Genomic DNA, 72,089 nt, shown 5'->3' on the forward strand with positions numbered 1-72,089 from the left:
GCAACAACAAGTATTCACAAATACTCCGGATGAGATTCCGTTGAGTGCTGATCATAATCTTTTTCAATTTCCACGGCCTGTCAAAGCCCAAGCTACATCAACATCAAGCGGCAGTATGTTCAGAATGTCTGAGTTTTGTGACCTCACTTTGGACATGTGGATGAAGTTGTGTGTGGGGTTCTCTACCTCTTTCCAGGTTCAGTTCTCAGCTGATCTGGTCTCACCCTAGGCAAAGACACAGCTGTGTCAACAAAAATGGTACATCACAAGATGTCCACAGTTGAGTCAACAAAAGAAGGTACATCACCAGATGTCCATAAGAATGATGGTTCATCACAAGGTGTCTGAGCCAAGGAAATGGGTAAAACCAGTTTGGCTTCACTGATTTCTGGGATGCCCTTGTTCTTGCATTAGTAATGACATGCCCATTTATTGTACTTCAGGTTTTCAAAGCAATCAAGTTACTATTAAGGTTTTGCATACATGGTCTATCCTTTTATATATGCATGGCTTTTGGTACATGCACATTGCAAACAAAGAGCTACCTCTGATCTGTAAGGTTTTGGTCCTAAGTTTTTAAAATACGACATTTTAAGCTGACGATTGGGATTCCAATTTTAATCAAAAGCATCTCTACTCTTGTTCTTCTATGCCATGCATAAAGCTCAAAGCATGGTGTCATACTTCATGTTTATTCATTGATGTATTCATTGATGGGGAGGCATTGAAGCAGTCATTGAAAGGGAGGTGTCGCTCAGAGCTTTAAGGAAAGGCCATCATTCATCATTCACAATATTTCAAGTTATATATCATCTTTCACAATGTGTTCTTGCACTGCACTATTCGTGGTATACTATGGGTCCTTGATATGTTGTCTTGAGACGGTTCGGGTGTCCTTGTGTGTCCTCTTCCCCTTAGGTTATTGTTTGCCTAGCCTTCTAGGATAAAGTTGTGAGAAGCACTTTGCTATAATGTTATCAATCCCTTAACCTCATTAATATGTTTTTTTTTGGGGAATGTTTATCATTCCTCAACTTGTAGTGTCATGTACATGGCTTTCATCTCATAATAGATATACACTCAATGCTACACATTAGAAAGATTTTTGAATAGTCGACAGGTGTGTAGCTCAACTTGGTAGAATTGTTGGGTTCCACACGACCCGAGTTTGATACCTAGGGGCTTAATGAGACGAATGGCAACACACATAGCACACAAATGCACTCTCTTGAAAAAATACATAAAAGGAAGATTTTTTAACACTTGACCTAGCTCCCACACAACATTCAAGTTATCTATCTACTACTAGTACGACACTTGCTTGATGTTGTGGCATTGTTTGGAATGGCATATATATCGTATTCAATTTGTCTTTTCTAGGTGTGAACCCAAGCGTGTTAGCTTCTCATTAGGAAATTTTAAAATTTTGGCTCCTCCTACCACTTGTTAGCTTCTCAACCACTTGAGATCTTCAATTAATAGATGTAGTAGATGATGCCTTAGGTTCCTTGATAATTACGTAAGTATCAAATGCTTTAAGTCTCGAGAAAAGTTATTTTAAAGTGTATACAAGATATCTAATAGTAGTTTAATAATCAATCATTCATTTAAACATATCACCTTGATAATATCTTTTAAATGTTTCATGAAGATGGGTGTTACACATAAGATTAAAAAAAATATTATACTATTCTAAATATCTAGTAAGTAGTGTGAAGTTGGACAATTAATTATTCATTTAAGCGTGCCTTAGGACATTGCAATAGTGTCACATTGGAGAGCCATAAAATTTAAGCATTACTTATAGATCACCATGGTAATGTTACTAATTTAACAAAGAAAATGACATGGTAATATTGAAGGTACAGATTTTTGGTTTAGAAACTCATTCACCATTACTCTAAAAGAAAAAATGATTTTAATTTACATTTTAATATATTTCATTGTTTATTACTTTACATACTACTTTACAAAGTTCATACTCGAATTAATTAAGATTATATATTACTTAAATTGATGAGAAAATAAAAATTAATTAATATCATAATTTTAGTCATTTTTTGAAACACACATGTGCACATGAAAACACACACGCACATACACACAATACTACTTATATTTGTAATTGCAATCATTTATATGGTAGTGATGTATGGACGTAGACTAATAATGGATTGGTGCATTTTTTCTCTCCTTAAGAGGTTTTTTTTCCTCGAGCATGTGTACACACTCTTAAGAGTGAGTGTATAAGTGACCTTGCCACTTGTACTTCACTCATTCTCATCAATCTACTTTGAGTGTTGTGCTTTTCTCTAGCTATGCTTGCTTTTGCTACATCTATATATGTGTTGTCACCTTTGTGTCCACTCCAGCAATTGGTATAACAGAAGGTTCTCTTGGCCCTCATCACCTCTTCAAGCTGCTCTCTTGATTGTCCCCCAGATTGAACTGTTCTCTTAGGTGGAGAAGGTATATCCTATAGTGTGATGTTAACTACGTGAACATTAACTATGTTAATAAACTTCTTTCGCCTTTCGAGCCATTTGAGGCATGTATCGTTGCTTGTTCACACATGATGCTGTAAGGTTTTTGTAGACACTCGGGGGGTGTCAATTCGAATTGCCTTTGTTCGATTCTAGGTTTTTTGCACTGTAACAGTAAGCTTTGGTGTGTAAATAGGGTCATGATCGTCATCGACATTACATCTTCGAGCTTAAATATAAACACCTTCATCAACATCGTTATCATTATCATCGATTTTTGCATTCTTGTTAGTAACATTTCTACTTTCTATACTCTACCATTTTTTATACACTTTTGGTAGGTTTCTTCGTGGTCAATGATTTAATGGCAACACCACCTCGCTTGCATTCATTGGGCATTGACAATACCTGCATGTTGTTGGGGTATTTGCATTTTGTGTCAAGAATTCATTATTTGCAAGCTAAAATGATAGGCCCTGATGTATTTGGGATGTTTTCTACTACCCATTGTGGTCCTATATATGATATGTAATGTATTATTGCTAAAGGACTTTGGAATGTTGTCATTCATAGGATAGTGAGGATACTTTGGATAGTGATACTAGTTGATATGTAACTATGGCATCTGCCTCTATACCTCCCACATCGGAACAAACCTGGTGGGATGGCAAGGATCCATAGGCACATGTATTGATGACACTTTTCATTAAAAGGAGCATTATTCCTCATATTCACTCATGTAAAACTACCAAGCAAGCTTGGGATATGCTTACTGCCTTGTTATGCTTTACTAGGTGCATACGAGGTACAAGTGGACTACTCATGCAAGCAATTATTTGAGTCTAATCATATGAATGAGGAAGACTTAAGAGAGAAGCTTGCATGTATGATGAGGCCAATCTAGATAGCTCGTACGTATCTATTATTCTCACAAATTTATTAGATATTAAGGTTTTGCATCCACACTTCGGCTCATGATAAAGGGAAACCCAAATGCCCTAACATTTGATGAGTTGCTTACAGTGCCTTTACAAGAAGAGAAACTCAGATAAAATCGAACTAGTATGCATGTGGGAATCAAGCATCTCGCTACCAGTCAAAAAGGTAAAGGCAAAGCCTTTTCTCAAGGCGGTTACAAGCCAAAGGAAAAATCAATCCAGTCTTCTTGCAAGAATGTTGAGAAGGGGGATGATAAGCCTAAGAAGAAAAGAAAATGTAATTATTTTCAGAAGCTAGGCCATTATATTAATGAATGCAAAAAGGTTGGAGAAGGAGAAGAAGAAAGAGTTAAGCATCAACACCAAGCGTCGAAAAGGAGTCAACAAACTATGCAAAGGAGTCAACAAACTATGCAAAGGATGATTGCACATTCATTGTACACTATAATTAATGACCTTTCTATCTATGATATATGCATGTCAGTGAGACAGATTGGCATGTCTGCTAGTGGTGCTAGCAAGCACATTAGTTCTTAGCGTGATTTATTTTCCTCTCTTGAGTTTTCTCCTCAAGGAGAGAGAATCACATGTGCAAACAACTCCTCATATCTGGTGAAAGGAGTTAGTAAGGTTGTGCTCATCTCACTACTACAAATGTTGGGACAATCACTCTCTCAAAAGTCTTGTTTGTTCAAGGCATAAAAAAGTACTTACTATCATTAGTCTGTGCCATTGCTAGGTCAGATTTATTGATGGGGCATGTGCATAGTCCATGACTGGGGTGATGGAGACATCAATGTGATATCCGATGCTCTAAGTCATGAGCTTTATAAGTTGGACATGTATGAGAGATTGGCACAAAATGCTTGTTCAATTACTACCATATGTGCTATGAGTGACACAAAGCTATGGCATGCTTGCTTTGGTCACTTGAGTTTTGGTAATTTTCTTAGAAGGTAAGAGATGGTGTTAGAGTTGCAAAGCTTGAGGCTTTTGTTAAACATGTATGTGAGGGGTGCATTTTGGGCAAGATACAATGGGCATCATTCTCAAAAAATGGATCAGTAAGAAACTACAACTTATACATACATAGTGATGTATGTGGTGCTGTGAGGACACACCATCGATCGGGATATCTCTACTTTGTGGCTTTTATTGATGATTACTCCAGGCACACCTGGATGTATCCATTAGTCGAAGGTTTTTATATGCTTTAGACACTTTGTTTCTATGGCTGAAAATGTGTCTACAAGTAAAGTTGGCACCCGTTATATAGATCCAGGGGGGGAGGGGTATATGTCATGCATGTAAATTCGTATAGATTAACGGGATATGTTAAAGGAGTTTCATGCATATATGACGAAAAAAGACATAAACATTAGCGAAATGATGCCTTATACACCTAAGCAAAATGGTGTGGGGGTTGAGAGGAAGAATAGGCTTCTCATAGAGATGGCACATTTGCATGGTTAAAGGCCAAGATTTGCCGCATGTTTTTTGGTTGAAGGTAGTTATGTTTGCCACTTATGTGCTAAACATATGCCCCACCAAGGCCTTGCATATACAATTACCCCTTATGAAGCTTGGAATGGTAGGAAGGCCTTTATGGCTCATTTTAGTGTTTTTGTTGTCTTGCTTATGCTCTTGTACGTGAGTAATAATAAGTTGGATGATGATAAGGTAATAAAATGCATTTTTGTGGGAAAGCAAAGGGTATAGACTCTACCATCCAGGACAATGTAGACTTTTGGGTGAGTAGAGATGTCTTTGTTGAGAACTTAGTTTAGCCACATAATTTTATGTAAAAAATAGCAAAATGTATGCTCACAAGACATCTTTGATACACTCCTACCTTTGTACAATGCCACACATCAGCCATATGTGGAGCAAAGGAATGCTCAACAAGGTGATGCAAATCAGTGCATACCGATTAAAAATAAGCTCAAAATTCAACCCACAAATTAGCCTATTTGATGAGGCAATTGTGGATGATGTAGTGGATACGAGGAAAAGGTAGTCATACACGCCTAGAGTATGCCAAAATGGTTGGTGTACAGACATTGTGGGATAGCAAGTTAGATACTCCTTTACCTATTATTAGGGCACGTGCATGTTCTCAGCATGCATCTTATTCTTTTGTGGATCATGTTTTCATTGCTAGTATATATGTAAAGAAAGCACATGAAAGTGATGATTGGATGAGTTTGCAAGATGAGTACAACTCACAACCCTAAAAAATGATACTTGGTATTTGGCAGATTTACCTTATGGGGTAAAAAAGGCCATTGGTATAAAGTGGGTTTATAAGCTTAAGCGTAAAAGCTGACAGTGAGCATTAACTTTTGCAAGGCTTTTACAAAGGGTTATGCTCAAGAGAAGGACATAGATTATGATAAGACCTTTGCACCTACATCTTGTATGACTAAAATCAGATGTATTATGGCATGGTAGCACATTATGGATAGAATGTGCACAACAGTTGGATATCAATACTACCTTCTTGAATGATGATTTACATGAGGAGGTATATGTATCTTAGCCTCATGGTTTTTTTCAAAAGGGAGAGGAGTCTAAATTATACAAGCTGAGAAATGCTTTATATGGCATTTAGCAAGCTCCCAAAGCATGATATGAAATGGTTTTTGTAATAGTCCACCAATTGAGATTACCCTCTATATGTACTGAGGAGTAAGAATTATTTTTTGTCATCATTTTAAACGTTGATGATATGTTACTCCTCACATGCCCTAATGAGGAGAAGAATTCAACATTTAAGGCTGAATTACATGTGTCATTTGAGATGATAGATTTGGGCTCATTGCATTATTATTTAGACATACAATTTATGCAACATGATGATGGTATTGTGATGTTGGAGTTAAAGTATATACGGAGACTGATTACATGGTTTTGTCTTGAAGACAATAAGCCTATTGTTACATCAGTAGATACATGGCTTATTGTCTTGAGGAAAATAAGCCTATTGCTACACCAGTAGATATAGGTGCTAGGCTTTGTCCCTTGGATATAGGTGAACCATTTGATGGATCACTTTATTAGTATGTTATTGGTTGTCTCATCTATACAATATGAGGCTAGACATTTAGTTTGGGGTCTCCCAAGTGAGCAAATTTATGCACAGTCTCGAAAGTAAGCATTGGTAGGTTGCCAATATTCCAATACTTATAAGGCACTAAGTCCCATGGGCTATTCTATGCTAGGGGGGGTGATATTCAACTTCATGCTTTTAGTGACTCCAATTAGGTTAGATGTTATGATACGTGAGTGTTCACTAGCGGATTTTTCTTTCATCTTGGTGATTCATATATATCATGGCTCAATAAGAACCACTCCGAGCTGTGAAGCTAGTACATGACGACTGTAGAGAGTGTGTTGGCTCGGACACCTTTTGGTAGATCTTGGGACATCAGTCCCTCTTAGTGTTCCATGCTCGAACAAAGCACATTAAGGAGCATTATCATTATGTCAGGGAAAGGCTCATTATTATTACAGGAGAGATTAGCTTAGCTTATGTCTCTACACATGATAATATGGTAGATATATTCGCAAAGTCCCTCTCATAAGAGAAGTTTGAATCTTTTCACACAAAGTGTCCAATTCCTGAACATTGTAACCTAACGACATGGACAAAAAGCTATTTTTGGCTTGGAGCTTCATGAAAATGGGTATTTATAATAATAGGCATCCTTGATATGGCATTAGGGTATACTCATGAATGTGCCTAGGCTCATACTTGATGAGTTAGAAGCTAGAGAATAAGGAGTCCGAGAATAGACCAAGTGGGTTATAGGCTGGACAAGTGTGAATAGACCAAGTGGGTTATAGGCTGGACAAGTGTGAATGCCATAACTTAATTTGTGAACATGTATATAAGTTAATTTCTCCCTATAATGAGTGAGTTACAAGTGTAAATGATATAACTTAACTTGTGGACATGTATATAAGTAAATTTCTCTATACTTAATACACCTTTATGTGTTGTTTTTATTTTTGATGAGAGATCTTGAAAAATATTCTCCCTTTTGTTGATGCTTCTTGTTCTCTTTCTTGTGTTGTGCTTTCAATTGTTTCATGGTTCGTGACACATCTTGTGTTAATTTGACCTCTTTTTGTGTTGGTGGTTTTGTATAGAAGGTAGTATTAAGTGCAAGATTAAGGTTCAAATAAGTGTAGGAAGCTCCCATGGATTTTGTTGAATGAGCGAGCTTCCTTGGGGTTGAGTCTTCACATTAGGGCTGAGTAGAACTTACAGTGAGAAGTGACTGTGGGACACCTTAGGATGCTAGAGCCTTCATAAGCCCATACAGATATGTGTGCCTCTAAGGGTACTATAGCAGCCATAGAAGTGATTGTGTGACACCTTAGGATGCCAGAGCCTTCATAGGCCCATGTAGATGTGTGTGCCTCTAGGGGTACTAGTAGCTATAGAAAGCACAATGAGTATATATGTTGTGCATAGCCAACCATTGTAACCAAACTTGGTGTGTGAACCATGATACATAATGAGTGGTGCAACAAATTTTGGTTTCCAAGAGTTAACCTACAAAGTGGTTAATAATAACTTGGACAAGTGGCGCTCATAGTTGTTTGATGGATTACTTATAGCAATTCCCTATCCAAGAGAGTGTAATAACAAACTGAGATGAATCCCTTATTAATGTACTTCATATATACATTATGAGATTAAGCACTGTATAAGCTACTTATGAGCCTTAAGTGCCCAACTGCCATAGTTATGTGTGAACACTTATAGCCTTGTATATAAGTGTTCACAGTTATGTGAACACTTATAGCCTTGTATATAAGTAAGTGTTCACACTTATATGTGAACACTTATAGCCTTAATATATATAAGTGTTCACAGTTATGTGTAAACACTTATAGCCTTGTATATAAGTGTTCACAGTTATGTGTAAACACTTATAACCTTGTATATAAATGTTCACAGTTATGTGTGAACACTTATAGCCTTGTATATAAGCCAATTTCTCTCATAATGCAATACACTCTCCCATTGTACAATTGAGTCTTGTTCTTGCTTCTCTACTCTATTCTTATGCTACTATAAAAAACCCATTAAAGAGAGGCTACCCATTAGACTATAAACAACTATAGGTGTGAGAGAGAGGCTACCCATTAGACTAAAAACTGGCTTTATATATAAGTCATTTTCTCTCATAATGCAAGACACTCTCCCATTGTGTAATTGAGCTTACTCTTGATTCTCTACTTTATCCTTATGCCTATGTAGCTACCATAGGTGTGAGAGAGGAGTGTAGCTAACTAGGGGGCTATAACCAAGTTGGTGTGATTATCTACTTTATCCTTATGCTTATGTAGCTACCATAGGTGTGAGAGAGGAGTGTAGCTAACTAGGGGGCTATAACCAAGTTGGTGTGATTATCTACTTTATCCTTATGCTTATGTAGCTACCATAGGTGTGAGAGAGGAGTGTGTAGCTACCCAATGGTCTATAACAAAGCTAGGGTGACAACAAATTGAGAGGAGTGTACCGTAGAGCTCTCTGAAAGAAGAGAGGGTTGCATCCATTGTAGCACACTAGAGTAAGTCCTACATGACATGTTACGTCTTGCTTTGTTTGTGAATAAGAGAGAGTTAGAGCATGCCATAACATTTTTGGTGAGGGGTACCATTGTGCCTCTATGGTCTTGCTTCTTGACTTATTCTCTTGAGCATTCCACAGCTTGGTGTGGTGAGTGATGTGTTCACTTCCCCTATATGGTTGGAAGGGTAAGTGAAGAAGAAGAGAAAAAGGCATTGCTATAGAGGAGTGCTATTGTCTTGCTTTTTTATTTATTCTTTGGAGTATCCAATAACCTGATGTGGTGAGTGATATGTTCACTTTCTCCATATGATTGGAAAGGTGAGCGAAGAAGAAGAAGAGAAAAATGTGCTCTTTTATTTTTTTCATTATTAGAAAGTTGAGCGAAGAAGAAGAAGAGGAAAAGAAACAAAAATCATTTTTCTGTGAACATGTTTATTCAGTTATTTTTAACCCTCAGAGCATGCTAGGAACTAGCTAGATACATTTAGAATGCATATAGTAGCTTCAATTTAAGGGATTTTTGCATTTTAAGTAATGTGCAAAAAAGGTTCAAAAAAACCTAAACGAATTTTATTATTTTTCTTGCAATAGAGAAGAAAGGTTAGCAAGTGATTAATCAAGCAAACAATCACAAAGAACATAATATTTTTTTTGGGCTAATTTTCACTAATCCATTAGTTTGTTGAACAGTCAAGAGATGAAAGACCCCAAAAATATTGCATCAAATTATATTAATTAGTGGGTCTCATTGAGCTTAAAATAAAAATTCCCAAATTTAAGAGACCCAACTTGGATGCTTAAAGCATGAAAAATCATCAACAATACCTAAAAAATAAAATGTGTAAGTTGTTTTCATTCTTAAGCCTGATAAAACCTATAATTTCACACTAGGAAAAAAGTTTTTCACATTGTGAAAAGTCTCCCTTGGATTCTCAATAGAATGTTAGGGATTACATGGCTAATTATAGGTTTATAATTATATAATTAAGAGGGGGAGAAGCTTTGGAGAAGTGGGAAGATACTCTTCGCGCAAGCTCAGAAGATGTGAAGAAGAAGTGGACTTATAGAGACACGAGAATTTTTTTCTCTAAAAAGAGTGGAGGGTGTTGTCTTCTTTAAAGAAAAGAGTGGAGGGGCTTGTCTTCTTTTATTTAAAAAAAACATCTCAAAATCTTGCAAAAAGTATTCACAAGAAAATCTCCACATTTTGAGGCTACACCATTTCAGAAATTCCAAAGTCAAGTGTGCTTATGAAAGAATATACAATTGGGATGTGGGACCTCTTGGGAGCTTTTTTCTCCACATAGTTTTGAAAATTGAACATGTTACACAAGTGATTTCTTTAGAAACTTGCAAATAAAATCATACTTGGTGGAGTTTATATGGTGGGTGATGTGTGATATGCAATAAACCAATCAATGTAATTGGTTGACCCTAGACACTCCTAAAGGCATTTTCACAATGCTTTTATACAAGAGGAGGAGGAAACCTCACAAGAGTTGACACACCCAATGCAATTGAAGCTCAACTTTACCTATGTCATGAAAACAGTCTCATGACCTTTGAATTTTGGGATTTGCTACAAGTGGCCAGCTCGTACTCTAAGGTCATCCTAAGTGGATTCCCTTCACAAAGGACATGAATATACTATATTTTGGATACTTTGAACAAAAAATCTGTATGTAAACTAACCCCTTGAATTATAATTTCTTGGTGATTGAGTATGTGTTGGAAGTAGATTTAGTTCTAGGATGTGAAATGATCGTTATTCACTAGTAATACGTTCACCTTGAAGGTTGATAACACAGAGTTAGTGGCACCATTTTGTGATAATGATATCTAACACTAAATGATCTGAAATGCTACAAGCTTCCTCCAAGAAAACTCCTCACCATGCCTTCTCTATCAATAGCCCTCTCTAATAAATAAACTATTCCTTTAACTCTGACCTCACTATCTAGTTCTCTCTAATAATAAACTATTCCTTTAACTCTGACCTCACTATCTAGTTCTCTCTAATAATAAATCCACCATTCCTTCGACTCTGACCTCACCATCAAAGAAACATGCTCCGATCTCTAATTCAACAACCTTACAATAGACATGCCTTCTCCATCAATAGCCCAAATTCACTATTCCTTCAACTTTGGTCTCATCATCACAGAAACATGCTTCTATCTCCAATTCAATAACCCTAAACATGCTTCTATCTCCAATTCAATAACCCTAAACATGTCCCACCAATCTTGTTGACACCAACACAATAAAGAGAAAATATTATCATGGCAAGGTTACCCTGCACAACCCTCAACATAAATAGATCCTCTTCCCAAGGGTATAACCTCTCCTTGCCCACTGCTAATCAAGACCTACCCTTGGTAGTCCCCCGTCATAAAGCCTCACTCTAAGAACTCCTCTTCGATCAACCTCACCTATGGAGTCAAAGGCTTTTTTCACCAAAAAGTCATGATTGCTAGGCCCTCCTATAAACATCCCTAAGACAGCATCGATAACACCAATAAAGGTCAACACTCTGCTGCATAGCTGAGAAATGTAAATCCATTGGTGTGACCTCGACATATCGGTAGCCTCTCTCTTTGTTCAGACCTAAGACTCATCATTAATGCTTCCTAAACCCATAAAAACTAGTGCTTCCTTACAAGCTCATGCCAAGAGTACCAAACCTTCATCAGCGCTAGCAAAGAAGGTAACTCCACCACAAAAATCATTGCTATTTAGGATACCAGTGCATGGATTAAATCTCATTCTACTCCTTGAATAGTGGATAATTTTTAGCAAAGTTCACCAACAACTGACACCACCACATCCTGAGGTAACCTTCACTGCTTGTCTCCACATCTTCAAATAGTTTCATGAAAATTCTTTTGGTGTTATCACTAAGCTCATGCAGACATGCTACTAGGCTCTTTGAACCACAAGAATAATAGGTACTCATAATACATTTCAAATTGTGATACGTAGCTCTCTGAAAGTTGGGCATAGGACTAATTCCCAAAGTGCAGTAACAAAAAGATGTGCACCTACATGTTGCATCTATACATGTACATGTTTGATAGCTACATTTGTACAATGCTCCATGGAGGCCAAAATTGTGAAGGCACATTTGATTGAACAAATCCTTGAGAAAGGACATCTGCACATGTGTAATACAATAACACGTGTACCTTTCCTTTAGTTTTCAAAGACTCAATATGCTTAGAATTGAATTTTAAGGTTTCGATAATAAGCCTTGAACCATTTGGAAGCATTGGTATTATCAAACTAAAGAAATTGATCTCATAAAATAATTTATATGATTGGCTTAATATATGAATAGTGCTAGTATAGCACTACTAGCAACACAATAAATCATAAAATAATCTATACGACTGACTTAATGCTAGTAGTGCTAGTAAACTATTAATGAATCATAAAGTAATCTATATGATTGACTTAATCATAGTAGTGCTAGTAAAGCACTACTAGCAATGAAATTAAGAAGGTCTAGTAGTGATTTTAAGTAGTTGTGGTAAACAATGCTAGTAGTTCTAGTAAGTAGTGCTAGTAAAATAAGGAATAGTATTATTGCTAATTAATAGAAGAGTAAATGGTTCTAGTAAAGCTGATACTACTAGTAGTGCTTGTTAGTAGTTAAGGTAGTACTTGTAGTGGTAATTAGCATATCAAAAGTAGCAACAATATAGCTAGTTATTACTACTGAAAGCAGCAATGATACTGCTAGTTAGCACTGTAGTATAGTAGTGCTAGCTAGTACTACTAGTAAGTATCAAAAGTATTGTGAATACTACTAGTTAGCATTGAAGGCAGTACGAGTAGTATTAGTACTACTAGTAACCCTAAAAGTGCTGACAGTACTAATAGTTAGAAATTAAGGTAATACTTATAGTGCTAGTTAGCATCGAAATCAATAATGGTAAATTTGCTTAGCACTAAAAACAAAAATGATTTACTTATAGAGCTAGTTAGCATTGAAAGCAGCAATGGTAAATTTACTTAGCACTAAAAGGAACAATGGCTTTACTATTTGGCATTTATAGTAGTGTTAGAACTGATAGTACTACTAGTTAGCATCAAAAGCACCAACAGAAAAGCCAATTTACCACTAAAAAATCAGCAATAGTATAGTATATTTTGCACTTAAAAAAGCTAGCGTGCTAATAGCACTAAAAGCAATATTGTTTGTGTTATTAAGCACCAAAAGTAGTGATATTAGTGCAACTTTTAACACTTTTATCATTGTTAATACTGCTAGGAGATGCGCTTGTAGTGGTACACTAGAAGTGCTTTCATGCTTGAAGAGCTAGGATGTTGTTCTTGCAATCATACTACGATAGCATGGTATGTTAATCATGGAGTTAGAGAAATGACTTACAATTTAACCGACGGCTTGTCGAGAAGGTGTAGTGAAAATGATTTTCTCCGAGTCTATTTCTTATATACATTCTTCTTATTCAAAGAGACACAAGTCTCTGTCTAAAAGCAATGTCCAAAAGTAGAACACTATGTCCTTGACCTCTTGTGTAATTATGCTTATACGTTGTTGTTTTCGGCATGTGGATAATGAAAACATGGAACTATCTTCTTCAATTTGAAATTGAGATTTTGTAGAGTAAAAGTTTCTCCTATGAATGCTTAATACCTTGGATGATTTTGCTATGTTCATGTTTTGAGAAGTTGATGCATTAAAATTCAATAGCATCAATAGATGAAATGTTCATCAAAGTATTTTGGCCACTTCACACTTTTCAAAGTATTGCAAACATTCGCTACAATTGATGCTTGAATCTCAGCCTCTTGCCTAAAAGACATGTCTTGCAAATCCTTCATAGACAAGGCTGGACGATGAGCCAATTGAACATAATCTTTCTAGTTGCTATCTCCATTATTTTTGTTCCCTGATTAAAATACTTTGTCATGTCAATACAAATCTTTTGTCTTGTTTCCGCATCGGACACCTCTTTTACATATTCTTCATGTTCTTGTTGCCTTTTCAACCTGTTTTTTCTTCTTTGCTCCCTTTTTCTTGTAGCTTCATAGTCCTTGATGAATTTTCCTTTTTAACATATTTTTTCTTCTTTGATCCCTTTTTCTTATAGCTTTATAGTCCTTGATGATGTTGGCAATGTTGATGCTCTCAACTAGTTTTTATTTTATGGAGAATACAACTTAGTTCCTATTGCCAGTTGCTCCTATACTAAAGAAGACTAATAATTATTATAATCAACCAATCAAATACCATGGAGAATAAAACACATGTTGGAAAGCTTGACTCACACACTCAGACAGAGATGGAAAGACAGACAACAGAGATAAAATAATACACAAGTTGGATAGCTTAACATGCATACATAGAGAGATATATTAGTGAATTACCTCTTTTGAGACCTACCACTAGTGGGGAGGAGAGAGAGACAAAGACTTTTGAGAGATTTGAGAGAGAGAGAGAGAGAGAGAGAGAGAGAGAGATTTGAGAGAGAGAGAGAGAGAGAGAGAGAGAGAGAGAGAGAGAGAGAGAGAAGCTGAAGCTTTTAGCTACTCTAATTACACATAGAGAGAGACAGAGATTGAGCTTTTGATTAGAATGATAGAGAGATAGAGAGAGAGGGGAGCTACTTTGTTACCAGGATGGAGATAGAGTATTTGTGATATAACAGTTGTTGAGATATCGAGATCAACTAGTGCTATGGACATTGATGAACGACCATGGTGATAGTTTCCATACTTATGCCACTGGCATGGTTGGTGAGATTATGGTTGATATGCCACCAATGGTGGATGACAGTCTATGTGACAACCACTTTGGAGTACTAGAGTTATGGTATAGTTGTAGTGCAAACTCATATAGCCGAGTTCACACTATGGACCGACCATTGTATGTAATTGTAGGAGGGTACTTTCCGTTATAGTATGTACTCTTATCTTTTTAGTTATATGGCTGTAGAGAAGAGAAGAAGATCAATGAAAATTCAGCCATCCATCTCTGTCTAGAGTCGTACTCTCTCTTGTGTATGCGTGTTTGTTACAAGGAACTCAAGCTCTCCCTCTCCCCCACATTCTCTTTATGGTATCAGAGCTCTGGTTTATGTGAGAGCTAAGGAGGCAAGCAAGAGGCAAGAACAAAGCAAGCAAGAAAGCGGTACACGGGTAAGAATATCATCATCTCTTCCCCTTCTTGTTTAGGTACGACACCCCCTGGGTAGCTCCGGGAGCTACACATCTTCGATTAATGAGCTACCTTCGCAGGGTTGGAGATGCCTACAAGCTATGCAGTACTTTGTACAATTGTTTTGAGGCCAAAATCGCATTTCGGGTGTGTTTCGATCTCCATTCGGTCACCAAGGTATTTTCAATAGTTTTGATGAGAACTTCTAGTTGAGAACTATCTTTGCTCAAAATGTGGTTCTTGTAGTGCAGTAGTGTATTTTGGGAGTGCAAGTGAGAGTGAGAAGAAGTGTTTAGAATAATACAAGAAGCTTGTTGGTTAGAGTGTTTAGAAGGCCTCCATCTCTGGGATTGAAAGAATCTCCCTGGATTGTTGTTTAGATAAGTCTATCTTTATTAATTTCAAAACTATATATATACCCATTGTAATCAAGTTCTAAAGAGAGTGAGAAGAGGTGTTTAGAATAAAACAAGCTTGTTGGTTAGAGTGTTTAGAAGGCCCCCACCTTTAGGATTGAGGGAATCCCCCTAGATTGTTGTTTAGATTTATTTCCCTTTCTCCCAAAGATTCTATCTAAAGTGTCCCAACCCAGTCATTGGAAGAGTGCTCTATGAACACCTTGCGATCATAAAAAAACTCTCTTTTCAACAGATCGATTGCAATCACCTCAAATTATGGAAGAAAAAAAATTCTTTTTGTTGCGTTGAAAAAGGCAGGGGGAGGGAGGAGCCCATTTTGTTGCTGGCCCCTATTTTATTCTAAATAAAAGTCTTAGTAGCTCGAGTGCTTCAAAGAGTACTTAAATGACTTAAAAGAGTAGTTAATGAGGGGTTTACACATCAGGTGTATCAATGGGCGCGAGAGAAAAAAAACAGAAACTATGCCAAGAACGAAGGATTGGAACCCGAGTGGATACGAATCAAGGCGTGATGATCTAGGGAAACTGACGAGAGAGAGAGAGAGAGAAAGAGAGTCCACACAAGTGCTCATTGACGCAATGTAGCAGAGATGGAGTTTTTGGCAGTCTGCCCGCACGCAGCAGGTAGCTCAGCAGGAAGTACCGAGCGCGTCGTCAGTGACCCCTCTCAGCGGTCAGACAACAGAAAGGTCAAAGTAAGATTAGATCGTGGCTTGCCTGTCTGCTTGCTATTTGCTCTTTTGTTTGTTTGTTTGTGTTTTTTTTTTTGAGGGCCTTCTCTAATCACATATGTGTTGCAGAAACATTCAAGAACCCCAGCTTCCAAGCATAGACGTACTAAGGAGTCGCTATGGTTGGACGGCCAGCACAATCCAACCCAGATCCAACAAGACATTCTGAAAACAGAAGAGCCCCATGCGATCAAGGTAACGCACAAAGCACCACACACCAACTCCGGTGGTGGTGTTCGTTGGCAGATGCTTCCCTTAGAGGTGGCCATCGCTTCTTTAGAAGCAGGGACGCTACCCCAGCCTTCGGTTGATGACTTTGTATGCATCTTGCACAAGTGCAAAAAGAAGAGAAACCGCAATTACGCCATGCGGTTGCATGCTTACATGCGCAAAAGTGGGCTGGAAGCTCATATATTTCTTGGGAACCACCTCATCTCCATGTTGGTGGAAGTTGAAAGCATGCGCTATGCTCAGCAGGTTTTTGACAGGTTGGTTTATCGTGATGAGTGTTCCTGGAACTCTCTCATCATAGGTCATGTCAAATGTGGCGAGTTGCGCCACGCTCTCGTCCTCTACAAGAGAATGCAAGAGGATGATTCTGTACATCCTACTGGGTATACTTTTGTGGCGTTATTGAAGGCATGTGCTAAGCTGAAAGATATGGAAAGAGGCCGTGAAATACATACTGAGATTGCAAGAAAGGGGTTGCTGGAAACAGACGTTTTTGTTGGCAGCACCTTGGTTGATATGTATGCTAAATGCGGTTCTCTCTCAAAAGCACAGGAAGTCTTTGACAAGCTTCTAGTTCGAAATGTAGTCTCGTGGAATGCATTGATCACAGGATATGCCAAACATGGGCATGGTAAGGAAGCACTTGTTTGTTTTAAACAGATGCAACATGAGGGCATCTCTCCGGATGCTGTCACATTCATTTGCAGCTTGAAAGCTTGCGGCAGCTTAGGAGCCATACACAAGGGCCACCAATTACATGCTGAAATTGCTAGAATAGGATTGCTGGAAAGGGACCTTCTTCTAGGCAGCACCTTGGTTGACATGTACTCTAAATGTGGCTTGCTTGCAAACGCACAGGAAGTGTTTGACAATCTTCCAACTCGAGATGTAGTCTCATGGAATGCACTAATCGCTGGATATGCGGAACACAAACATGGGGAGAAAGCACTTAACTGTTTTCAACAGATGCAACACGAGGGCATCTGTCCAGATGCTGTCACGTTTGTTTACAGTTTGAAAGCTTGTGGCAGCATAGGAGCCATTGACAAGGGCCTAGAATTACATGCTGAGATTGCAAGAAATGGATTGATAGAAAGAGATCACCGTGTTGGCAGTGCCTTGGTTGACATGTATTCAAAGTGTGGCTTGTTTGCTAAAGCACATGGAGTGTTTGACAAGCTTCCAGATCGAGACGTAGTCTCATGGACTTCATTAATTGCTGGATATACTGAACATGAGCGCGGTGAGGAAGCACTGAATTGTTTTGAGAAAATGCAACATGAGGGTGTCTCCCCAGATGCTATCACGTTTGTTTGCAGCTTGAAAGCTTGTGGCAGCATAGGAGCCATAGAAAAGGGCCGAGAAATACATGCTGAGATTGCCAGAAAAGGGTTGTTGGAAACAGATCATGTTGTTGGGAATGCGCTTGTCGATATGTATGCTAAATGTGGCTTGCCTGCAAAAGCACAAGAAGTGTTTGACAAGCTTCCTGTCCGAGACGTAGTTTCCTGGAATGCACTACTTACTGGATATGCCCAGCTTGGAGAAAGTGAAATTGTTTTTTGTATCTTTGACAGAATGATAGGAGAAGGTAAAATGCCAAATTTGGTCACATTTTTAAGTGTTCTCAATGCATGCAATCACTTAGGTCTGGTTGATAAGGGACGAGCTTACTTTGAGGCCATGAGCAAAGACTATGGCATTACCCCTACTGTTCAGCACCACACTTGCATGGTTGATCTTCTTGGTCGTGCTGGCCAATTTGACAAGGCATTAGCGATGATCAAGGAGATGCCGTTTATTCCTAATATTGTGCTGTGGCGCACTGTGTTGGGTGCTTGTAGAAATTGGGGCAATGTGGAGCTTGGAAGACATGCCTTTGAACATGCAGTGAGATTAGATGAAAAGGATGCTGCAATTTACGTATGTATGTTTAACATCTATTCAGATGCTGACATGCAGGAGGAGGCAAACGAGATTGAGGCTATGAGAGTGAAAAAACAAGCTTGGAAGAAGGCAGGACTTAGTTGGTGGAATGATCCCAGTGGAAGTAAGCATTTGTTTTTGTTTGGGGATCAAAGACACTTCCAAAGAAAAAATATAATGCAAAGCTAGAAGAGGAAGGCCATGTCCCAGTTTTGTATTGGGATTCAGGGAACATTTTTGATGATGCAGAGAAAGATGTGTCATGTGGGCACAGTTAGAAGTTGGTCCCAATTAGTAGAGCCCCAAGGGGACAATCATGGGGGTTGCCAAAAATCTTCTGGATTGTAATGACTGCCATTCCTCTACTGCATGTATATCAAAGATAGCAGTGAAGAATCCTTGCCAGAGACCCAAATCGTTTTCATGTTTTGGAGAAGGAAAGTGTGCTTGTAAGGACTATTGGTTTAGTTATAGTGCATTGTCACAGATATTGTCCCTTATACTTGAAGTGTTGCTGCTAAAATGATGGAAAAGACAGGTGTAGCATTGCAGCTTGGCACGTATGGGGAGCCAGATGCAAGGAAGCCATTGAGGGTACCCACACTCCGCCAGCAAAGTCTATCAGGAGCATTTGGCTCGATATCATACATACCTTCCGCGGTCAGTGGGGGAAGTTGCAGGGTGGATCTCACCGCATGTGGAAGTAGTGGGAAGCTTTCTTGAGGCTCTAACGGCCTGGCCCTTTTCTCATGGATAGAGGTGGTGACCCCACTTGGCATTACAGTCCACCTGCGTGGTTGTTTCCCCCCCCCCCCCCGCCCCCCCCTCCAACTGTATGAGATAGCCTTCTCCTCATAGAGTGGCCAGCTGGAGGAGAAGCGTCTTTCCCCTATTTTGATTACTTGACCCCCGCCCTGTACATGAGGCGAGTATGTATCTAGCCCTTCGTGGCTGTCTTTTCAGTAACTAATAGAAGGATCTTTTTCCCAGAGGAAAAAAAAAAAGAACTACCCTGCAGAAGCACTTTTCTCCCAAGAAACGTGACTGGCAGGGTTGGCAGCCTTTTTTAAATAGTGAAGTGATGATACTACAATACTTCCCATTAAGGTGTGCACGTGACTGCTGTTAATGTGTGGTTGGAGATTAAGCATTTGGTCATAGGTATGTGGTGCAGTTCATCGTCTTCAAGGTATGGTTTTGTTTGGGAATCTTGGTTCCTAGTTGGGCAGTGGTGGAGTGTTACGTGCGCCCACTGTGTGGACTTTCTTTACATTTAAGTGCAAGTTTTGGAATAATCTTTTGGGTAGAGATGTGCACAGAGCAATTTTGTGAACCCTATCTAGGGAGCAATAGTGCTATCAGGGTAGGCCAGTAAGTGTGAAGTCTCACACAGTTTTGTCATAGAAATGTGCCCCCCTCTGCACAAGGGAATGTCCACCGGAGGGGAAAACGTAGCCAAAGAGGGGCTACTGTCCTCAAAAACAGGCCACCTAGATCCAAACTCCAAGTAGGAATGAAATGCTGATAAAAAAGTTACCTTCCAGCTGCAAGCAATGAAGCCAAACTGAAGGAGAACCAACCAGCAGAAGCTGTCCACAAACACAGCAAGAAGAAGGTTGCAAATCTGTGAAAAACACAAAGGATAAGGGCCTGTAAATAGGGCTAAATCTGGAGCAACAGATGGAATCGCTGAACTGGGAGCAATGATACCATGGAAGAGTGCACAGAGCAAAAGCAAAAGAGCACTAGAGTGTGTTGAATAGAGAGTGCAAGAGAGAGAGAGATGGAGCAACTATGCTGAATATACTGAAGCAATACAGTCCCAAGCAAGAGACACAAGTAGTCTCATAAGTGAGGGAGCAAAAGATATACAAGACAAGATGAAAAGGTGAGAGGCCAGCCCACCTATTTATAGGTGGGGAGAGCTGGCCGATTGGAGCTACACCAAGAATGGGCAGAAACTGGGGATGAATGTGCTAACATGCCCAGCCAGTCTACACTCTAAGGAGGTGGGTCACAGAGTTGGTGTTGGTAACAAACAAGAGACAGGATTGTGGTGGTTCGGGCTTTGGTGGCACCCTTGGTATCTGTGGAGGACACTTCTTCTTCTGAGATTGTGCATATTTCTGAGATTGAGCCCAAGCTTTTGTGATGGTTGCTCCGACTTCTCTTAGTATTTTTTCTGAGTCTGCAAAGTTGTATGGTTCCAACTACACCTTATGGAAGGTGAAGGTGAAATCGGCCTTGCGTGGCGTGGGTCTGTGGGATTGGCTTGTTACACCAGCCAATGCCACCCCTCCCACCCTTGCTTCCGGTGGTGTGACTCAGGCACAGATTGATATTATGATCGTCGCGTTTTCTCCTTTCTGATGTTGAACTGTAAGGATTTTGTTCTCTCTCATGTGCGTACAACAGATGCTACACATGAAGTTTGGAAGGCTTTTGCAGATCTCTACGAGATTAAGTTTTTGGGTCGGATTTTGGTGTTGGAAAAGCAACTTATGAACTTATCAGTTTCCACCTTTCCATCTTTATCTGCTTTCATCTCGAAGATGAAAGATCTCCGAGACGAGCTTGTTGTTTCTGGCAAGGACATCTCTACAGAGGACATGGCTATTCGGCTTCTCTCTAAGCTTCCAGAGAGGTTTGATGCATATTTTCAGTCTCTTGTTTCTTCTCCTCGTCCTGTTCCAGTTACTTGGGAGGAAGTTCTCCCCTCCGTTATGCAGATTGAGTCTCACTTTGAGGAGCAAACTGGCACCGCTGGTGGCCTTGATGGAGCTTTGGCAGTGCGTGATAAAGGGAAGAATCAACTAAAAAAAGGATAAGGGGGTTCTGATAAGAACTCCAAGGATAACGACAAGGATAAAGACAACAACAAATCTTCTAAAAACAAGGACATTGAATGTCATTATTGTGGCAAGAAGGGTCATAAATCGCCCCAATGTCATAAGAAGAAGCGGGATGAAACAGCAAAGACTTGCTCTTGTGACTTCTCAGTCACCGTCGTGGATTGTGAAAGAGTGCACAGAGCGGAAGCAAAAGAGCACTAGAGTGTGTTGAATAGAGAGTGCAAGAGAGAGAGAGAGAGAGAGAGAGAGAGAGAGAGAGAGAGAGAGAGATGGAGCAACTATGCTGAATACACTGAAGCAATACAGTCCCAAACAAGAGACACAAACAGTCTCATAAGTGAGGGAGAAAAAGATAGACTAGGCAAGATACTAGACTGAGAGGCCAGCCCACCTATTTATAGGTGGGGAGTGCTGGCCGACTGGAGACGTTGAAGCTAGCCGATTGGAGGACTGCACTGGCCGACTGGGAAAAAACCATACGGGCTAGGAAAAATCCAAAAAAAATATGTAAGATAGGGGTGGCCAACCCATAATCAAGGGCCATGCAAAAGGGACCAAAAGGACACCAGAAATGGGCAGAAACTGGGGATGAATGTGCTAACACCCCCTTTCAGCACTAGATGCTGAACATACTCCGAGAAGCCGAAGAAGTCGTCCTCTGTCAAAGACAAAAGAATGCATTAACAACAGGTAGCAAGAGAGCTCCACAAGCAATCTCCACAGCAACTCAGCTTCTACAAAAGCAACAGAACAAGCTGCTAGGTACACTGCTCCTCTAGAAGAAAACAACCATGTAGGCTGCGGCGTGATGCTCCAAATATAGGTGCCAAACCCAAATGTAAACATAGTGCCACATAAATCCCTAGAAGCCTGTAGCTCCAAGAAGATAATACCCTCAAAAGAAATAGAGTCCATCTGCTCCAACTCTGTATCAAGAGTAGCCAAATGATATATAATAGCACCCTCCTAGAAGGTCGACATCGCCAGATGTAAGAACTCAACTGCCCTCTCTGAAAATTGATGTCGGGACTCCACAAGCTCAACCAAATCCAAATCCCAATCCTTCAAGCCCTGAAAGTACCACTGTGCCCCAGGCACGGTAAAACGGACACACCTGACCACAATCCAGAATCCTCACACAGAGTAAGGAAAACAGGAACATTCATAGTAGTGGTAACTGAAGTGGTAGTAGCCTCCTCAATAGCATCACAGAGCATAGAAGCAGGCTCCTCCATAGAAGGCAAAGGGACCAGAAACACATCCTGGTCACACTAGTTGATGAAGAAAGAGTCGGAGGTGAAGCAATAGGAGACAAATCTCCCTCAGAAGCTGTGAGCAAAGATAGCCCACTCTCTTCCTCAGAAACATTGCCAGATATATCATCCTAGCAAGGAGAAGTATGCATAGAAACTGAAGGCAAGGCAGCAAGAGAAACAAACTCCTCAGATGTAGTGAGCAAAACTAGCCCACTATCCTTTGCTGTTGCAAGAACATCTCCAAAAGAAGTATCCATAAGATCACTGGCTGCATAGCACCCAGAAGTAGAAACCATCTGCTGATCACTGGCATCACCATATAGGTCACAAAGCAACTGCCACACATAGAAAGTAGAAGCATCATCAGGAGCATAGATGAAGTGTCGAAGAACCGAATCCTGACAATTCAGGAGGAGAAAGCCATAGATCTGTCCGTTAGTCTTCCTCCACCGACACACATCCTCTAGAGAGGCAAGGTCCGGCAAGCACCAATTCTTGAACGAGAGTGTCATGTGCATGAATATGCCATGGACATTCTCAGAGATTATCTAGAAGAGGCAGCCAGAAAAAGACAGAACCGAATTTAGGAGCATCAAGTGCAGAAGAGGTAAGTTTGGACTTGGAGGAGGACCTGGGTGCTGTCGGCTGGGATAAATAACTGTCGGCTGTACCAGAAGACAAGGTGACTGCATGCGCTGAATTTTATGAATAAAATAAGCAAGTCGGTTGGCCGACCAGCAGTCGGCCAGCTCTCCTTGTGTCCAAAGGGCCTATAAAAGGCACAAGAGCTCATTGTGTTAGTCATAGCTATCCAGAAAACGCAGCAAGAAGAAGGCTGCAAATCTGAAAAAAACGCAGAGGTTAAGGGGCTGTAAATAGGGCTAAATCTAGGGCAGCAGATGGAATCGCTGAATCAGGAGCGATAATACCATGAAAGAGTGCACAGAGCCGAAGCAAAAGGGCACTAGAGTGTGCTGAATAGAGAGTGCAAGAGAGAGAGAGAGAGATATGGAGCAACTATGCTGAATATACTGAAGCAATACAGTCCCAAGCAAGAGACACAAACAGTCTCATAAGTGAGGGAGCAAAAGATAGACTAGGCAAGATACTAGACTGAGAGGCCAGCCCACCTATTTATAGGTGGGGAGTGCTGGCCGACTGGAGACACTGAAGCTGGCCGACTGGAGGACTGAATTGGCCGACTGGGAAAAAACCATACGGGCTGGGAAAAATCCCAGAAAAATATGTAAAATAGGGGTGGCCAACCCACAATCAAGGGCCATGCCAAAGGGACCAAAAGGACACCAGAAATGGGCAGAAACTGGGGATGAATGTGCTAACAGATTGTGGATAGCAGTGCTACTGCTCACACGACACCCCATCGAGATTGGATCGAGGACTTCACTGCCAAGTCAGGTGAGATCACTTTGGTTGATTCTTCTTCCGTGCCAGTACATGGTCATGGCACCATCCCCATCTTCCGCTCTTCCGAGGACAACAGGTACTTCTCTGACGTTCTATATATTCCAGATTTGGCTTTTAACCTTTTGTCAGTGAGTGCTCTTACAGCTCAGGGTGCGGAGGTGATCTTCTCTCATTATGAGATTACCATTCGTGATAAGGTGACTGTTAGCATCTTGGCTCAGGGAGTCCAAGATAGTGGTCTGTAGTACAAGTTGACCGCTATGCTTTCTTCTGCTCTTTGGCATGCTCGGTTTGCGCGCTTCGAAGGACGGGTTAGTTGAGGGTTTACCGACCATCAAGGCTCCATCTTCTGCTTGTTCCTCTTGTTTACAGGGGAAGCAACACCGAGCTGCCTTTCCGAAGGAGGCGACACATAGATCTTCGACGTCACTTGCTCTCATTCATGCAGACTTATGTGGTCCTATGAGTACCGCGTCTTTGAGTAAGGCGTTGTACATGCTCGTGATGGTGGATGATTTCTCCAGATATACGTGGGTTTTCTTTCTTGAGGTTTTTCAGCACTTTTGTAATTGGAGAGTTGAGGTGGAAAAACTTTCGAAAAGAGACCGGTCACTCGGTCAAGGCTCTCAAGACCGAAGGACGGGGTGAGTTTACATCCCAGAGGAGTTTCAGCAATATTGCAGGACCCATGGCATTCGAAGATAGCTTACTAGAGCATATACTCCATCACAGAATGGAGTTGCAGAGAGGAAGAATAGGACCATTATGGAGATGGCCCGTGCTATGCTTGAGCATTCTTCATTACCTCGACGTTTTTGGGTTGAGGCGGCGTCCACTGCTGTCTACATTCAGAACAGGTCTCCTATTGCTGCTCGTCCAGATAAAACTCCATATGAGGCTTTCCATGGTGAGAAGCCCTCCGTTGTTTATTTTTGGATATTTGGTTGTTCAGCGTATGTTCATGTGCCTAAGGAGCATCGCTCCAAGTTGGACTCGAAGTCTTAGCGCATGACTTTTCTCGGATACAGGCTTACAGCACTATGTCCAAGGCATATCGTCTTTATGATCCTTAGGCCGACAAAGTTGTTGTGAGCCGTGATGTGGTGTTTGATGAGACTCCTACATCTTCAGAGGGGGGTGGTGAGCTTCTTCTTCCTCCACCTCCACCTCCACCTCCACCTCCACCTCCGTCTCCGTCTCCTCCGTCTCCTTCTCCTCCTCCCTCTGCTTCTATTACGCCTCCAGCTGTGGATTCTCAGTGATGACTTTGCTCCTCCTCCAGCGAGTTCGAGCAGATTTGTGCCTGGATGGTATTATCAGACAATTTGTGATTCTGGGTTACGTGAGCTTTCTTCTGCTCCGCCGCCTGGTTCTCTCCGACATTCTTCCAGAGTTACAGGGAAACAAATTCATGAGGGCAACATGTTTGTTAACTATGCTCTTATGTCCTCTATCATTAATGGTCCTTCTGATCCCACTTCTGTGGACGAGGCTCTTTCACATGAGCCTTGGCGTCGTGCTATGCAGGTAGAGCTGGATGCTATTGAATTGAATGGCACTTGGATTTTGGTGCCTAGGCCACTGCAGCGTAAGGTGATTGGTGTGCGCTGGATCTTCAAATCAAAGTTCCGAGCTGATGGCAGCTTCGACAAGCACAAGGGGAGGTTGGTTGCCAAGGGTTATGCTCAGCGCCCTGGAGTCGACTTCGATGAGACCTTCGCTCTGACGGCCCGGATGACTATCATTCGCACCGTTCTTGCTCTTGCAGGTTATCATAGATAGCCTATTTTCTAGATGGATGTCAAGTCGGCTTTCCTGAATGGAGAGCTTACACAGGAGGTTTATGTTGATCAGCCGCCATCGGGATTTGTTGTTCCAGGAAAACAGGATCAGGTGTACCGGTTAAAGAAGGCTTTATATGGTCTGAAGAAGGCTCCACGGGCTTGGTACCAGCGGATTGATGAGTTCTTTCAGAAGCTCGGCTTGCGCCGTTCTCATGCAGATTCGAACCTTTATATCCTCCTTGAGAGGGGGTTGATTGTTATCATTGTGGTCCATGTTGATGACCTCATCTTTACAGGTTCTTATTCTGTGAGGATCCGTTCAGTCATGGATGCTTTGGAGACGGAGTTTGAGATGATGGATCTTGGCCTTCTGCATTATTTTCTCGGCTTTGAGATTTGGCAGACCTCGAAGGGCATTTTCTTCTCTCAGCAGAAGGACACACGGGAGATTGTATCTTCTCCTATGGATACTAGTGAGAAGCTTTCTCTACTTGATGCTTCCCCAAGGATTGATTAGGGACAGTATCGGGTTCTCGTCGGTTGTTTGGTTTGGTTGACCTACTCCCGATTGGACATATGTTTCGCGATCAGTTTATTGAGCTCTTTCTCATATCCAAACCCCATCAGCAGCATTGGCGGTGTGCTCTCAAAGTTCTTCGATACTTGCGTGGCACTCTGGACTTTGGCATCTTCTATGGCCAAGGATGCACTCTTGTTGGATGGTCTGATTTAGATTGGGGCTAGAGATCCAGATACTCAGCGTTCGACCACTGGTTGTGTTTTTACACTTGGGTCTGGAGCCATTTCATGGAGCAATAAAAAGCAACCTACTATGGCGCTTTCCTCTACAGAGGCGGAGTATCGTGCGGTTTGTTATGTTGCATGTGAGGCGATTTGGTTGCGGAGATTATTGGAGGAGCTTGGCTGTCCTCATACCGGATCTACTCTTCTTTGGTGTGACAATTAGAGTTGCATCGCCATCGCCAAGAACCCTGTGTTTCATGCTTGTACGAAACACATTGAGATACAATATCACTATGTTCATGAACGGGTTCTTGCTAGAGATTAGCGTTTGGAGTATTGTCCTTTAGCGGAGAATGCTGTAGATTTGTTCACCAAGTCGGTTTCTCAGGCTTCCTTGGCTCCTCATCTTCGGCTTCTCGGAGTTTGTTTAGCATCTGGTGGCTGAGAGGGGGTGTTAGCACATTCATCTCCAGTTTCTACCCATTTCTGGTGTCCTTTTGGTCCCTTTTGCATGGCCCTTGATTGTGGGCTGGCCACCCCTATTTTACATATTTTTTCTGGGATTTTTCCAAGCCTCTATGGTTTTTTCGCAGTCGGCCAGCATTGTAGCTCTTGTCGGCCAGCTCTCCCCACCTATAAATAGGTGGGCTGGCCTCTCACCTTTTCATATTGTCTTGTATATCTTTTGCTCCCTCACTTATGAGACTACTTGTGTCTCTTGCTTGGGACTGTATTGCTTCTGTATATTCAGCATAGTTGCTCCATATCTCTCTCTCTCTTGCACTCTCTATTCAGCACACTCTAGTGCCCTTTTGCTTCCGCTCTGTGCACTCTTTCAGGGCAGCTATGTGGATGATCAGGACAGCAAGGACCTGGCCGGTGTGAACACAGGTTGGGCAGGTCAAACCTGTCAGCAGGTAGGGTCCACTAGCAGGTTGGTAGATTGTAAGAGAACACAACGTGCGGTGTATACAAGACAACACTCATAAGTAGGATCTTTTTCAGCGCATAACTTTAAAAACTTAAATTGCACAATAAGAGAAGAATATTGTATTAATGAAGTGATACAATAGATGGCAAAGCTCCTCTTGATACTTGGTATGAGTCCTTGATGATATTCTCCATTCATATGAGAATCCATATGTGCATCTATGGCTTAGAGGACAAAAGCTCATGGGTGGGGATGGTTTGTAACAAAGTTAAAAAGTTTCATATCCATTTTGGGCCTAAGGCCAAGGGATTAAGTGTTATGTAAAAGGGGCCAAAGGCTAGGAAATAGGTTGGCCATACTCATGGGCACTTTTAAGTGTAGTGTGAAAGGGTGGTTATGTATATAAATGAAAAGGAGGAGGCTAATAAATATACTAACCATAATTATAGCTTTCACGTAAATGAAAAGGAGGAGGTTAGGAAAAGATGATAAGATGTCTAAGTTAGCCATGTGGTGATGGTAGAGATGCTTAGTGTAAACTGAGTCGAGGTCGTGATCAAATGACATGCTAGAGGAGGTGAGCTTGCATTGTTGATTCTTGTCCTTGCTTGCCCCACTGCTGCCCCCGCTTGCCCCTTTGATGCCTCCGCCTACCCACTACCCCCGCCTGCCCCATTTGGTCCTGCCCATTTGCTCCCGCCTTTGCCCCCCCTTCTTCTGCACCCGCCTCTGTTGCTTTCGCATTCTGTTTCCGGCTTGCTGCACCCGCCTTGTCCTCCCCCGTTTCCCTTTTATTTCAATAGCATTTTTATTTGAATTCAAGGCGGCCGCCCACACTTTCTCCATTGGCTTTATGGCTTCTTCTCGCAGCCAATCTTTCGTCACCCCCACTCGCCGGGAGAATCATCAATTTTTTACAAGATGAGCTCACCTCTCTTCAGCACGACATTGACCTTGAGGTCCAGACCACCCTTGTTGCGAGAGTTTATGGTTCCCACTCCTCTCGTTCGTCGCAGGCCCGTGAATGGCTTCTAACAGCTCTCCCTTCAGAGTTGATTGTGCACTTCCAGGATCCTTGTTTGCTTGGTCGAGGCTTCTTCTAGGTGGGCTTTCACTCAGTGGCGGAGGATCAGCGCCTTACCTCGGTCTCACTGCGGTTCCCTGCTCTTCCTTGGTCCTATTGGAAGCTTTTAGCTTACATAGGGGCATCCTTTGGTCAGGTTCTAGAGGTACCAGTCCTTCCGAGCTCTCGCGCCTCAGCTTCCGCAGCTGTTACCGCCACTCTTGATGGTGTACCCAGGGTCCTTGTCACGTAGGCTGTAACGCCTGTGACCGACGGCAAACCGGATGGCCAAAGACGTGGCCATCCGGTTCAGTGGGAGAGGACGCCCGTGCATAGTCATGGGCGGCCAGGCTAGTGTGGACGGCAGGCCACACACTATATAGCCTCGGGGATGAGGGGCAATCCTCATTCTTCCTCTATGGCTGGGTGGTGAACCAGAGGCCGTCCCCTCCTGTGGTAGCGCCCATAGCGGTGTTACAGTGATCTAACACTGGTATCAGAGCGTTGGTTCGATTGGGTCGTCAGGGTCTGGTGCTGCGTCGGCGACGGCGGCGCGGCGGCCAGCCCACAGGCGGCCAGCCTAAACACGACCCGACGGCCACGAAAACAGCTGAAGTTATCTGGTGTAAACCGCTGTTGTGCAGAGGGGGGGGGGGGGGGGGGGGCGAAGACCACCCAGCCGGCCGGCCAGCTGGAAACGAACGAACTACTGTGCAGAGGGGGCGAAGACCACCCAGGCGGCCAGCCAGTTGGGAATGGACGAAAGCTCTTAAGGAGGCGAAACCTGGTGGCCAGCCACAGGCGCAGCCATAGCCAGCGGCCAGCCATGAACGACGAGCGGCCAGCCACGACCGACGCAGCCATAACCGGCGGCCAGCCACGACGACGGGCGGTCAGCCATAGCCGACGGCCTGCCCAGCGGGCGGCCTTTAGGTGGCCGGTCCACAGGCGGTCATTTTTTTTAAATTTTATCCAAAGAATGCTGAGAAATAAAATAAAACGAACGATTTTAAGTGGAGGGATAATCCCGGAGGTAAAGGGATAATCCTAGGTGGCTCAAGCACAGGATCCCGAGGAGATTAATTTTTTTATTATTATGAGTTGCAGGCACTTTTCTCTCGGATCGGAGCATCTCGGAGTAGCGATGCTTGTAGAGGCTCGCAGCGCAACACAAATCGACAGTCGATGACAGTCGTAGCAGGCGACCGTAAGGGGGGTGACTATTCTCTCTCCACCACCACTGCTCATTTTATTAGCGTTTTTTTGTAATTTCCAAGTTCTCGCATTTTTTTTGTGCAAGAATTCAAGATGTCTGCTAGGCGTAGTGTGTTCCCACCGCCTTCTACTTCTCTAGGGTTTTCCGGTCTCTTGTCCTCGGTCATCGCGGGTTTGACCCCGACCGAATTGTCAGGCCGTATACACCCGACCGTTGTCTGTTGGTCTGGAGTGCGCTCGATCACGCGTGATCCGCCAGCGCCCTCCTCGTTTGTTGACCCCGCCTTAGGACCCAGCGAGCCCGCAGCGGCCGCAATAGCAGATGACCCCTTTTTGGCCGATGAGCCAGATGATATGAACACCGACGTCACCGAGGGGACCGAGGAGGACCTCTTGGAAAATGACGACGACGATTATGACCTATTGGACCCTGCTGATGTCCTGACAGAGACGGAGCTCTCTAGTGGACTTTTTAAATATCTTAATGCCAAACTAAATAATATGGGTAAAGTCCAGGCTGACTTAGTCACGATGCTACAGAGCATCTCCACACGGTTAGATGCACTGACAGCCGCCTCGGCTAGTACTCCGACTCCTCGTGATAGACGAACTCGTGCGGCACGGGTGAGCGTAGCCTCGCCAATGGTTGCAGGAGTACAGGTCGATGCACCTGCGGGGCCGTCCATAGAGACAGCTTTGTCGTTATTGAAAGACTTAAAGCCGCCTAGTTTTGGTGGCAAGGAGAAGGAGAGAAACAAGGACTCGGTCAACATGTTTCTAGCGAAGTGGTCAGATTTGCACGCGCTGCGATAGCAGCCTAGCTGGATACAGCCCGTAGAGGCTAGCCTCTCATTAAACCGGTAAAGCGTACAAGTGGTGGATGAGTTTAACAACTCGTCCTGCCACTTGGATAGAGTTTGAAACGATGTTTCAAAAAGAGTTTTTGCCTGTCAATGAGGCGGAGAGAAGTTGGGAGTTATGGGACAAGTGCTCGATGGAGAATAAATCCCTGACTCAGTACATCTCAGACTATAGGGAGATAGTACTCAAGCTAAAGGGGATCGATGCATTCCAAACATTGCGAGGCTTTAAAAGAGGCCTCAAAGATGATTACCTTGAGTACGTAGAGCCCTTACAGCCTAAAGACTTAGCAGAGGCAATTAAGTATGCGCAGATATTTGATGACATCAAGCGCCGTAGTGCGCGTGGTGGTTCGAGCAGGGCCGAGGGTAGTGAAAAGAGGAGGTCAGGCCTTAAAAAGAAAAGGGTTCCGTAGTGATAAGCAGGGGGATAGGATGGACCAGGAAGGACAGGGTGGTCATTGATCTAAAAAACCGCGACCATCCAAGAAGAAAAGAGACAACGAAATCCAAAAGAAAGAGCAGTATATTAAAGCGCGAAAGGAAAATCGTTGCTTTAATTGCAATGATGTAGGGCACACGAAGGCTGAGTGTCCAAAGCCTAAAGCCAGCACGAGTGGCGACGAGCCCAAAAAAGATGGTAAATCCTCTAGGCAGTTGCATACAGTGTAGAGACTCCCTCCGAGTTCCGCAGAGTTCAGAGAGGTGACAGTGTGTCATTGTGATGAGCATCACGCTTGTTCAGGGACACCAGCGATGTGGGAGCCTACTGTAGGTCCGCATGACATGGTGCGCATGTATGGCACCGTAGGTGGCCGTAGAGTCACAGTTTTTATTGATGATGGAGCTAGCCACAACTTCTTGAACTACTCGTTAGTCAAGAAATTGGGGTTGACTGAGACCCGGAGTGATCATGAGTATACTGTTGGCCTAGCCAACGGATATGACAAAACGGTATGGAATACCGTAGTATTGGGGGTCCCATTATCTATGTAGGACTACAAGGCTCCGCTTGACTTTCAGGTCATGCACTTAGCCAGAGCAGACGTATATCTAGGCAGGGAGTGGCTGTATGGCTTGGGCCCTAGTCTAGCTCGGAATTACTTACATAATACGCTATGTTTTGAGCATGGAGGTAGAGTCATTACCCTGCAGGGCGACCGTATTGTCCCCGCCACACCACTTATTTCCTCCATGGAGCTGTGCACAGCGGTCCGCAGAGACCAGTTAGCAGAGGTATATGCTTGTTACCCTCTTTTAAATTCTGTTTCCGTAGATGAAACTGTAAATGTGGTTTGCGTAGACAAACAAGGAAAACAAAATAGCCTTGGACGAGACCCACTGTTTGAAAACCCTGTTTGGCATGCATGCGATTCAAACAATAAAAAATCCAAGGTGAAAGAGACATTAAAGAAAAAGTACGTAGATACTTTAATGAATTTATTAGAGGAATTTCAGGATGTTTTTCCTGATGATTTGCCAGATGGCTTACCACCATCTAGAGAAGTAGACCATGGCATCAAAGTTATGCCAGGATCAAAACCTATAAGCAAACCTGCTTATAGATTAAGCCACTCCAAGGCACAGGAGGTGGAAAAACAATTGACGGAATATTTTAACAAAGGCTTCATTCGGCCTAGTTCAAGTCCGTGGGCATCGCCTATTCTTCTGGTAAAGAAGAAAGATGGATCTATGCGGATGTGCATAGACTATAGGGCTCTTAATCAGATAACGATTAAGAACAAGTATCCGATGCCACGCATGGATGATTTGTTTGATCAACTCTATGGATTGAGATACTTCACAAAAATAGACCTGAGATCAGGATATCATTAGGCTAGAATTAAACAAGAAGATGTTGCGAAGACAGCATTTAGGACCCGTTTCGGGCATTTTGAGTTTTTGGTTATGCCATTTGGGCTAACCAATGCTCCAGCGACGTTTATGATGCTCATGGACAGCATTTTACGTCCATATCTGGAAAAATTCGTAGTAGTTTTCCTAGATGATATTCTTGTGTACAGTAAGACACAGAAAGAACACATAGAGCATTTGCGTCTAGTGTTCGAGTTGTTGTTGCGAGGGCACAAACTATTTGCAAAGAAGAGCAAATGTGAATTTTTTGGAACAGAAATTCACTACCTTGGCCATATTATATCCGCCCGATGGTACGCGGATGGAGCCAGAAAAAGTAGAGGCTATTCTTAAATGGCCAGCGCCGAAGAATCTCGAGGAACTGCAGATTTTTCTTGGCATGTCGGGGTTCTACCGACAGTATGTGAAGGACTACATGAAGATCGCAGTCCCGTTGAGACTGACCAATTACGGTCAAAAACTAAAAACGTTAGTTGGGGGGAAGCCCAACAAAAAAGCTTTGATAAGCTCAAGGTGACCGTAGTAGCTGCACCTGTTTTGACTATTGTCGATCCAAATGAGCTGTTTGTCTTGGAAATAGACGCTAGTAATGAGGCCATTGGGGCCGTACTTGGGGCCGTACTTATGCAAAGGGGACGCCCAATTGCATTTGAGAGTAAAAAGTTAGATCGTACGCACAGCGTAACTACTCGGCTTACGAGCGAGAGTTACTAGCGATAGTTCATGCACTGAAAAAGTGGAGACACTATTTATATGGTGCTACTTTTGAGGTCCGGGGACGGACCATGAAAGTTTGAAATGGCTTTCAAGTCAAAATGAACTGAAGGGTAGAAAAGCTCGGTGGGCGGAGATTCTATAGGAGTTTGACCTTCAGATACGTTACCAGAAAGGTAAGTATAACGTAGTGGCAGATGCACTTAGTCGCATGCCACAGATTAATGAACTTAGTTTCACAGTCTTCAAGAATGATTTCTTGGAGTCACTACATGGTTTATGTGAGCATGATCCATCTTTACAGAGGTTTGGCGCGCTGTACGCGTACGCACTTCTTCACAGACGCGACCACCTCCCTCATTGGCACATATTGCTAGTCCGGAGAGACTGGCCGAAGGTGCAACGGGAAGGGAAGCGAGAGTTAATCCGGAGAGACTAACCGTGTCTTCCGAGTATAGTTGGGAGCCGAGAGTTAGTCCGAAGAGACTAGCTATGTCTTCCGGGTATAGTTGGGAGCCCGAGAGCTCTGACGTAGGCCCTTCATCACCTTTGACTGCCACGGCTTCAAAGGGGAGTGATAAACTTCGTCGAGGGGAGAAATATGCTAATTACTCCATTGACGAGACGGGTACTTACTCTACAAGGGTAGAGTATGTGTACCAACTATTGGTGACTTTCGGGCCCAAATTCTTAAAGAAAGTCATGATAGTCCAAGTGCGGGTCATCTCGGGATTCAGAAGACCTATGCACTAGTAAAAAGATAGTTTTATTGGCCTAGTTTGTTTAAGGACATCCAGACTTATGTGCTGAAATGCAGTAAGTGCCAGGTCAATAAACATGAACGTCTTAAGGTTGGAGGACTACTCCATCCGCGCTGGAGATTCCTCAAGGGAAATGGGAAAGCATTTCCATGGATTTTATTACCAGTTTACCCAAGACGAGTCGAGGGAATGACTCGGTGTGGGTGGTAGTGGACAGGTCAACTAAAATGGCAAAGTTTATCGCCACGAAGAAAACTGTTAAAACACCAGAGTTGGCAAAACTCTTTATTGAACATCTCTACAAGCTATATGGCCTGCCCGCAGATATAGTGTCGGATAGAGATAGAAAGTTCAACAGTCATTTTTGGAGGGAAGTCTTCAAAAAGTTGGATACTACTCTGAGTATGAGTACGGCAGATCATTCGGAGTCTGATGGTCAAACTGAAAGAGTTAACCAAATTCTAGAGGATATGTTGCGTTCTTATGTTAGTAAGAAGCAATCTAATTGGGAAGAGTACTTGCCCTTATTGGAGTTTGCCTATAACAGCTCCAAACACTCAGCGACTGGATTTACACCATTCATGTTAATGTATGGATTCCAGCCAAGATCTCCGATGGGGCTGTAGGCCTAGAAAAGGAGAAGATTCAATCTGTCAAGGATTTCCTTGAAGATATGAATGATATGCTCAGAGCCGCATTCGTGAGAGCATTCGTAGTGCTCAGGATCGCGCTAAAACTTATGCGGATAAAGGACGTAGAAAGGTGACCTTTGCAGAAGGTGACTTTGTATTTCTCAAGGTTCCTGCGCAGTCAGAAACCATGAAAACAGGAAAGTGTGATAAACTTTCGCCGAGATATTGTGGTCCTTTTAAAATCCTTAAGAAAACTGGGGACGTAGCATATAAACTTGAGTTACCGGAGAGTTCTCAAGTCCATCCTGTCTTCCATGTCAGTAAACTGAAGAAATCAGTTCTCACGGGTTAGAGAACGAAGTTTCTCTTGAGATTTTGGTGGACTTGATAGAACCACCAAAGATACCACATGAACCTAAAAAGATTCTAGAGTATCATGACAGACAAACCCGACATAACAAGTACCAGGAGGTACTTGTTAAATGGACAGATAGGGATGAGGAGGTAGCTACCTGGGAACGCCGTAGTGCAATTTCCAAGAGGTTTCCCCAGTTTGTTTTCGAGGACAAAAACTCTTCTTAAGGGGGGGTAATGTCACGTAGGCTGTAACGCCTGTGACCGACGGCAGACCGGATGGCCAAAGACGTGGCCATCCGCCGCCGGGGGTTCAGTGGGAGAGGACACCTGTGCATAGTCATGGGCGACCAGGCTAGTGTGGATGGCAGGCCACACACTATATAGCCTGGGGGATGAGGGGCAATCCTCATTCTGCCTCTATGGCTGGGTGGTGAACCAGAGGCCGTCCCCTCCTGTGGTAGCGCCCATAGCGGTGTTACAGCGATCTAACAGTCCTTGTGCTTGTTCCTGATCCATTGATTACTGACGATCGTATTATGCTTCAGAGACCCGACGGATCTCATTTTCGTCAGAGGATGGAGATTGTAGGCAGACGTGACCAGTGTCGGATTTGTCGTCGACACGGCCACATTGCTAGAGATTGTCCCAAATCGAGGGGGCATGCTAGGAGGCAACGTGGTCCTACCCATCAGATGCCTTCTGCACTTGCCGAGACTCCAGTTGCTGCTTTGCCACAACAGACCACACATCGTTGGGTTGTGGTTAGGGATCGCAGGCACCCTCGGACCCCTGTACCTACCCCTTCACCCACACCCCTTGTGGAGCACCCTAACCCTTATGCAGCTCTTGCCTCATAGGATGTTGATCCTTCTTTGGAGGATGAGGCTTTGTAGGCACATGATCTGGATCCTTCATAGGATGATGTTGCATTACAGTTACAGGATGATTGTACCCTTGAGGATGATGTTGCGCATTTGCATTGTCATGGTACCTCTCCAATTTTGATGAGGACTAGCCTTGGCTTTTCCCCGGAGTGGGAGAGAGAGGTAAGGTTTACATCATTAGATTTTCCCTCCCTTACCTATGTGAGACATACTTTTGCCTCTAAAGGGGGTCCTTCATCGACCACGAGATCTGGTCGTTCCTACTCTAAGTTATGAGGATTGTCTCTTGGAACATTCAGGGTCTTGGGGGTTTTTTTCCACGTCGGCGGAAACAAATTGTAAAAACCCAGCTTCCTTGTGCAATCACAGGTGGACCTATGGATGTATTGCTCTTGCAAGAGCATAAACTGGATGCTAGCCAGTGTGGCAGATCAAGCAAGCTTCTTTCGGGACACACCTTTTGGTCACCAGCCCTTGGTACCAAGGGTGGTGTCTGTATCTCTGTTTCAGCTTTGATCTTGCCTTGCATCATTGGACATGGTGTCATTTGGCCTACGAGAGCGCAGTGGATCCTTCTTATGCAGGGTACTACATGCATTGGTATTCTCAACCTCTATGCTCCTAACCATAGAGGTGAGAGGACTACCTTCTGGAAATCTCTCACTACATTGATGCCTCTTGCCGACCATTGGATTATTGGTGGAGATTTTAACATGGTTGGGATGCCAATGGATAAAAGAGGTGGACATGAGGGCTTGGTGCATCCTCTTGAAAGAGCATCTTAGGAGAGGTTTATTCTCACCATTCATGGCAGAGATTGTTGGCATGAGGATGACATTTCGAGGAGACCATCCACTCTTCTTTATTCATGGTCTAACAGGAGAAGGGATGCAGGATGTATTTATGCATGGTTAGACAAATTTTATGTGGATGATTGGGTGCTTAACAGAGGGGGGCACACTTTTATTGCTATAGGCACCTCTAAATTGGATCATTGCCCAGTGGTTTTATGTATTAGAGATCCGAATTGCCATGGATCAGCACCCCATGTATGCATCCCTGATCATTTGTTTTCAGATGCAGAGCTATCACGTCGTATGCTTGATATTTGGAGATCTCATGATATCAAAGCTTGGCATCTACTCTCTATGATATTAGTGACTTTTATCACACATGTGCCTTGTCTAAGAGGCAAGAGGCCTTGGATTTAGAAAGGGCTATTAGACATAGATTGGCTACCTTACAAAAAGAGAACGAGAAACATCCTCATGCTCAATGGGTTGTAGATTCTTTATGTATTGTTAGGGCAGAACTTCATCACTCTCTTGAGCAGCGTGCGGAGTACCGTTTCCATGCCCAGGAATCCTTTTGGACACAGATGGGTGGCAGATGCAACAAACATTTCTTTGCTACTCATGGCTCATCTCATGCTAGAGATAGTGTCAGGTAGTTGTAGGATTCACATGGCACTCTTCACTCAGATCCTCTTATGGTTAGACAGATTGCCACTGATTTCTATCGTCAGCTTCTTAGTGCTGAGCCGCCGCACTCTGATTTGAGACACATGGAACAGAGGAAGGTTTGGAATGCACTGCCACATTTGATCACTGAGGAGATGTGTGCCGCTCTGGATGCCCCTTTTTCTATGCAGGAGTTCAGTCATGCTCTTCATGCCTTACCTCATGGTAAGTGTCCACGGGAGGATGGCCTCTCCCCTGTTTTTTTCATTACTTTTTTGGGATGAGATTGGGGTTGAGATCACATCAGCTCTCCAGGAGATGTGGGACATAGGTTCTATGCCTTCTTCTCTCACTAAGGGGCTTATTTATCTTATTCCAAAGAGTGGGGATAAGACATTGATTGGCCAATGGAGACCGATCACCTTACTTGTTGGGACAGCATATAAAATTCTTGCAGCTAAGGTAGTGAGCATCAGATTGCAGCCAATTTTGTAGGATGTCATTCATGATACTCAGAATGGATTCTTACACGGCAGGAGCATCTTTGATAACATTTTCTTGTTTTGGGAGGTCGTCGAATCGGCTAAAGCGAGCAATCATCCCTTAGCCATTTTGCTCTTGGATTTTGAGAAGGCCTATGATAGAGTGGATTGGGACTTCCTTGAGGGTACTCTTAGCCATATGGGCTTCTCTTAGAGAGATGGATCAAGGGAGTTTCATGCATGTATTGTGATGCCCACAGTAGAGTGCTCGCTTGTGGTGATAGAGAAGAGCGGTTTCAGATTTCTCACTCAGTACGACAGGGTTGCCCTTTAGCCCCATTATTATATATCATAGCTGTAGAGGCTATGAGCACCTTTCTCCGCTCCACATCCACTGCCCTCGGGAGGAGTATTCTAAGTAGATAGCTGCGATCCAGAAGGAACACCCACTTCGCGATCCAGAAGGAACACCCACTTCAAGGGACTCCGGATGATTCCTCACCCGTAACAAGAGGATAAGGATCTCGAGCAGGAGAGGTAAAGCAGAATATGGGAGAGTTTCTCGTAGAAGTCCACTACTTGCCTTATGCTTCATACAACCATTGAGCCTTTGGCAACAAGTGGAGTGTTTTGTGGATCTGTCCTTCCATGTAGATAGATGTTCGTGCACGCCAAGTGTCGTTACCAACCATGTGACCCTCAAGACTCTAGTCCAAAGCCAAGGATGGTTAGGATAAAGCCTAATAGAGGCGTCTTCGTGCCTCGCTCGCCCTCCTGAAGTGCAGTAGAGCAATTGGTGAAGCGTGTGTGTGTTTGAGGTAAGGTCTCATGATCGAGTCTTACTTCTAGCTCTCATCCGTAAGGACACTTCTTGGTACAAATAAAAAATCTCGCATTACAAAAAAAAAAAGAGCACTTCGCCAAGCGAGCTGCCAACCAATGTTACTACTATGGCTTAACCAATCACAAGGCCTTATGAAGAACCCAAACAAACAAAACGACAAGAGCAAGGATAAATCTAGTTTGTTTGAAGTGGGAATTTGGATGACTTGTGCTCCCTCCTTGCTCCCACGAGTCCACATCTATCCGGTTTTTGTTTCCAAAATCTCTACAGTATGCTGGTATTATAACTAAAATATATAAAAAATCATTCCTTAAAATAAGAGCTACTTAAAATCTCAATCAATTTTTCTTAATTTTTGCCAGTACAAATACAGTAGAATGTCGTTTTTTTCGAGCACTGGCCACTACTATATGCCTTGATGGAAAGAATTAAAATAGTACCAAGTTTTGGATGCCCCTTTGGCATTTAGGGAGTTTTCTTATCGTTAAGCTTTCAAACTAGCACCTTTGGACTAGGTGGATGTGATTCTAGGTCACCCTTGGTTGTTTCATCTCAAGGGGTGGTCTATTTGTTTACGTTCTCAAAGAGAAGTGGACAATATATACAGTTTGGCGAACATGTGTGTGTGATGAGCTATGGCATCCACCAAGTTGGACAAAATTGAGAGATTTTGGAACAGTATGGTCACCTTTTCAACTCACCAAGCTTACATCAAGAGCAAATTTCCTATTCTGTGCAGTGATGACTTGTTCCTAGATTGCATCTTGGTTGTAGCAAGCCCAAGAAGGAACATCGTTTGCATTTGTATAACTAGTGACTTGGTTGAACAATCCAACCAGCTTCAGCTTTCATCTCTGAAGAAGCCAAAGTTTTGTGGCAACAACCACATGATTTATATGGACCTGGTCAAAGTGGAGGCCATTGTGATCTAGCTAGTCTCGGAAAAAGTACATGAGCTTCATGGATTTTGGGGCTTGATCATGTTTCATCAATCTTCTTATAGATGATATGGAGGAGGATCATGTGGACCTTATATAAACAAAACAAAATAAACATAAAAGCTTGAAAATAAGAGAGAGATCATTGTCGACATAACATTGGCTTCAATCTCCCCTGGATGAGTGTGGCCCATTGTACCACTCCTCCATATTTATATGTATTAAAGCTTGTTTTTCAAAAAGATAACTATAAAAATAAAACTTAAGAGAATTTTCAATTTTTGAGCGCATAAGCTATTTTAAAATTATAGTAAGCTAAAAATATCAAGGATTGGGCCTACCAAAAGTATAAATACTAATGGGTATGTATAAAGGTTTGAGACCTTAGCCTTCCAAGATTTCTTATTGTGGTCCGATAAATGTTCTACCTACCGTGACTAACAAATAGTCCACCACTCAATCATTACCTATATCAATATTAGTCAGTGCACACAACTGATTATTTATCCTGACTATAGCATACCAATGCACATAGCTGATTAACCACATTAATCCTAGAAAATGATATAAATAAAAGGTGCATCCACACATAAAATATCCTTGACACATGCACCATATGTAAGTGAGTGCATAGGTGTCCCCACTTTACCATAGAGGTTATGACTAACATTCCCTCCTTTCCTTGCAATTTTTAGAAGCATATGAGGTGAAAATTTCTTTGCAATAGTTTTAGGCATGCCTAGATTATTGAAAATATCTTTATGTTTAGAATTACCCTCTTGCTTGAGAGAGAAGTCATCATCCTCTACATCTTCCTCACCATCCGTGAAATTGGTTGCTTCTTCTTCTCTGGGCAATTGGGTGCGATATGTGCTTTTTGTTGACAGTTGTAGCAAGTCACACTTCTAGGTGGTGCAAAATCTTTCTTCTTCTTTATGTTGTCGCCCTTTTTGTTGTTGTTAGCACCACGATTATCGTTGGTTAGAAACAACAACTTTAGTGTCATTGGTGTGCCTGTCAAACTTATGAAATTGAACAAATTTCTTAAGTTGTTATTATGAGAATTTTGAGATGGTTTATTCTTCCTTGGAACTCCATTATTTTTCTCATCATAATTGTAAGCCAAAGAGATTGCCGTGGATAGACAATAAGGTTGAAACATATTGATCTCCACTCTAAGAGTAAGCTTCAATCCAACAATAAATTTTTAGTTTTGGTCCTTCAATCTCACTCTTTGAATGGCTTAAATTTGGATGAGAATTTGCCAAAACTTGTCCACATATACCTGCACTATCTCTTTGTTCAAGTTTGACGAAGTATGTCCCATTGTTGACATGCTCTAGATTTATACTGAGGTGGCAAGAAATTCATTTTGATGAGTTTTTAGAACTCTTTCCAAGTTTTTGGCATTTCTCATCCTTGCTTGATTACATTCCACCATAATGATGCACTTTCGACAAAATGATTTGTAGTACACTTAATCTTATCCTTCTCAAAAAATTCTTCCCCATAAAAATAATAATCAAGATGGCTAATCCATGACAACAGTGTCTTTACATTTCTTACCATCAAAATTTTAGAATGTAAAAGCTTTACGACTAATTTTCGACTAATTTTCTTTCCTTTTTGCTGTTCTTGCTCTAGGAAAGTCTACTTGATGGTACATCGAATGTCGACTTTAGGTTTAGCACTTCAAGCTCGTTTCCTACTAGAGATAAGTTCTTCCAATTCTATTCTCTTAGCTCGTTCCTCATTTAATTGAGCTTGAATAGATAGGAGTTGCTCCAAAATAGACGGTGGTTATAGATTTTTCATGATGAGAAATGGAGAAGGAAGAATAAAATTAAAAAAATCTGATAATAATTATGATAAGAAAATAATATGTGTGAAATAATACTTACAGCCTTGCTTCGAATTCGATGAAATCATATGTTGTACCAAATCTTACGAAGTAAGAATCAACAACTTCAAGTATCAAAAAGCCTACATGAGTGGTTTTGTGAGCTTGAGATAACTTAAGAAGAAAAATTGTTGAAGAAGCTTAAAATGTGGAGAGCCTTGATGGTCAATTGCCCTTGAAACCCTTGATTGGACCTCCAACTAGTGACCCTTGAGAAGACATTTGAAAATCTCTTTTGCGGCTTGAGGCTTTAAAGCTTTGAAGCCTTAAGTGTGGCTCTTTTTAAAAAGCTTAGCAAGGCTTTAGAAAGGTTGGCCTTATGTAACGCTTAGGTTTAAGTCTTATCAAATATTTAAAGTTTTTAAAGTGTAAATCTTTAAAGATTTTAAAGTGTTAAGCTTTAAAGATTTAACTGGTAAAAGCTTATGTGGAAAGTGATGGTCGGCAACAAAAACGAAATGACCAAAGCAAAGAGAGAGAGTCACCAGTTATGACAGTGCGAATCGGTGAAGCAAACAAGATTTTTTTTTGAAGAATACGTTGAAGAGAGATTCGCCCCACACCATAGATTAGCCAAGAGTCCCAAGTCTGAAGCTTTTGTAATTCTGAAGAGACGAAAGTGATTTTTAATTCTTGCTTATTACATCCATAGCCTCTAATCTTGGAGAGGTAAAGGGATGAGGAAGGTGGTTTTGAGCTTGAGAGTAATTTTGGAAAGTGGTTTCATAGAGGGTGGTGAAGAAAAAGATTTATCCAATGGTCCAAAACCTTTTGCTATTGTCGAAAGGTCCCCAAAAAACATGTAATTTAACCCTTCCAACTCACATGTCCCCAAAAAACATGTAATTTAACCCTTCCAACTAACATGTACTTTTAAGAGTGCCTTGTAGCCTTTTGCCTCTTCTCGTACAATGATTCCTTGATTTGTTGAAGTTCTAAGAGTTTCCAAAAGTATTTCATTGGATTTGTTTGCTTCAAAAACTTGCTTTCTTTGAATTTTTCTTTAAAAATGCTTCTCCTTGAGTGGTTCCCAAAGCTTTGATACCATTGTCGGGACCTTTAAGACACTTGAAGAAGAATTATATTTCCAAAACACAAAAATTAGAACAAACTATAAAAAATTAAAAGCGTGAATCTTTCATAAATAAACATGAGAACTTGGAAATAAGAGAGAGAGATCATTGTTGACATAAGATTGGGTTCAATCTCCCTTGGATGTGTGTGGCCGGTCATACCACTCTCCATATTTATATGTATCAAAGCTTACTTTTCAAAAAGACAACTCCAAAAATAAATCTTAAGAGCTTTTTGAGTTTTTGAGCATACAAGTTCTTCCAAAAATATGGCAAGGAAAAAATAGCAAGTCTTAGGCCTACCAAAATTATAAATACTAATTGGTATGTACAAAGGTTTGAGGCCTTAGCCTTAGCCGCCCAAAAGTATAAATATTATTTGGTGTGTACAAAGGTTTGAGGCCTTATTCTTACACCTTGTCATTTTAACACACACATGCATACACTTGCTCTAATTCTCCATTGAAGAGATGAATGCCACACATAACACCCACCATAGCCATCTCCTCTTTCATCATCCAAGCTCTCCATGCTCAAGTTTTGACAAATATCGGGTCTAATGATAGTTAGATAAATGAGCTTGCCCACTAGCATGTGATATAAGGTATCATCTCCAAACTCTACTCTTAGCTTTTGACATCCATTGGCATGGTTATTGCCTTGCAATCTTGCATACCAAACTCTCCAAGCAAATCCAACACATGTTGCCTCTAGCTTAAACACATACCATCTTCTATCTTGACAATATCTATTCCCAAAAAGAATTCAACTCACCACGATCTTTCTCTTCAAATCTATCATGCAATTTTCTCTTCACTATTTCTATTTCTCTTGCATTATTTTAGATCATCTACATAGATGACTATGAGTGTAAGACTCCCATTCACTTCTCTTACAAATAAAAAGCGATCAGCGGGGCTGATATAAAACCCTATTGAATGCAAATACATAGCCAATTGCTCAAACTAAGCTCTTGGAGAGAGCTGGCTTTAATCTATATAATGCTTTCGTCAACTTGTAAACATACATCTTCTTTGAACTATCCACAAAACCCTCTGTTGGAATTAGGGTTGCAAGAAAGCACACAAAGCTTGGAGAAGAAGAAGCAAGAATGCACACAACACAAAGTGTATTAGATTGTGTCAATGTACAAAAGATTAGTTAGTCCTAGAGTGATGGGCTTATATACAAGCCGGGGGAAAAAACCTCCTAAAGAGGGAAAAAGTGCCTCGGCGGTCCTAAGTGTGTTCACACACATCACTGCCTATATATATGGCAACAAATCCCCCCTGGGAGTGATGGTGTAAACGAGAGCTGGCACTCATGTATAGGGGAGTGCCATGCCCGAAGTAGATCAATCCACAAAGGGGAGCAAGCCCAAAGCTTTGCGGAAAGCTTCGAACTTCTCACGAGGAAGTGCCTTTGTGAAAAGATCGGCGAGGTTGTCCTGTGTTGGCACATAGGTCAAGCTAATCTCTTCTGCTGAGAGTCTCTCCCTGACATAGTGATAATGCACCTCAATGTGCTTTGTGCGAGCATGAAAAACTGGGTTTCTCGCAACTGCCAATGCGCTCTGACTGTCAGTGAAGATAGAGGTGGCAGACTCCTGTCCAACACCCAAGTCAGCCATAAGCCATCTGAGCCACACACACTCAACCGTAGCTGTGAAAACTGCCCTGTACTCAGCTTCACAACTAGAAGTGGCCACAGTAGGTTGCTTCTTGCTCAACCAAGATATGCATGAGCTACCGAGCATGAAACAAAAACCACTTTGTGGACACTCTTGTGTCATAGCAACCAGCCCAATCTGAGTCCGAAAAAGCATGTAAATCTGGCGGCAATGATCCCCCCTTGGGATAAAACAACCCAAGATGTATGGTGCCACTCAAGTAGCGAAAGATGCGTTGAACTGCTTTCCAATGCTGAGACCCTGGGCTATGCATAAACCTGCTCACCTGTGAGACTGCAAACTGAATGTCTGGCCTCGTAATGCATACATAAATGAGGCAACCAACAGCTGTCTGATAGAGTGTGACATCAAAGTGATCTCCAGCATCATGAAGACTCAACTTCAAACCTGTCTCCATTGGAGTAGCAATAGGCTTGCAGTCTTCAAGGCCAAATCTCCGCAACAATGTCTCAATATACTTTGTCTGACACAAAGCAATACCTCCATCACACTGCTTAAATTGTATCCCCAAATAATGATGTAAATGCCCCAAATCTGCTGACATCTCAAAAGAGGCATTCAAATCAGCCTTAAAATCAGCAATATGACTCTCATTTGGTCCTGTGAGCAGCATGTCATCGACATAGAGAGCAATGATTAGATGTACACCATCCACACGTTTAACATACAAAGTGCTTTCTGTTGGACTATTTTGAAACCCATGTGCAGTCAAATATGCATGTATCTTTTCATACCAAGCTCGTGGAGCTTGCTTTAAACCATATAAAGCCTTTTTCAACCTGCACACTTTGTTTTCCTGCCCTCTTTGAACAAAACCACGAGGCTGCGATACATACACCTCCTCATGCAAATCTCCATTCAAGAACGCAGTCTTTATGTCCAGCTGATGTACATTCCAACCATTATGAGCTCCCAATGCACAAATGCTACGAATGGTAGTCATACGACAAGTGGGAGCAAAGGTCTCATCAAAATCAATGCCCTTTTCTTGAGCATAACCCTTTGCAACAAGTCTAGCCTTATAGCGATCAACACTGCCATCTGGCTTTCGTTTCAATTTAAAAACCCACTTACATCCAATGGCCTTTTTACCAATAGGCAAATCACACAAAGACCATGTACCATTCTTCATTATAGCATCATATTCACTTTGCATTGCAGCCAACCAATTTTCTGAATTTTGTGCCTCATCAAATGAAAGAGGTTCTTTCTCTTCACACATACTAGACACAGCCAAAGCATAACAATCTGATGCATAAGAGGCATGCTGAAAACCTGAACGAGTACGACTAGACATAGGGGCATCAATCTTACTATCACGCAAGGTTTGCACCAACCATTTAGGCATACCTCTAGCCTGCTCATTTTCAGCCCTATCCTCATGAATTACATCCTGTAAATTTGCATCAGAAATAGACTGATCTATGATGTCGTTTGAAATCTGCATAGGCTGAATATTTGCCTCATTAGGACTTACATTTGAATTCCCACCTGTAAATAGAGGCAATAACGTATCAAATACATCCCGTGAGCTCACACCTGTCTCTTTGGTACATGATAACAAAGGCTGCACAGCATCTTCCACAAAAACAACATCTCGACTAATCAAGATACGCTTTGACTGTGGATGATACAATCTGTAACCCTTGCTCTCAGCACTATAACCAACAAAAATGCATTTGACAGCCTTATCATCCAATTTTTTGCGTTGTTGCACATGCACTAAAGCATAGGCAAAGCAACCAAAGACACGCAAGTGACCAATAGAAGGCTTTCTGCCATGCCAAGCTTCGTATGGAGTAATAGACTGCAAGGCCTTAGTGGGACACCTGTTGAGTACATATGCAGCACACATGACAGCCTCAAGCCAAAACGCATGTGGCAAAGCTTGGCTCTTGACCATACATCGTGCCATCTCCATAAGTGACATGTTCTTCCTCTCAGCAACACCATTTTGCTGAGGGGTATACGGCACTGTACATTGGTGTTTTATCCCACGACTAGCTAGAAATGCATCAAACTCTTTAGACATGTACTCCCCCCCTCGATCAGTATGGAGGGTGCCCATAGTACAATTGGATACATTTTCAACCATAACAAAAAACTGTTTGAAGCATAAAAACACTTCAAACTTTGCCTTCAGTGGATATACCCATGCATGCCTTGAGTAATCATCAATGAAAGTCACGAAGTAATCATCAATGAAAGTCACGAAGTACAAGTGTTTACCAAATGACGGAGTTTGCATAGGCCCACATACATCACTATGTACAAGCTGCAATTTGCGAGTGGCTTGCACAGAACCATCCTTTGGAAACGCAGAACGCTGCATTTTGCCCAAAATACAGCCTTCACAAACATGTTTCAATGGTGCCTCAAGAGGGGGCAATGAAGCAACCATATCAAATTTCTACAAACGCAGCAAACTAGCAAAGTTCAGATGACCAAAACGAGCATGCCATAGTTTTGCATCTGAAACTGCCTTTTCATCAGAAACTGCATTTGCTGAATCTTCCACACACTTGTCATAAGAATTGAGCCTATACAGCCCACGAAACAAGGTGCCAGATACAATAATCGTATCACCAGAAGTCAAATCATGAACAGTACCATTAGGAACTCAATGGAGTCTTCTTGGGCCCTTTAATTTGGACGTTTAGTGAAATGCTTAAAATGCTAATCCATCTTTGACCAAGCCTAGAAGCCTAGTCCTAAAAGCATATATTTGATTTTTCACAAAAACAAAAAAAAATAAAAAAAAGGAGATATTCCTAGATCTGGCCACCTAGGTGACTTTAAAGCTTTGTAATGGGCTGTCAGTCATTAATCATAGCCTGCAGCAACCTTTTCGAACTCCAAACATTCCAAAAATTCGTCACTTTCTTCCCCCCTTTTTTGTGTGTACACCAGATCTCTTTCTCTCTCTAAATCTTCTCTCTAAAACGCCCTGCACTCCTTCTCCATGGAAAAAAGCGTCTTTCTCTACTCCAAAAGCCATAGCTAACAGATCTGTACTCCTAAATGAGCCTTCTCTCTCCAAACCCACAGTAGTAGCCATGGCTTGCAGGGAAGAAGCTTACCATGAGCATTCTCTCTACAGAACTTGGTCCTCTCTCCATAGCTAGCAGGTCTGTACTCCTAAATGAGCCTTCTCTCTCCAAACCCACAGTAGTAGCCATGGCTTGCAAGGAAGAAGCTTACCAGGAGCATTCTTTCTACAATACTTTGTTCTCCCTCCAAACCCACAGTTGTAGCACAGAAGAACCTTTTCATGAAGTATTCTCTCTCTATATTGCTTAGCAGCCATAGCTTGCACTAAAGAAGCTTCCCATGATGCATTATCTCCTTTGCATTTTCGTCTCACCATTGCCAACCCTCTCTATGTTTCTTTGGCTCCCTTTCTGGCTTCTTTCTCTATCCACAATGCAGCTCTAGAGAAGCAACCCTCATCTCCATTCTTCCCATTATTTTTTGATACCATATCCTGCTCCTTCCACTCCTATTCAACCCAAGCTTACAAGCCTACTTTCTTGTAGATGGCACTACAAGACATCACTAATAAGCCTTCTAAGATCCGCCTTCAGGTTGATTTGGAGACAGAATACGCAACCCTACGCAGTAGGCATGTTGCACCCAATATTTCATACGATCAGCTTCGAATGCAAGGAGCAAAGGCCATTGATCTTTGGATTGATGGAAATCTTTATCCACCAGATCCAATATCTGGTGCCCCTCCACCATTCAAAAGCATTACAAGTTTTCTTATGTTTGTTGGTGATGGTTTCAATGGGCTTCTTGGCTATTGTAGGAGATTACACATGTTGTGGCTAGATGAGGCAGCTGAAAAGAGGCAAACACAATTTGTCTTCGACCAGCTTCAAGCGGCACCGACTAAGCAGATCAATGGTTTGATGCAGAGGAATAAAGAGCTCTCAGAGGAGCTGGAGGTGCAGAAGAATAATCTAGCAGATCGTGTGCGCACAATAAATCAATTTACCGATAATTATGTTCGTCTTCAACACTCCACTCGTAATCTTCGGCGTCGTGTTCACCATTTCACTCATCTTCCCATGGGATATCACGCAAGGCAAAGAAAACGTAAAGCTGTTGGGTTGCTTTCAAAGACAGCAGGCGCATGCAAGAGGCGTAAACAAACAACCAGGTAAAAATTTTTGTAGGAATTATAGCAGCTTTGAGAAGCAATTAATGAATAAAGCATCTCTCATGGTTGACCATTGTGATTGTAGGGCTTGTGCAACAGCTATACTAGGATGTAACAACGCTGAGGACAATGTTAATGCCTCCCTTCTTCAGCATGTCCTTCAGGAGAAGGATATTATGGAAATGATAACAGGTTCTGGTAATGATAAGCTGCGGGAGACCCTTCGTCAACATTTCTTGAAGGAAATCAAAGAAATTGTCACCCCCAAAGAGATGCTTGATATATGTGACTCATCAGGTATTAGCCAAAAAGGTTACAGAGCAATGTACAGGTCAATCACTTTAGGGTTGCGAGCAAAGGGAGTTACGCAATCCTTGCTTCCAACACTTTATAGCTTACAGATGGCAAAGAAGTGTGCTAATGGTGATATTGCATCCATGTTCGAGGGTGGGTACAAGTGGGTGGAGGATATTATGCCAATGCCAACAATCAAACCCTTTCAATACAATGCATATAACAATGTCTACATCGACATGGAAGTGCTACAAAAAGCAATGATTCAGTACTATGGCCTCACACTTGAAGAGACAGGTGGAAATGCCGTGTTTGTCTTGAAGCTGGATGAATGTCAAGTGGTTAAAGGTCAAAGACTGGAGCGTGTTAGTTTAACCTTGATGAGCCGAGCACTTAGAGGAAGGCCTTTAGAGACCCAAGAGTTGGATGCAACTGAAGACAGCAACAATAGGGGTCAAGGGCATAAGCAAGACTACTACGGCATTCAATCAGAGAAGAACATCTGGTGGCAAGCAGCATGGGTCCTCCCAAAAGAGAACCATGATACCTTGAGGTGGTATTTTGAACGGTCTGGCATTCAACATGTCGTCTCTTGTCAGGTCAATGGTCAGAAGCTTGATGTTCCCGGAATAGGCTGCTTTAACGTTGAATGGCACTTGGGTGGCGATTTAAAAACCTTAAAGTGTATGTTGGGTTGTAAAACAGGTGCGAATACTATATTCTCATGTGTTTACTGTTGTCATTCCAAGACAGCAGTAGACTCAAGAGTAAAAGGGAAACAACCTAGCAAAGGCAAAAGTCAAAAACAGGTGGGTGCAAAAAAAGCAATCGTTTTTGATGCTGAACAGAGGAAAGGATCAAAGGTATGGCATAATGGCATATTAAGTTGTGACCAGAGCAAGCCACCTAGTCGTGACCAGGAGGACAATGCTTGGAACCCAATCTTGGAAATTCCACTATGTCAGGTGCATGTGTGCACATTACATGCAAGACTGAGGATTTTGGATAAGCTATTGATGCTCCACATAAACTATGTCTGGAACATGGAGCCCGAAGATCGACGAGAAGAGTCAATACGTGCACTAGAGGGTGTACTTTCCTCTATGGGATTACATGCTGGAGCAGTGGTCTTGACAAAGGACAGAAAATCAAACCCTACACAAGACAACCCTAATAAAATTTGCATGGGTGGATCAAAGGCAAGACACTTGCTATCAAACCACTTGGGTTCTCATAGCCACACTGACTTTGAAATTTGGAAGAAGATATGTGATGTCACAACATATCGAGGAAATGATGCCAGGCTTGGCCTAAAACGTGCACATGTATGGGAGGTGTGTAATAAAATGGTCGATCTTCTAGAGCGACCTCACCTGGATGACCATGGTATTGAGGCACTTAAACAAGCCACTTGTAGATTCACAGAAGAAATGGTCGAGGCCTGGGGAGAAACACACATTACTCACTACATGGTAATGTTGTATTTATTGTGTCCTTGTAGTATGTTCTTCATACTGTTTGTTGACTTTTTGTAATTTTCTATGCAGCATATATTGTATGCACATGGGCCATACTTTCTCGATAGATATGGCTCTTTAGCACTTTGGAGCAATCAAGGCATGGAGAAATCACATTACCAAGCAAAGGCCGTGTATTTTAAGGGCACTCGCCATGGTGGTGGCAAAGTCAAGAGTAATGCACTCCATGAAATGTTCAACTGGTTCTATCGCGTTCTGGTTGGTAAAAAAAGGCAGAAAAGTCGCGGTAATTTGTCTCTTAGGCGTCAAATAATGAAAACTGTTAATGCAAGAAGAACTGAAGGATACAACAGATCAAATGCTAGGGAGAGACTACGGCAGTGGGTAGCAAGCAAGCGTCGGTGTGGTTCCTCATGGGCTTAAACTCTCTGATTATAATCTTTTTGTGTTTTTAAATTTTCTAAAAGTTTTAAAAAAGTTTTAAATTTTCTAAAAGTTTTAAATTTATAGACATATTTAAGTCATTTTTCATTTATAGAAACCACATTTCAATTTCTTCTTTGTGCTCTACTCTCTCTTGCCCTCCCACTATCTCTTGCACTCGTAAATACCTAGGCCATGCCAGAAGAACAGGAGCAAGACTTGCGGTTTTTCGATCAACTCGGCCCACTACCTGCTACAGCAAAAAGGACAAGTCTACCCATCGTAACAGAGCAAGAGGCAAAGGAGATGAGAGAAGAAGAGCGCAGGAAGGAGGCTGAAGAGGCACAACGCAGGAAGGAAGCTGAAGAAGCAGGGCCTAGTAGAGAAGCAGAAGAAGAACGGTGTCGAAAAGAAGCCGAGGAAGGTCAAGGGCAGCCACCGGAGATTGTTATTGAGGCCGACACCCTAGAACAGCTAGAGGTTATCTTACAGAACAGGGAGGTCGAGCTCTTGTCCTACGGCATCACGAAAGATACCATTGACAAAGAGTTTGCTCTTGTGAGGGCAGCTTGGGAGACAGAAATGCAAAAGAGACAGCAGCCCAAAGAGGACGCAAGGAGGGCAAGCCAAGCACAGCCACAGGCAGCCACAACATCCAGGCGGCCAGTCAAGAAGTGTGGTAAAAGAATGGAGGGCAAGTTTCGGGACCAACAAGAAGAGGAAGAGCGTGCACAAAAGAAGAAGAAGTTCAGGTCTGAACGACCACCGTGGGAGAATCAAAGACCACCACCGCCTCCACCAGTTACAAAGAAGAAGAGAAAATGGAGGCCAGGGACAGTCGCGCTACGAGAGATTAGGAAATATCAGAAAAGCACAGATCTTCTCATCCCCAAGGCACCATTCTCTCGACTGGTGAGAGAAACAATGGAAAAATATTCTGACAGGGTTGACCGCATACAGAGCACAGCTCTTGAAGCTCTTCAAGAAGCTGCTGAAGATATTGTAGTTTCTGTTTTTGAAGACTCAGTGCTGGCTATGGTACATGCCAAGAGAGTTACTTTGAAGCCTGTAGATATGTCCCTAGCCCTACGTCTACGTTTAGAGCGTAGCCTTCTACCTCAATAGGCTAACCCATTTTGTAATTCTCCCTACAAAATTTTGTAATGTTCCCAGATTCCTTTGTAGCTTTTTCACACATTAATGAAAACTTTGTGAGTTTTGTTACATTCTTTGTTGAGTCCATTTTTTTTGTATGCTCAGTGCCAATGAACATTTCATTTAAAAATTATAAAAGCACTATACACACAGGACAAAACACACACAAACACACACACACACAAATATATATATATACACACACAAACATATATACACACATATATATACATATACAAATATATATACATATGCACATATATATATATATATATATGTACACACACACACACATATATATGAATATTTATATATACAAAAAATGTAGATCCTATAAAGTCAACTAGAGAAACTTATAGAGTGCCTTATGAGCCTCAAGGCAAAAAAAACAAAAAAAAAATAAAAAAAATGCCATGTGCGCTACGGCGCGTTGATCTCTAGTTTGACCAGGTCAAAATGGAGATTTACGCGCCGTAGCGCACATTGCATTTTTTTTATTTTTTTTGATATATATGGTCTGGTGACCATTATAAATGCACCTAGAGACCCTTATAGAGTGCCTTTTGAGCCTCAGGGTCAAAAAAATAAAAAAAATAAAAAAAATTTACCATGTGCGCTACGGCGCGTTAATCGGCCCTTTGACCAGGTCAAAATGCCGATTTACGCGCCGTAGCGCACATGGTATTTTTTTTATTTTTTTTGATATCAAACGGTCTGGTGAGGCTCATAAGACACTTTAGGTGCCCTAACAGCCCTAAAATCTTATATATTTATATAAAATATTATATATATGTATATATATCTGATAATAGCCTTAAAATCTTATACACACACACATATACACACACACATATATACACACACATATATATATATGTATATATATACATATATGTACATATATATATACATATATGTGAGTGTGTTTACATCTATAAATACAATATTTTTTCATACCGCTCTAACCCAATCTCGATTACTTTTTTTAATCACGATCACAATTAAAAAAAATCCTAAACAATTTTTCCTATGAACACATGAACAAAATCTTAAAATTGCGAGGCTTGAAATGGTATATCACAAGTACGCCAGGAAAAATCACAACTTACAATGCACAACAAAAAATTTTTATTAAACTTGGAAGAGAAGTTTGCATTACATCTTTTTAATAAGCTCTTGGAAGAGCTCAGGAGAGAGAGTTCTAGAGGCTGGTTTCTGGCCTAAGCTTTGGAATACATCACTCGGCTCATTGATTCCTTGAGCCTGAGAAAGGGCACAATGGCCTAAAACTGAGCCGGGATGGTTGCCCGTGAAGCAATACAAGGCAGCTTCCCTAGCTATCAAAATACATTTATTTATGTTCGAGGCTAGGGGGTTCTCTGACAAGACAGCACTAAGTGCTTTACATTTTAGGAGCTCGGCATAGGCGATCTCTGCATATTCTAAATGAAAAACCCGCACTATGTCGGCCCTCAGGGCAGGTATGTAGTGCCAAAGGGATGCATCTCGACCCTCTGACTTTGGCCGCGTTCCTCCTACGCGCATAGCAAACTTGTCCACTTCAAAAGCAGTCTGTCAACATGTCAATATACAAGTTAGGAAGCGTGAAATGATACAAAAAATAATTTGCTTTACAACTAAGAAGTAAGGACATACCTCAGTTGCCTCGTCACTTGCAACTAGTTGCTCATTCGTCAGGTTTATGCTTCCTTGGTCTTGAGCATCGCCAGCAACCAAGGGCATGTGTGGTTCAAAGGCAGCTACGCTCTCATAGAATTGCACTTCATTCTTTATTTCGACGAGCGCTTTGGCCACTACAACTTCCAAGGTACTGCTACCAATATCATATGCAAGCGCTTTTGTGAGGTTGTCATCTTCAAAAGAAATTTTTACTTTTCCTTTGTCTTGACCCCCAGCATTCACGGCAATAATAGAAAGTGCCTCATCCTCACGTAACCCGAGTGTCTTGGCAATGTCATCCAAAAACAAAAACTCTTTCCCATCAATAATGATTGGATGCAAAGACATGATAACAAGGTCTGGGACCTCCTCGAGTACTTCATCGCCCTCTAGAACTAGGTCCGGAACCTCCTCGGGGACATTATCTTGTAGAGCCACCAATGCCATTGAGGCCTCCCATTGTTCTGTAACATTCTCTTCCTCAGCATGGGCCTCTTGGACCTGCTCCATTAGCTTTACTTTGCCCTTTTCTTTTTCCTTGCCACTTTCTTTCGCCACACCCTCTTGTAACAGAAGGACCAAAACCATGTCCCAGCTTAGGAAAGAAGTGCCGATGTTGCCCATCTGTAGTTCCAGGAGTAAGTCTTCCTCCTCATTTCTGTAGTCCTTTTCTGTGAGGGATTTTAAAAACCTGGATAGGCGAAATCTAAAATTCTTCTCTTCCCTGAATATGTACCTGATGAGGTCAACTGGAACCCATAAGCCCTCATCACCCTCAAACATGATGGAGTACGTGCTGACGTGTTCATCCATATACTGAATGACATCTGTAAAAGCATCCGCGTGTAGATGCATTGTTGCACGTACATCAATTGCCCCCTCAAACATAGGGACGATCCCATCAACCCTATGAAGTAACTCAAGCTTTCCTAGCTGTGCAATAAGTGCATCAAGTAGAGGTGCCATGCTATGAGTGATTGGAGGAAATAGAGAGTGTGCGATACAGAAAGGTGTGCGAAATTGAGAGCAAGTGTTAGGAGAGAACGATAATTGTCAATTGATGTAAATGAGTAAAGTATCGTTTATATATGGGCGACCTTGTTATAAAATTTTTAAAAACTTTTAAAATTTGTAAGTACCAAAAAATTTTAAAAAATGGTATGCGAAAGCAAGAACGTATCCTTCCATCGCAAGGTCATTTCCAATTTACTAGTGGCTCACGCCACAGATGCTTCTGTGACCAACCTTACACTATCACAAAAAAATAAAACTGCACAAGACTATTGAAAAACCTTAATAAGACAGTGAGGCAAAAAAATTGAAATTGTATTTACTTCAATTCAAGATTACATATCCAGTGGTTATCTGATAGCTACACAGCCAGGGAAAGTAATTTCTCTACAAAGAAAAGATCGTTCCTGCCTTTTGCGCACTACTCTACCATTGATTATCAAAGCAAAATCACCACTGAGTGAGAATCGAAGAACTAAGTAGTCACGTAAGTTGGCAAGGGACCAGTCATCATTCACAGTAACATCTTCTACATCCCCACCTTGCATGGATATATGTAGCACACCCTGTTCTGTAGAGGTTGTGTCGGAGTCTAACGCCTCCCATTCTCCATTTGTAAGCTTCCATCGCCTGTAAGGAAACGCAATGGACAACTTTTGCTTAGCAATATGATAGCGCATCACAACCTTCTCAGCAATTACTCCGCATCTGATGGTGTCTCCATTGTGTTGAACAACTTTTTTATCCCATGCAGGTGATAAGAAACAAGTCAGAGCTCTCTCCCCCTTTGCAATCCATAAAGTTGGGGTACGATGTGTGTCACTTGTACGGAACAGGTACACAAAGAGGTGTAGAGGTATGAAGCAGGTTATGGTTGCTTTGTGAGATCCATATGTGCACTTCATAGCATTTTGCACCTTGCTTTCGATCTGCAAACAAGCCATGGCCACTGAAGCATTGTCTGGAATTGGCCATTCAATAGATGTGAGAGTTGGCGTAGGTTTTGGAACTAATTTTCCAGTACCATTTGCTGTCGTGGGAACCACATATGTATCCTCATAGAAGAAGATGTTTCGTGCAAGAAGTTGTGCAGCTGGACACCCTCCAAAGATTAAACTACCAAGCTCCACATGGTATGCTTCAAAGGTTCCTGAAATTGCCTCCATAGGCTCCCATTCACTATAGTTTGAGGGAAAAATATCTACGCACAGGAACCCAAGAACAATCAACGCAGTGCTCAGTATACCATTATTAGCACACAATTGATTTAAAAACAAGAATATAAAGTGGTGAAATAACTTACAATTTGCAGGAAATCGTTGACGTTGGTCATGGTCTGCTAGTTTCAGCTCTGTTGCCTTGTAAACATGTTGGACCTTAGCTAGCTTTTTTCCATCACGATTTTGTTTGAGCTCCAATATCCGCCCTTTCCAATGGTGACTTTGTATATCAACGTATCGCTTTGACACCTTGTGGCTTCCTCTTGTACTAGGCTGCATCGTAATCCAGTTCCACTTCTCGTACTGTTTGATGTTCCAGTGCCCATCCTCATCTTGACCACTGCTACAAGAGAGAGATTGAATACTGATCGGAGGCCTTCGAGCTCTAGAAGAAGACATCAGATGTATATATTAGAGAGATTATAAACCTTGATGGCAAAGAAAAATAGAATGGTGAGAAAAAAACTTAGACTAGGGAGATGTAAAAAAGAGAAGGAGTTGTAGAGCAAGTTCCAAGGGCTTGGCTGTGCTATTACTGCACTTTGAAAGAGGATATTGGAGGGGATGAGAGGAGACAATGAGTAAGATTATGAGAGCCAAAGCATTTGCAACTCAAGCTTCCATAGCTTGGCTCCACTGTTACACTCTGTAAAAGGAGGTTGGACAAGGTAGAAGGATGTAAGTGAGGATCAAACTTCCCTAGCTTCTGAGAGGAGGTTGCAGATCAAGCTTCCATAGCTAAGCTCTGCTGTTACACTCTGTAAAAGGAGGTTGGACAAGGAAGATGGATGAAGTAAGGAAATGTAAGTGAGGATCAAACTTCTATAGCCTCTGAGAGGAGGTTGCAGATCAAGCTTCCATAGCTAAGCTCTGCTGTTACACTCTGTAAAAGGAGGTTGGACAAGGAAGAAGGATGAAGGAAGGAAATGTAAGTGAGGATCAAGCTTCCATAGCTTCTAAGAGGAGGTTGCAGATCAAAGGATCAAGCTTCCATAGCTTCTAAGAGGAGGTTGCAGATCAAGCTTCCATAGCTATAGATCTGGGTTTCTGAGTGAAGAGAAAGGTAGATCAAGATGTAGATAGCTAATAGAAGTAGTCTAGAGAGTGAACAACGCCTTGCTATGAGAAAGGGGGAAGAGAGAGCGTTTTGGAGGGAACGTGGGAGAGAGGGATAGTGGAAAGTGAAGGGGAATGTGCATTGAATGCATGGGAACTCGTTTTTGGGCCTCTATCACTTTGGAGGCCTTAGTTAATGATGGCTGCAGGCTGCTGGCAGGCTGCAGCTATCTTTTTCTATATAAAATAGGGGAAAAATGCATATACGTTTTGAATTTTTGAGTTTTAGTTGATTTTGAAAATTTAAAAAGAGCCTATTTAGCCTATTATTCTAAGTTTGACCACTACCTTCTAGGCTCTTACAAACCATTGGTGTCAGTCCACATGTAATCTCCCTATTTGTCTATTTCTTAATCACCTCCATTAGGCAATGGCAAATTAAAGGGCCCAAAAAGACTCCATTGAGTTCCTAATGCATCTGTCATCCACAAATTTGACTACAAGTCCAAGTCTAGCAAGTGCAGAGACAGACAATAGATTCTTCTTTATCCCTGGCACATACAAAGCATCTGAAAGTGTGAAAGCGCTGCCATTTGCAGCAGTAAGCATAATTTTACCAATTCCCTTCACTGGGTAAGAAGCTTTATTGGCACATGTGACAGTATTCCCATTAGGGACAGCCTCAAGAGAAGTGAACATATCACGATGCGAGGTAATGTGCTTTGTAGCACCACTGTCAAAATACCATACATGAGAGTCAACAGAAACTGCCAAACATGCATCATGTACAGATGGGTCATACTGGCAATACACGCTAAACGCCCATTCTGTATCCTGCACAACATTTGCAGAATCTGCATTTGTAGAAGCATCCGCTATTGTGGCTGCATTTGACTCTTTCTTCTTTGCCTCTTTAGCCTTTAGCTTAGGGCAATTCTTAATGACATGATCATTTGCCTTACAATAGTTGCACCTGGTCTTTTTCTTGCCTTTATCAAGAGCCTTCTCAGACTTATTGTTGCTACCTGTGGAAGGAGAAGAAGTTGCAGACGTACTAATAGGAGAAGAAACAGTGGAAGGGGCTGCCTTACCACTTCTTCTCTGTTGCTGGGCAACAATAAATGCTTGATCAACTGCATGCTGCCTGGCCCTGTTTTGCCTGGACTGCGCTTCTTGCAAGAGCTTGTTGACTAAAGTATCATACTTGATAGCATCAGGTCTGTCCTCATTAAGAAGTCTCCACGTGGAAGCAAAAGTCTGATATGTCTCAGGTAAAGCATCAAGAAGAGTCTGCACAAGAGAATGATCTGGAGTAATCTCACCTGCAGAAATCAACTGTTCTTTGAGATCTTTAATCTCAACAAGAAAAACATTCATGTCATCATCTTCCTGCATAATCTTCAATTCTAGCTCTTTATGCAGGTAAGCGATTTTTGCCTCGTTACGACCTGCATACAATCCAGCTAGAATATCCCAAGCCTGTTTTGCTGTTTTAGCTGAACGAATATGTGGGGTGATGTTACGTTTGACAAAAAGTGCAATCAAGGCATGAGCCTGCGCATCTTTACCATCCCAACGAGCTTGTTCAGCAGTGGGTAAAACAGTAGCAACAGTAGAGCTACTAGAACCTGCAACATCCTCAACAGATCCTACATCCACAGAACTTGGACGTACATCCATACCCTGCACAATGTTCCACACTCCTTTTGCAACCAAAACATGCTGCATCATGTATGCCTAAAGTGGGTAGTTGCTGTCTCCATCCAATTTGTCTTCAGCAGACAACATGTGAAATACATCATTGCTATTATCAGCCATGGCCACTGACTGAAACTGATGCAAAAGCTACCTGTAATGAAGCAAAGACTGAACAGAGAACAACTCGTGCTATGTAGCACGGTCCACAATAGAATACGTATGCCTATTTTGCAGAAAACTGCACTGTCGAAATTTTTACAGAAAATGACGAAAACACCTGTGCAGAACTTGAAATGCAAAAACGGAGCCCGAAACGACCTCAGATGCAAATTCTGAGAACGCAAAGCCCTACGGGTTTATTTGCAGAGTATAGGGACCTGCAAGCGCTCGTGAAAGCTCACCTCAATCAGAGAATGTGAGTCGGAGGGTGCTGGCGGCGTAGCCCTGGGAGCCGATGCCTGCTCTGATACCAATTGTTGGAATTAGGGTTGCAGGAAAGCACACAAAGCTTGGAGAAGAAGAAGAAGCAAGAATGCACACAACACAAAGTGTATTAGATTGTGTCAATGTACAAAAGATTAGTTAGCCCTAGAGTGATGGGCGTATATACAAGCCGGGGGAAAAAACCTCCTAAAGAGGGAAAAAGTGCCCCGGCGGTCCTAAGTGTGTTCACACACATCACTGCCTCTATATATGGCAACACCCTCATGGTAAAACATATACACTTCTTCTTGCAAGTATCTATTCAAGAAAACATTCTTGAAATCCAAATAGTGTAAAGTTCATCTATGCTTTGGCAACCCCACTCTATATTGTAGCCATCAATCTAGAGTCCATCTCTGATTCAATGCATATTGTAGCCATCTTGGCTATTGGAGCAAACGTCTCATCATATTCTATGCAATATATTTTTGCATAGCCCTTAGCAACCAATCTAGCTTTTGAAATGACGTATGATTCTATCTGTATTGTGTTTGATGCGATATCTATTTGCTTCCTATGACCGGCTTGTCCGTAGGAAGCGGAACAAGCTCCCGTGTATGATTCTTGTACAATGATGATGCAAACAAGAGTAAGGAGTGGCAAATAGCTATCAAGGAAGAAATGGATACAAAACATCTTGGTTCAATTCCTTCACTCACCTTTTCCATATACATGTAGTGATGATTGATTATATGGTAGTGATGATTGACATAATGCTCATATATAAGTCGCTCTACCTGATACTTGATCCATGCACGCCTCCACAAGTATGGTGACTCCCTTAGTGAACTCACATTCTTAGGCATCTTTGCACTTTCACATCCTCTATATGTGTTTGCATCCCATTCTTACCACTTTTTGATGGGGAAGACTCCTCAAGTCTATGCATATCACTATCTTTTGAGAATGGTGATGCCGGTAACCCTCTCATCCCATTCTTACCACTTTTTGATGGGGAAGACTCCTCAAGTCTATGTAAATCACTCTCTTTTGAGGGTGGTAATGCCGATAACTCTCTCGTCCTATCCATAGGCCTCATTCAAAATTGATGATGGCTGTACATAAATGGAAATCTCAGCCATGTTTTAAACTTTATTTGGATCTCCAAATACATATACAACATCATCTTGATGCGCCCCAATAAGCGGTGTATGCATATGTGCCCTATTTTTACCTAGCACTAACTTTTACTGATTTGGGGCTGATTGCTATGCAAAATCTAGAGCTCCCCTCATGGATTTAATCTTATGGGCTGCTAGATCATCATATGAAGTTGCCCCGATGGCTTTTGTTTGACTCAATTTAACCTCCGGAGTATGTGGAAACCCTCCTCCAAAATTAAGTTGTCAAAATTGCCCTATTTTTGAGTTCTTTTTTTTAAAGGTTTGCCTTGCTTGCTTTGCTATACCATCAAAACCATGAACTCTCCCATGTTTGGGCACATCAAATACATCATTTGCATCATGTTTTACATATCTATATGGCTGCAGCACATCATTCACATCCTCTTCAAGCGTGCTTTCAACATAGCTTGGCTTTGCATACCGGTCTTGCATGCCATGCTAATCCTTCATCAAACCTCACATCTCAGCTTATATATTGCTTCTTTTGCATCAGATTATATGTCCAAAAGTCTTTTCTCTCCTCACTCACACTAATGAATATACATTTCATATAGCAGTACTTTGTACTAAAAGCTTTGTGGCCAGATTTGCATTTCAAACACGTTTTGGCCTTTGTTTGGCCATTGCAAGGTGTTTTCGGGTACTTCTGGGAAGTTCTAGTTTGAAAATCTCTATCCGAACTCTAGTTATTTCAGTGTAGCAGTGCATTTTGGGTGTAAATATAGTGATTGCACATGTATCGCTAATTGTAGGTCTATGTACTTTTACTTTAGTCATAGGTTATGACATACAAATTGTACAAAATTACCGATATAGGAGTTACAGTAGATATTGTTATGCTATAGGTTGCATACACAGAAAGGAGTTAAAAGAAGAAAATTTGGCTCCCTGCTGGCAATGGTACCAAAAATGTTATAGCTTGTTCTTAGCCTCACAATGACTCTGCTATTCTAGAAATATGTGGAATAAGTAACAACCATCGTGGGGTAGCTTGCATTCAGCTTGGGATTCTTAGCCTCCAAGCACTACTAATGGTTGCTAGCTCCAAGCTCCTTGATTCACCTTCTTATTTTCACCCACTAAGAGGTTGCTTCGCTTCCTTGTAAGGACTCACCTCTCTCACTCTCACACAATCAATAAGTGGCACATGCACCAAGATTCATGCACTCTACCCTTAATTCTCTCTCTCTCTCTCTCTCTCTCTCTCTCTCTCTCTCTCTCTCTCTCTCTCTCTGCACAAGATAAGAGCAAGTAGATAAGACAGACTCAATTGGCACAAAGGGGGATTATGTGATTTCATTTTATGAGAAAGTTGCTTATATACAACTGGCCCTTATTCACACTTGGACGCCCAAATTTAAGCCTAATCTATGAAGCTTGGTCATTTGTCATCTTTTCTCATAATATATACAACTTTTAGAGTGCCATTTACACAACAGTTACTTGGCTACTCTTGTTTGTAATGATGAGTGCCTTGTTAAGCCCATGATGTAAGCATGCTTGAGGTAAAAGCGACTACGTTTGCACAAGGTGTAGGTGTTGTGACCAATATAGATATCTAGCACAAACATATTTGGTCATGTGAATGAGCAGTGGCTAAAGTCTATGCAAAATTCAGAAATTGTTACAAGTTTGCCAAAGTTTAAGGTGGATGGAAATCACAACGTATGTGAAGCATGTCAATTTGAAAAGCAAACAAAGAATGTATTTCCAGATAATAGGAATGTAAGTAAGAGAGCACCTGATGTAGTGCACTCAGATGTATGCAGGCTAACAAAGACGGCATCAATGGGAGGATGTCGTTACTACGTATCTTTCATTGATGACCACACAAGGAAGGTGTGGGTCTATTTCATAAAAGAGAAAAGTGAAGTGTTTACTCACTTTCTAATATTTAGAATGTTGGCTGAAAAGAAAATAGGTTTGCAGGTTAAGTGCCTAAGGTTAGATGGAGGGGGAGAGTAGTTCTCCAATGAGTTTAGTGAGTACTTGAGAAAGCATAAAATTTAGAGGCAATTCACATGCAGGTACACTCCGCAACAAAATGGTGTTTCTAAAAGGAAGAATAGGCACATTGTAGATATTTCTCATGCATGGCTCACCATTATTGAGTTGAAGCAGTTGTGTTGATGACTATAGTTTACATTATAAATAGTTTACATTATAAATAGGACACCCATAGTTGCAATGCATGGTGTGACTCCAGAGGAGAATTATACTGGTAGAAAACCATATTTGCATCAGGGAAAATTTGGACTCAAATTAGGCCCTTTAAGGATTGCTACACATTCTCTCTCTCTCTAAAAAAATGGGCTCATGGTGAAATTTTTACAAATCAACTTAGAAGTGAGTGAAGTTTAGACATTTGGAATCTACTCTTTGAGACCTTTCCAATGATAAAAAGAAGTCTCCAAATTTGGTGATTAACATGCCACACTATCACCAAATTTGGAAACTTCTTGAATATGCAAAATTGCCCATCATGATATATATCATTTGGAAAGGTCTCAAAGAGTAGATTCCAAATGTCCAAACTCCACTCACTTCTGAGTTGATTTGCAAAATTTTCACCATGAGCCCATTTTTACAGAGAGAGAATGTGTAGCAATCGTTAAAGGGCCCAATTTAAGTCCACATTTCCCCTAATGTCATACTTGAAAGTCTTTGGATGCATTGCATATGTACACATTCTTGATGAGCTACATATAGTAAGTTGAATCTAAATGCTGAAAAATGTTAGTATTCATTGGTTACTCCAATCTTGATAAAAAGGGGTATAGATGCTATAACCTTATTTTACATGAGATAAGGGTGAGCAAGGATGTTGTCTTTGATGAGATGAGTAGTTGGTATGCTACTGTAAAAGACTCGATTTGGGACTCGTGCACAGAAGCATGTGGTTACATAGAATAGAGGTCAACCAATCACAATCATTAAGTGGACCGAGAGAGTCCTCTAGCAGTGGGTCTATTGATAGACCATGGAGTGGCAGGCTACATTATAAAATCAGCCCTGTAGGTGCATCACACAAAGGTTAAGGAGAAGGTTGATGAGTCTCTTGGTATGCTTGGCATTTTGGCAGGGCATTCATACATTGATAAAGAGTCTAGTGGCTTAGAGAGCAGAGCCTTGATGTGAGGAGTTTGGGATTCGAGCTATCAAGGCACCTGTGCGGAAGGTTAAGGCAATCATTGCCAAGGACACCGAGGATAGATCTAAGACCACGCAGGTCACTTAGAGTTAAAAACCTTGTTCAAAGATTGACGTATGATGGTTATGTAGCTCACTATTATGCATACATGAAAAAGGTTATGTAGGAGGTTGAACCCACATGTTTTGATAATGTTGTTGGGAATGAACATTGGGAGAAAGCCATAGATAAACAAATGACTACATTATTGGATGCAAATAAGACATGAAAATTGGTGCCTTTTCTTGAGGGTAAAAAGGCTATTGGATGTAAGTGGGTATACAAAGTGAAGCACAACTCAGATAAAAGCATTAGATCTAGTACAAAGCAAGATTGGTTGCCAAAGGTTTTGCTCAGACCTACGGCATTGATTATGAGAGGAGACATTCAGCCCCCCACTGCCAATTTGAAAACATGAGAGTTGTTATTGTAGTGGTGGCTACATCAAAAGGTTGGGTTTTACATCAAATGGATATAAACATGAGAGTTGTTATACTTCTTCTTGCATGGTGACTTGTAAGAAGAAGTATATTTGGACTAGCCACCTGGTTATGAGGATTTGAGTCATCCAGATTATGTGTGCAAGCTACATAAAGCCTTATATGGCTTGAAGTAGGTACTGAGAGCATGGTATGATAAGATTGTATAGTATCTTATCACCATTTGGCTTTTATATGGCAGATTTTGATCATTCACTCTATGTGCAAAAGAGTGATAAGGGGATTGTGGTCATCACCGTCTATGTGGATGACTTGATTATATTGGGGATGACAATGAAGCGATAAAGTGTCTCCTCAACAAGAAGAAGTTTGAGATGAAGGATTTGGGTGAGCTAAGATACTTTCTTTGGAATGAGTTCATCAAGACACCTAAGGGTATATGGCTATCATCACAGAGATAATATTCATGTTGTCCAAATATGGTATGGCTAGCTGTAAGCCCATTTCTATACCGTTGGATCAGAATGGCAAGATGAGTGCCAATGGAGGTGAGATTTTGGAGAATGCCACTATGTACAGGAAGATAGTGAGCAGCTTAATATACATGATAATCACACCAGGCCCAGACATGAACTACACAGTTAGGTTGGAGAGCTAGTTTATGTAGGCTAGATCAGAATGGCAACTTGAGTGCAATTACAAGTGAGATTTTAGAGAATGCCACTATGTGTATAGGAAGATAGTGGGTAGCTTGATATACATGATGATGGTCACACTAGACTAGACATGAACTACAGTTGGGTTGGAGAGCCAATTATTGCAAGCTCCTTGAAAGCCACATTTGGATAATGTGAGGCACACACTATGCTACATGAGGTCCATGGTGGATTGTGGCCTCTTCTATAGGCTAGTATATACATTTGCAGGTGTATGGATACACTGATGTAGCTTGGGTTGGTAGCATCTTGGACATAAGATCTACTAGTGGATTTGTGTTTTCCTTTGGGAGTGGTGCTATTACATGGAGCAATAAGAAGTAACAATAGTTACCTTGTCGAGTATATAGAGGTAGAGTATAGGAGAGCTGTGATGGCAACATGTGAGGTAGCTTGGTTACATGAGCTACTTGTTGTAGATTTGGGACTACATGTGGATAGATAATTTATTATCTATTTGCAAAAATCTTAGTAGCATATAGTTAGGCCAAGAACCCAATGTTTTATGCATGGACCAAACATAAAGAGGCCCATTATCACTTCATCAAAGAGAAGGCCCTTGCAAGAGATGTTGATCTCGTGTATGCTAGCATAGTAGGTAGCTGGCATTTTCACCAGGCCTTAAGAGTAGAAAAGCTTTGCAAATTTTGCACTATGCTTGAAGTCTTAGACATGGAGTCAAGCTTGAGGGGGAGTGTTGAGATGTCAAGATCAACACGAGCTGACACTCATGATATGCTTGAGTGAACCATTCTACCTTTACACCACCACTGTGGCGAGACGACCACTAGTGTGTTTTGGTAGTTAACAAAACGGATCTTTACCAGTGATTTTACAACTAGACTACACCTATCTAGTCTAATCGAGTTATGGTATACTTATCTTGCTAGCTCACCTATGCTTGTACATAGTACTCTAGTACTTATGTTGGTTTTCACTTATCTTTTGTGGACCTCTTTTGAGAGAAACAAGTACAAGTAGATTTCAACCTTCCATCTCTATGTGTATCTTATCCATTGTTGTCTGAGGGTGTGTGTGCTTGCAAGATCTCAAGCTCTCTCTCCTCCCCCAATATTTTCAAAACATAGCACCTAAAGGCTTAGAGTTTGGAAGACTCAACATTTACAAAATAAAGCCAATCCACATCTCAAGGATGATGAACAATTTTTTTGGAAATGAACCCATTCAATACCTAGAGAAGTTTGATCAAATTTGCAAGGCCATGGTAAGAATTGATAATCCCACTAAGATATGTTAATTCAAACTTTGCGTTGAAGGAAAAGCAAGCCAGTGGATTAGGTCTCTAAACCAACTTAAAAAGGCTTACTACGAGGTCTTGAGATACAAATTCATTGTGGGATATTCTTGCCTAGTGGAGCCAGATGGAGCCCCATCACTCCCAAATCTATAACCTTAAGCAAGAGGAGGGAGAAACAATGTGGAACTACATTTCTAGAACCAAACATGAGATGTAGCCCTATGAGAGGCTAGATGACTTACCGCTCATTGATCGATTTATGATTGGTTTGAAGAGAGAAAGAGGCTTCATAACCATCTCTATAGGTCTAGACACACCACATCTTTGATAAGTGTTGCTGCATGAGAGAATAGATAACTTATCACTCATTTGATCAATCTCAAGAGTGCAAGAGGCTTCATAACCATCTTTATAAGTCTAGACACTAAATCTTTGATGAGTGTTACTGCATGAGATAATATACCTAGTAGTAGACAATCTCCAAGACAAGGATGTAGAAGTCATCCACTCGGATGAACCAAGAGATGGGGACACATAATCCAAAGCCTCAATGGCGAAGGGTGCCCAACCAATGCTAGCTAAAAGTCCTAGTTAAGGATAAGTGCATGAATGAGTAAATCTACTTAACCGAGTCAGTCAATAGTGGTAGGTTCAAGGGATGCCCCAACCAATTCCTTAAGTGGAAAACCTACATTTATTTCCATTGAGAAGGTTTGGTGTGTAATTTTCCACCAAAATCATACAAGCACAGAGTGTCCACCACCGCACTAAGGATAAGACAACAACAATATTTTGCTCATTACTAGTGCCATGGGAACTATGATACAACCCACCACCGATGGTGCCAGGGAAACCCTACACCACAACCTATGCTCTTAGTGTTGTTAGCGAAAAGCAACCACTAGCCCTGCCACCCATAAAAAATGCATCTCAACCGACACACAATCTAGTACCCATTTATCAAAACCCCTTACTGATGAGAGGTATGCATTTCACCACACCAACACCATACCCACCTCCGATACTACATGTTCAACCACTATGTAAGTTAACATGGTTCCACCCATCTGACACCTACCCCATAAGGCACATAAAGGGGTTACCCACTTAATGGATGCATGCTAGATAGGTTTTTTTATAGGTTCCCCTCTTGCATTAGCTTTCGTTTCTTCCCCCTCCTTTTGTAAGAGATAACCATCACAAAGAATATTGCTTTTATGAAAGAGAACCATTGCGAAGGCTATCTCTTTTTGCCTCCATCTAGGCATAGATAGCTCTACCTTAATCCATCCTACACATACCATATGGCACATAAAAGGGTTACCTACTTAATGGATGCATGCTAGATAGGTTTGTTTATAGGTTCCCTCTTGCATTAGCTTCCTCTTCTTCCCCCTCCTTTTGTAAGAGAGAACCATTGCAAAGACTATCACTTTTATGAGAGAGAACCATCATGAAGGCTATCTCTTTTTGCCTCCATCTAGGCATAAATAGCTCTACCTTTCAGCCCATTGGTAAAGAAGAATTCCAATGTAACAACAGAGTAACGGATGATCTAGCACATCCACTTTAGGAAGTTACAATTGTAGCTCATGCTTCGCTATTTACCTGAACATATTCGGCACCACTAAATGGGGACTAGCCTAGGGTATAGGTCCATTTATCCATTCATTCCTAGCTATTGGGATCAACCAATATTTCTTGGTGCTGATTAGGAGGTCATACTTTGAAAAACATAGACTTTTGGAACCTTGGATATGTTAGTTTGTTACTTTTACTTTTGATTTAAAGTTTATTTGTGATAGAACATTCTATTTTCATACCTTAGAAGGGAAAAATATTGGTTTCTTAGTGATTTATTTGCATGATTTTGAAGTCCATAAGGCTTTACTCTTGTTTCATTGAGCCTACAGCTTGTCAATTGTAATTAGGAGTGGGATCCACTTTGAAAACATAAGCGTTAAGCTCCATTAGAGTGATAGCTAATTATGTTCATGTATTTCATAAAAAATTTATGCATTGTTTGAGTTGGTAGCTTGAAATCCAATAAACAAATAGTAAATTACTTGGATAACCACCATTAATTAATTAAGATTAGAACCCAAAAAAATCTCTAAAAACTAGGCCAAACTAGCTCTCAAGCTGGGGGATGTGAGTCCACAGTCTCACAGAAAGACATGAATTTGGAAACATGAGCTTGAGAATCTATAGACATGAGCCTGGAAGCGTGATTGCGTAGAGATGAGAACCTATAGACACGAGCCTGGAAGTGTGAGCGTGTAGAGATACGAGTCTATAGGTGGGTATACCTATTACCATATTAGAGACATTACTTTGTGAATTTTCTTTTCAACCTACTTTTTGGTATATCTTGAGCATACTAATTCCGAATTTGTCAGAGAAAGTGGATTTAGAACCTACTCTTCAAGAGCTTTCCAATGATATGTTACATGAGGGGGATTTGACAAAATCTTAGAAGGGTTTACTATGCCTCCCATTTTTTGGTCTTGCAAAATGGGAATTGGGATTTCAGTATTATTATACCAACCCATTTATTTCTACCTTAAATACTTATCCTTTAAGGATTTTTTAAATCATACAATCTGTACCAAGTTACAAATTGTAAGAAAAATTCTTATCATTTATAACGTACAATTACTACATAATAATTACATACCAACCATAGGCCTACGTAATAATTGCACACGAAGCCTATTACATAAAACTATGTGCCTAGGTAGACCTATTTTATAAAATAAAATACATGAGCCTAATTCATACAAAAAAGGTAAGGAGACAATGAGGAGCCTCCAGAGTTATCTGAGGAGAATGCCACTCCTGCAGATATAAAGGCATTCAAGGATTGAAATCAAGGTGCAAGAAAAGTCATGCACTGGCTTTCAATTAGTGTCACAGACACTATGATAGGACACATACAGGATGCAAACACTCCAGCATAGTTGCATGGCAAAATCTGGTTCAAATGTTCCAAACTAACACAAAGGCAAGAAACTTGCAGGTAAAGCAAGAGTTGCATACTGTGGAAACGAAAAGTATGTCCATCAATGAATATGCCTTAAAGATCAAGGGCATTGTTGAATCCCTTGGGTCTATCAATGTATCAATTGAGGATGATGATTTGGTGAGTGTCTATCTGAATGGGCTTGGCAAAGTGTACAAGCCATTCAAGACCTCCATTGCAGTTAGGGAGAATATTCCCAACTTTCGGGACTTGATGCCTGTGCTGATCATAGAAGAAAAGGCTTTAGGTGAGGATTCTTCTTCACAAAGCAAGAACACATCCAAACAGGCCTTCTACTCTAATTCAGGTAGAGGCCATGGTCAAGGCCAAGGTAGTGGCCGACAAGGAAATCAAAATTCTGGACAACAAGAGTCCAATGATTCACAATAGCAATCATATACAGGTGAAAGAGGCCAGTCTAGAGGTAGGGGGAGCCAAAGAAGCTAAGGTGGATGGCAAAGAAATCAAAATGCAAATAGCATAGAGTGCTATTACTGTGGCAAACTAAGACACATGGCAAAGGACTGCTACAAAAAGCAAAATGACATTAAAAGTGGGAAGTTGCAACAAGGCAACTATGCATCATCTAGCAAACATGGAGGTGATGACAGAGAAATGCATCTTCATTGGTTATGCTATGGAGTAAATAGATTATAGATGCTATAACCCTACCACTCGTGAGATGCGAGTAAGCAAAGATGTTGTCTTCAATGAGATGAGTAGCTGGTATGCATCAGTAGTAGTAGTGAAGGTAACAGAAGATGCAGATGTAAGAAGTGCTGATGTTGCACCACATGTAGAGCAGCAATCACAGGTGCTGAGTGGACCTGGGGAGTCCTCAAGCAGTGGATCCAATGTAAGTCCATGGCCAGGCAGGTTGAGAAATGATGCAGGTACACATGTATCACAGAAACGGAAGGAAAAGTTAGATCAACCTTTTGTGCCTGATTGTCAGTAGGTCACTCATATGTGGATGGTGACTCTAGTGGCTCTAAGCAGAGCCTTGATGAGGAGCTTGGCATTCCGTCTATGGTTACTCCTGGTGTAAGGAGAACCAGGGCTATTTTGAAGACACCTGGTGTAAGGAGAACCAGAGCTATTTTGAAGACACCTGGCAGTGATCCAGATGTACGCAGGTCTATGAGGGTTAGATACCCTATTGGACAAGTTGAGATATGATGGATATACATCCCATCATTATGCTTACATGGTAAAAGCAATACAGGAGGTTGAGCCCACTTTCTTTGAGTAGGCAATTGAAAATAAGAAATGGGAAGATGCCATGGATGATGAGGAGATGGCAGCATTGGATGCAAATGCAACATGGGAGTTAGTGCCTTTGCCTAAGGAAAAGAAGGCAATTGGATGTAAGTGGGTGTATAAAGTCAAGCGAAATGTTGATGGTTCAGTACAAGGCAAGATTGGTTGCCAAGGGCTATGCGCAAACTTATGGCATAGACTATGAGGAGACATTCAGCCCGGTTGCAAGAATGGTAACCGTGAGAGCTGTCATTGCTATGGCTACAGCAAAGGGTTGGTCTTTACATCAAATGGATGTAAAGAATGCTTTCTTGCATGGTGATTTGCAAGAAGAAGTGTACATGATGCAGCCACCAGGTTATGAGAGTGATGCACATCCATATTTTGTGTGCAGGTTGCGCAAAGCCTTGTATGGATTGAAGCAGGCACCCAGAGCATGGTCAAACAAGATCGGGGAGTATCTTGTTACCATTGGATTTCAGATATCCAATGTAGATTTTTCACTATATGTGAAAAAGACAGATAGAGGGATCATGCTATTAGTCATCTATGTGGATGACTTGATTATCATTGGTGATAGTGATGCAGACATACAGGATGTCAGGATGATTTTGAAGCAGAAGTTTGAGATGAAGGATTTGGGCGAGCTACGATATTTCTTGGGCATAGAGGTGGTGAGATCACCTCATGGCATTTTGCTATTACAGAGGCTATATGACTTGAACATGTCCAAGTATGGTATGACAAGCTGTAAGCCTATTTTAGTGCCATTGGAGCACAACACAAAGCTTTCCGCAGATACAGGTGAGCTCTTGGAGGACCCCACTACATACAGGCGCATAGTGGGTGGTTTGATCTACATGACCATTACGAGGCCAGACTTGAGCTATGTTGTTGGACTTGTTAGTCAGTTTATGCAGGCCCCTAGGAAGCCACACTTGGATGCGGCTAGACGGATCCTTAGGTACATAAAGTCCACAATTGACTATGGACTTTTCTATGAGGTTGGTACTACAGAGATACAGTTGCATGGGTACACAGATGCTGATTGGGCTGGTAGTATTGCAGACAAGAGATCTACCAGTGGTTTTATGTTCTCATTTGGGAGTGCTACTGTGAGTTGGAGCGGTAAGAAGCAGCCAACAATTGCCCTGTCGAGTACAGAGGCATAGTACAGGGGTGCTGCTATGGCAGCGTGTGAGGTAGCTTGGTTTCAGAAGCTACTTAGTGACATGGGAGAGCCCGTGAATAGAGCAATTGTCATATATTGTGACAGCATGAGCAGCATACAATTGGCCAGTAACCCAGTATATCATGCTAGAACAAAGCACATTGAGGTGCATTATCACTTTGTGAGGGAGAAGGTTCTAGTAGGAGATGTAGATCTGGTATATGTCAGCACAGAGGATCAGGTGCGTGACATCTTGCATTGGGCACAGAGAAGCTCCACAGGTTTAGAAGCTTACTTGGAATGCAGTGTGTGGAGTTGAGCTCGAGGGGGGAGTGTTGAGATATCAAGCTCAACTGGTGCTACAGCGGACATTGATGACCCGCCTAGGTGATAGCTTCCACATCTACACCACTGGCATGGTTGGTGAGATTATGGGTGGTGATATGCGGCCAGTGGGATGACAGGCTGTGTGACAGCCATTTTGGATTACTTGAGACTGGCATAGTTATAGCGCCAGCTCATTTAGTTAGGTTCACATTATGGACTGACCCTTGTATGTTGTAGTTAGTTGAGTACTAACCCATATAGTGTATACTCTTATCTTTATGTTATGTTGGAGAGAAGAAGAAGATAGAATAAAATTCAGCCATCCATCTCTCTCTTGTGTCTTGCTCTCTCTTGTGTGTGTGTGTGTTTGCTTGCTAGGGTTTGAAGCTCTCCCTCTCCTCCACATTCTCTTTAAGAAGAAGGGTGCTAAGACCAACGCAGGACCCAGCCAACCAGTTGTCTTTGATGACAAGTACTTCAATCACTGTACTTTCTCCCTCTCCCTCTCCTCCACATTCTCTTACTTCAATCACTGTACTTTCTCGCCCTAGTTCATGTTCTGATTGTCTATTCAACTCTAAAGTTTTTGGCTTGCACGATCTTCTCCGAGTTTATGGAGAAGTGAATGGCCATAGAATCCACATTCTTCTTGACCCTGGAAGCTCACACAACTTTTTAAATTA

At 41.7% G+C, this 72,089-nt stretch overlaps 2 protein-coding genes across 2 annotated transcripts in view; both read left to right on the forward strand.

The window, feature by feature from the left end:
- LOC147629236 (uncharacterized) overlaps positions 1-580 on the forward strand; it is a 1,833-nt gene extending 1,253 nt beyond the window's left edge. The window contains exon 2 of the mRNA XM_086812491.1: positions 1-580. This exon is cut by the window's left edge and continues 103 nt beyond it. Within this exon, the coding sequence (XP_086668617.1) occupies positions 1-44 (44 nt within the window). The 3' untranslated portion in view covers positions 45-580.
- Positions 581-16,005: 15,425 nt separating this feature from the next.
- Positions 16,006-18,931, forward strand: LOC147629237 (pentatricopeptide repeat-containing protein At2g13600-like). The gene is made up of 2 exons (XM_086812492.1): positions 16,006-16,305; positions 16,411-18,931. The coding sequence occupies exons 1-2, from the start codon at positions 16,201-16,203 to the stop codon at positions 18,685-18,687; spliced, it is 2,382 nt and encodes a 793-aa protein (XP_086668618.1). The 5' UTR covers positions 16,006-16,200; the 3' UTR covers positions 18,688-18,931.
- The last annotated feature ends 53,158 nt before the right edge of the window (positions 18,932-72,089 follow it).

This window comes from Cibotium barometz, chromosome 18 (genome assembly GCF_041138505.1).
Source record: "Cibotium barometz isolate CiBa-2024 chromosome 18, ASM4113850v1, whole genome shotgun sequence".
NCBI classification, from domain to species: domain Eukaryota; kingdom Viridiplantae; phylum Streptophyta; class Polypodiopsida; order Cyatheales; family Cibotiaceae; genus Cibotium; species Cibotium barometz.

What these genes read in the sequence shown, in the direction of transcription:
- LOC147629237 (XM_086812492.1), top strand. Translation starts at nt 16,201, where the DNA reads ATGGAGTTTTTGGCAGTCTGCCCGCACGCAGCAGGTAGCTCAGCAGGA. An exon ending in CAGACAACAGAAAGGTCAAA is followed by an intron (nt 16,306 to 16,410) that starts GTAAGATTAGAT and finishes TATGTGTTGCAG; the next exon opens with AAACATTCAAGAACCCCAGC.